The sequence below is a fragment of the Phoca vitulina genome, unplaced genomic scaffold (genome assembly GCF_004348235.1).
Source record: "Phoca vitulina isolate PV1807 unplaced genomic scaffold, GSC_HSeal_1.0 scaffold7, whole genome shotgun sequence".
Classification (NCBI taxonomy): Eukaryota; Metazoa; Chordata; class Mammalia; order Carnivora; family Phocidae; genus Phoca; species Phoca vitulina.
In genome coordinates, this window is record NW_022589710.1 from 10,447,153 (window position 1) to 10,519,241 (window position 72,089).

At 42.9% G+C, this 72,089-nt stretch overlaps 1 long non-coding RNA gene across 1 annotated transcript; it reads left to right on the plus strand.

Moving 5' to 3' along the window:
• Positions 1-25,680: 25,680 nt before the first annotated feature.
• Positions 25,681-42,414, plus strand: LOC116632891. Its single transcript, XR_004299525.1, has 3 exons — positions 25,681-25,804; positions 31,531-31,582; positions 42,328-42,414. It is a non-coding gene; the product is annotated as an uncharacterized LOC116632891 (long non-coding RNA).
• The last annotated feature ends 29,675 nt before the right edge of the window (positions 42,415-72,089 follow it).

Genomic DNA, 72,089 nt, shown 5'->3' on the forward strand with positions numbered 1-72,089 from the left:
ACCTGTCTTGTCTCCCTGGAGCACGGCAAACAGACCTTACTGTTGCTCGTGCTACTTCATCAGAACAGAGTCTCCTTCACCCCTTTCTCAATGATTAACAGTGAGTCTTGGATCAAGTGTGGCCTCCTCACCCAGAAAACTCGTTTCTTCTTCATTCCCAGGATACTTTTTTTAGAGCAGTTCACATTTCATATATATATCTTATGCCTTAGTCAGTCTATTCCCCTCACTGTATGTATGAGAGTACTGAGGCACAATATCTGCATCTATTTAGTTGCTCTGGAGATTGTTGTGAATTAAAACCAATTCCTAGAAAGAAAAGGCCAGTTCAACAAGTGAAAGCAAGATAAGATTAATTTGGGGGCAGCACTGAAGGGGGGAAATGTACTGAAAGAGAAATATATAAGAAGGGTGTTGGGGGTGAGGAAAGGCAAAAGGCAGACCACCCCCTTACTTCGGCAGTAAGGAAAAGGGAGGAGGTCCACCCCACCCCACAGCTCCAGTTCCCTCAGGGATCCACAGCCTTCACCTATGGAAAGAACCTGATTAAGCAATGTCCCAATGACTGTACTGTAACAGAGAACAAACTGAACACTGCCTTGGGGTTAAGAGTTAAGGAACCAACCTCCACAGTGAGCTCACTGGGCCAAGCACGCACCAGGGAGCCTTTTCCCAGAGATTTCCTTCAGTGTAGTAACTCGACACTAAATCTTCCCTTGGTGCTGATCACATATTTAAACTGCGGTTCTTCTACTTGAAATATTCTTAAAGAAAAAGCCTCAGGGGACTGTTGATGAGAGTAATTACACAGAAAGCAGACATCCCAAGCCAAAAGTTTCTTCGAAAACTTAGAAAACTATCAGCCCCGTTGAAGTGACTAGAAAAGCTGAAAAACTGAGGCAATGAATCGTTATTATTTAAATTCATTCATTCAAATCTTATTTGTTGAACACCTACCCTATTCACGGAAGCCACTGGATCTACCTGTCACACGTCACACCAGGTAGATGCAGTTATCTTGATTTTAGAAGCAAGAAAGCTGAGGTTCAGGAGCATGCGTGTGAGTTTACTTTGTCTCTTAACTAGCTTAAATCTTTTTGAGGAAACCCCACGTACAGCCAATCCTATTGTGTCTTCCTCAGTGTCAAAGAATAGTGTGTGTCCAATAAGTACTTGCTGAGCCTCAAAATCAAGATTTCCCCCCCTTTTGTGGAAGCCATACCTCCAGTCATCTCCCTCCCCCCTATCAACTAGATGTCATCCCCTCTCGCCTCTGAACTGCCACCTGGCCGCCAGGAGAACAAGCACCCCCCCCTCCCCCCCCCCTCGGGCTTGCCCCTCGGGGAGCAGGAGGCTACCTGAGCAGTGCCCCCAGTGGCCTCTGAACGCCCCGCCCCGCTGCAGGACCACGCCTCCCACGGCGCTCCCAGCCAATCAGGGAAGGGGGCGGGGTTTCGGAAGCGTGCTGTTCCTGCAAGAGCGGGCACTCCTCTGAGTTTCAACTTTGGCTGGACTGCAGGACCTCTCCCCAGGCTGCACCGGAATGTATATGATGGTGCTCCCCACCTTCCTCTCTTCCCTTCTTCACTCTAGGATCAGACTTGCATCACAGCCTGATGACCCTTCTGGCTTCCACCGCTTCCCCATTTTTTTTTTTCAAATGACTTCCCCCTAATAAAATCCTGGCACGTTTAATCCTGCATTGATGTCTGATTCTTGGGGGACTGGGGACTAACACATTCCAGTTTTTGCTGTAATCAATTGTTTATAATCTTTGTTCCCTTCGGAGTATTTAGTGAGCACCTATTGTGTGCTGGGAGTCTGATGGTTAACATCAAAAGCATTATTAAAGCCCTTAAGGAGCTGGTGAATAAATCAAATAATTACAAAAATTTAAAGCATAGGGAGCTACGATAAGATGTAACGGGGGATCCCGACGTAATCTATAGGATTGTGAGAAAATCCCCTAAAGCAGAGCTGTTTCAGATGAGACTTGAAGGATGAGGAGGAGTTAACGGGGCAAAGGTGTGGAGTAGTTCAGGCTGATGGAACAGAAGGTGCAAAGGCTCTGAGGTGGTAGGAAGCTCAACAAACAAAGGACACAAGGGCAGGGGATGCAAAGCAATGAGACTAAAGAGGAAGGTAGGGCCCATCACAGATGGCCTTGTGGGGCCATCTTGGAAATTTAAGAAGACTATTTATCTTTCTAGAGTGTGGTTCTTCGAAAGCAAATACCTGTGATAGCTCTCTTTGCTAGGTCTAGTATAATGCCTGGCACAAGGTAATGCTCACTAAATATTTGTTGAATCAAAGTAGTAGAAATCAATAAGGAAATAACTTAATTTTTTCATTATTGTCCCTAATATCAAAGATGTAGCAAATTAACTCAAAGTATCAACCACGTAGAGGCTTTTGTGCCCCACTGGCTGATAAAACTAATGATAACAATGAGGATGATCATTCTCAGGCATTGATTTAATCCTTGAAGATGTATAAGCAGAGAGACAACACAGTGGTGGGCACCATGGTGGGTAGGAACATGCCCTGGACCAGACTGCCTGGCTCAAATACTGGTGTTACCACCTCCTACCTGGGTGGCCTTGAGGAAGTTACCTAACATCACCGCAACTCAGGGTCCTCATGTGTAAGGCAGAGCTGATCACACTATCTCCATTGGAGTGCTGGCAGGAAGACTGTGGGAAATCACTATGTAAAGCACCCTGAGCACGCTGCCTGGGGCATAGCATGTGTTCAATAAATGGCACCAATCGTTAGGATTCAAACATGGTTCTCTCTGCCAAGGTAAGAGAACATTAGCAGGGAGATTTCCCAAACCAGGGTGAATTGTCATAAACCATATGTCATCGGAACTGCGTGGGATCACTCATAATGCAAGAGGCCAGCTTTGGGGACCAGCTGGGTGGGTTGCAAAGCCTGGGGCCTGGCCGAGAGACCATGCCCAGACATGCACTTTATACACTTGGATTCCGAAACCCCCACATGAGTACTTAAATAGAGACCTGCAGATCAGACCAGGCAGTGAACCACTCACATGTAGATACGTGCAGTACCCTCCCTGGGCAGGCAGCAGTGGGGGAAAGGACAAGCTGCTTCTAGGTTCTCTGTCCTGGAGGACAGAGACTGTGCCTTTTGGCTTCATTTCAGAACAGCAGAATGAAGCACCATGAGCAGACCCAGCTCAGTTCGGGCCTTTTGGATTTGTTTTTCCATGTTGGGCATTGCAGTTAGAGCCCAAGCTTAGAAGAAAATGCCTATGGAATCAGAAAGGATGAAAGGGGAAAAACACCTGGCTCCCTCCCCAGGCACTGTGTCCCAGCTGGCTCTGCTGCCTTGGAATGGGGCAGGGTGGCTGGGATGTAATCACCCAGGCAGAAATATGAGGTATGTGGGCCTACGTGCGCTGCTACACACACCACCCGATCGGGAGGGACTCTGCTTAGTGAGTGTCCATCTGATAACAGGCTGAACCCTTAAGATGCCAGCTGCCGGCCAAGTGGATACGTCTGTACGGTGGCATCCAGTGGTCCAGGAGACAGAACAAAGGAGCTGTTATTGAGTCAGTCCTGTGTTAGCATGTCATCCTCACCAAAACAAGTCTTGGGCCAGGCTGGCAGAGAGGCGGTATCCAGGAATTCCAGAATCTAGAACAGAGATCGTCAAATTCCAATGGGCTCTCTGATGGCAATTTCAATGTGAGTCATCGAGCCTGGGTCATCGCATTAGGATTTGGCGCTTGGGTTCCTATCTCCTATTCTTTTCTACACCTCCCATTGTCACCAGGCCCCGTGAGTGTTGGCTCTCTTGGTGCTCTCTTCTTTAGGGCAGAGCATCCCTCAAGGCCTGAACTGAAACTTTCCTTCTCCCCGTTTCACTGGGACATAATAATATTAATTACAGCCAACACATGTTTACTACTTACACTGACCGCTTACTGCTCCAAGTGCTTTACATAAATCTCAACTCCTTTCTTTATCGCGGCAACCCTAGGAGATGTGCACAGTTATTTTCCCACTTAACAGATGGGTAAACTGAGGCACCAAGAGGTTAAATCATTGACCCAAACTCATGTAGCTAGTCAAGTGGCAGAGCCAGGAAGCAAGTGCAGGTACTTTGGATCCAGAGTCTGGGCTCTTCTCCATCATGCTCTACTTCCTCTCTATCTATGACCAATTTCTTACTGATTAAAAAATTTTAAAGGCACTTTAAAGGCCTCTTTTTCCAGAATGACTGCACTCTAGTGCTGAGCTAGGATTTTAGAACCTCCTATTTCATGTATAGTAGAATGGGGAAATGTTTCTAAATTAGGAGAGGCTAGGAAGGAAGCTACTGCTCAAGAACTTGAATTATATGAATCACAGTATGAATATTGAGAACTCGGGTATTTTTAGCCAAGTGAGTACTTGGGCAAAGTACCTCTCTTGGTACAAGCTCCGTCTTGGAGTTCGTGGCTTAAGAGAGACATACTTAGCCCAGTGGGGGACCTGGGTGCATAGTGAGAAAAAGTTGCTACTGACTCCTGCTTTGTTTATAGCACTGCCCCCCCCCCCCCCCCCCCCCCGGCCAAGGAGCAATCACAACCTTGCAAATCTAAGCTCTGCCTCCAAATTGGTGAGCCATTCCCAGGAATTCACCCCAGAAGGAACTCCCTGCAGCCACGGAAATGAAGGAAGAGAGGGAGAATTACTAGGCACGGACTCAGCTAGGATTTAATGCTCACAGAAAGCGTAGGGTGTAGCTGCTCTCTTCCCCATCTCGTGGCCCAGAGAGCTTATATATCCATCCAACGTTAAGTCCAGAACTCAAACCCCATTCCAAAGGAAGGACTCAGTGCCAGTCCAAGCCTTGCTTTTCCAGGAGCCTTTCCTGAGTCCTCAGACCCACATCCATCCCTCTTCCTTGAAACCCCTGTGTTAGTTGTAATCTTTGCCATAGTCCAACGCTTACTAACACTGTTTCATACTGGACCAGTCTTGTTAGCCAAACAGATGCTAAATTTGGGGGGCCAGTGGTGTGGGTTGAATTTTATTTCAGGCTGTCCCTGGGTATTTCAGGGCAGGAAACTAGGAGAGGTAAAGACCTAGAGAACCACAGGGCGCCTGGGTGGCTCAGTTGTTAAGCGTCTGCCTTCAGCTCAGGTCATGATCCCAGGGTCCTGGGATCGAGCCCCGCATCGGGCTCCCTGCTCCGCGGGAAGCCTGCTTCTCCCTCTCCCACTCCCCCTGCCTGTGTTCCCTCTCTCGCTGTGTCTCTCTCTGTCAAATAAATAAATAAAATCTTAAAAAAAAAAAACAAAAAACACCTAGAACCACAGCCTGGTCTCCCTGATCAAGGGAGTCAGTCACTTCATCCCCAGATGGCACCAGCTTGGCTTTATAAGTTAACTATCACATTATCTGGTAGCAGCCTTCATGTTACTCCTGCCCTCCTTTGTCATTCCCTTTAAAACTCCTTGCAGATGGTTCCAGACAATGCAAAGCATCGCCCAAAGTAAGTAGCTAGGACTGCAGTGTCACTAACTTGGGTTTGGCATAAGAGGAAAGGTCGCCAAGTTCTCAACCCTGCTTCAGCTTCCTATTAGCCCACCATGTTGCAAGCGCCTCCTCCTGGTGTGGCGCCAACCAACATGAGACCCAAGGTCGACTCTCAGCTTTCCCTGCACCCCAACCCTTGGGACTAGAAAGAATGCATTGCCGCACAGAAGGCACACTCAGACATGCCTGCATCATCACCAAGTCAAAGCCAACATATATTCCAGGAGAATTTACAAGGCAGAAAGCACCCTCTAATTTAACAAAAAAGCAAGAGGGCTGGGTGTTTCCTTTCTTTTCCAAAACTAAGACACAAAAGCTTTTCTCATATTAAAGAGCCGGAACCCACCCAACCTGATTCTCTCCTCTCAGTCAAGGAGTGCATCATCGTCAGCAACCAGGGACGAGGGCAGACTGAGTCATGAAAGAGGCAACAAGAGGAAGCTGTCATCTCTGTCCCACCACCTCTCCAGGATATGGGAGTGTGAGGGGGTTGTCAGCTGACTGCTCAAGGACAGGCAGGGCAGTGCTCTGTCTCACGTCCCCTGGGAACCTGAATATCACCTCACACCATGATTTGCTACAGAAACAGAGCAGGGACCAGCAGAGACAGCCCTAAAATATGATGGTGAAGACTCCAAGTATAGGTCCTTCTTGATGCCTCTCAGCTGCTTGGATCTCCCCATTTTAAGATAGATAGTGAGGCCATTTTATACTCAGCCCTTTCCTGAGCCCACCTCTTTTCATTAAAACGTTTCTGTCCAATGTGCTGTTCCTTCCCTGTCTTCTACAGGGATGATTCCTCCCCTCAGTGACTCCAGAGAAAAAGCCGTATATTTGCATGAACTGCTGAGCAATCATTGCAAGCATCCTTCCTCCTCCTCCCAGGTTATATAAGCATCCTAAATGTAGGAAATTCTCTTCAGTCTGACTCCCAATTTCAGCTCATTGCAGACTAGTGAGGTGTGAGCTATGGTTCCCCTCAAATCCTTATTTCTCAGCTACTTCCTCCACCTGCCCCTAAGGTCCATTGTGAAGGACGTTGGCCTAAAGCAGGAGTTCCAGATGATAACCACAGTTTTTCCTGCCCCTCCTCTGATTGCAGTCCCCTTCAATTTTGTCTCAACTGTGGTCATCCTTGGTGCGCTGCTTCCCCAGGGATGCATGTACAGTCTGGTCAAGGAGAAGGTACTAGAGACAAAGGGTGACTCCTTGCCCTCCTCCTCCCTGGCACTGTCCACCTCATCTCTCCATAGCTCATCTCTCCATAGCTCATCTACCATGCCTTTGGAAGGAAGGCACCCAGAACTGCCCTTTAGAGGCCATGGAATTAGCTCAGTGCGTCTCAAAAGATCTGTAGTGAAGAGCCAGTTCATTTTTTTTTCCCAATCCATTATGAACTCCAACTTTTATAAAATAAAATTACTAAAAAAGAGTTTAAAGTAAAAGACATGCAAATGTAAGCCCAACTTCTTTTGTTCTTAGATCCAACAGTTATAAAATTATGCTAGCATGTTGCTATAAAAGTTTCTAAACACTGGCTCTCAACTTCTTACCTTAGTCCCAGACCAGCACAGGTATGAGTAGCCTTGCTCTAACGTGAGGCCTTTGCTACTTACTTAACCACCCAAATCCTTGAACCTCTGGTCTCTGCAAGATTGGAGAACAGGCAGCCGCTCAGCTGGTCGGTGATGCCCCCCATCTGTATATTCCAGGGACTCGTTGCCAATTCTTCCTTAGGTTCCAGAAATATCTCTAACATTAGAATAATGCTGACTTCCTCAGGAGGAGATCTGTCTGCACTTCTCACTACTAATCTGGAGCTACCAAACCCTAAAGCACCTTGGGGAGCAATGAGGAAACACTGTGAGAAGGAACAGGCAAACTGGCGGGTCACTGTCTTGGGCCATCCTGTGAAGAACCAATGGGAATTTTAAAAAGCATCCCCAGAACATGTGAAGGTCTGAGAATTATTATCATTCGAGCTGGTAAGTCATGGCCCACCCAGGCTTGCAGTCATGCAAGTACCAGCTACACAATCGGCTGCTGTTTATTCAAAAACCTGTCACTGGAGCCAGGCGGGGGGCAGTCCCTAAATGGCTACAGACAGAAGAGGGTAAGCTTCTCTATAGCATTCAGGAGGGCCTGGGAATTAAGTGGGAGGAAATGGTGACCCACTTTAAATACTTCCTTTACTTCCAGAAGAAGCAAAGAAATCTCAGTGTCTACCATAACGAAGGATTGATTGCACGTTAGGAACAAAATTGGGTGGGAACTAAAATCACCTTTTAGTAGGAGGAAGCTGGAAAGTGAGGTAGGAAATATAGGGTGGGGAATAGGACTCCATTTGCTTGCAATAATTTTAAAAACACTTTATTGGTGTGTAACTGACATCCAATATAATTTGCATATTTACAATGCATAACTCGACCAGCTTTGACATACATACACACTTGTGAAACCATTAACACAATCATAATAATAATGAGCATACCCATCACAACCCAAAGTTTTCTGGTGCCCTTTTATAACCCCTGTCTCCTACTTCTTCCCTTCCCACCTACGAGGCAACTATTTTCTGTCACAATAGACTAACTTGCATTTTCTAGAATTTTGTGTAAGTGGAATCACAGTATATACTGTTTGCTCAGATTTCTTTCACTCAGCAAAATTATTTTGAGATTCACTCAGGTTGTTGTATCTATCATGTTGTTCATTCTTTCTTACTGCTGAGTAGTCTTCCACTGAGAAGTAATTTTACATCACAAGCAAGGTTAGCCCATGACTAAGATTTTGAGGTGTTAAGGGAAATTTATGAAGATTTGGGCTTTCCCCTAGAGTGGAGTTTGCTGCTCCTATCTCGGGAAATAAACCTTTATTGCTTCAAAATTAAGGAGGATAACAAAGAAAAATCAGGCATTTACGATTCTTAAATGATAAAAAGGATTTTGTAATATCCAGGGTCTGTGGGCTGCGGGGAGTTAAGGAGAAAGAACCGGAGAAACCAGGAACCATCATTCCTACCCAAGATACTTCTCAGCCTTTCTGACTTTCAATCTCTGATTCAGTTTGTTTCTTCCCTCATGGTAGGAAATACTCTGGTGAGGATGTTCCCATCACAGCTGTGGTTTTGCTTTGGGAGTTACCAAAAAGGGAGACTATTCTGCAGTCACAATTAGAGTTATCCATTCATTCACTCACCGAACATTTCTTAGGTGTCTTCTGTGTGCTGGGCATCATACTGGGGATACAGAAACGTGCCAAAGACTTATAAGAAGACTTGGTTCCTGCTTTCACAGAGTTGTAGGGTGTGCAGGCCTCACAGCTGGTTATTTTTTAACAGATTCCTTCACAATAAACAAGAGATCAGAGATGGCAAGTAGGTCAACATGGTAGTTGGGGCTGAGCTGTTACCAGCAGGGAGACCAGAAGACATGATTAAATGTGGATATGGTGGCAAAGGAAGAGTTCTGGTTCACAGATGATCAGGAAGCACAGTGTCAGTGACAAGAATGCAACCCCAGCTGCCCCATATGGGGTAGTGAGGAAGATGGGAAGATTTAGGGGATATATAGAACATGTCTCCTGTCCCCCCCCAAATGTGTCTTGGACATGCACATTATTGTTTGTCCTACCAAAAAGTAGAGAACCTATTTTTCTAAATAGGTGACAGTGTTCTAACAGAAGGTTTCATAAAAAAACAGACCAGTATTTGCTCCCAATCTTCTGTCATAGAGTTATCCTAAAAGAACACAAATGGAAAATAGCAGGATACAAAGTTGAATGAGTAAGGTGATGATTAAATGATGCTGATAAAACAACCAACCAACCTATTTCTTGGAAGGGAGGGGTCTAGTGGGGAAATGTCCAAAGAAAACACAAAAAAAGTTAAAAAAACCACTTGTTTGTGTCTTCTTCAAAATTTCTTGAGTGTTTTGCTATTAAGTTTTTGAAGAACTACTTTGAAACACACTCTTCATGGAAAGTCATGGGTTCTCAGCCAAAAGAAACCAAAGTCAACAGTCTGGATTTGCCTGTATTCTGGAGAGAAGCCTGGCCACGGAAGGACGTCAGGGAAAGCAGTGGCAGTGGAGGGGTGAGACCTCGTGGAAGGGTTTTTGCCCACCTGAGGCTCCACCCTGAGGTGCAGAGAGCCAAGAAGAGGCGCAGCCGGAAGTGGGACCACAGCGCCACTGGAGAGCAGTGCAGAGGCGAGCATGAGCATGCAGACAGCCTCAGATGGGCTAGGACCCACGAGGCCAGGACCTGACTGGGAGACCATGAGAGAGTAACTTGATGGGCCTTCGTGATCCTTGCCTATAAAAAGAAAAAGCAAGACTGGATAACCTCTAAGTTCCTTTCTAACTCTAAACATGTGGAATCTGAGTTGTATGATTCACTTCAACATGTATCCATTGAAGACCTTGGCTGTACCTGAAGAAGCTCTGTGGGTCAACAACCACCTACGTCCTCTTTGATTCAGCGCACATCAATTAAAAACAATTGAACACCTGTTACTAAATGTATAGTGATATATATTTTCCAGAAAAGGAGTTCTGCAAAAGCTGTCCCTGATTAGAGCCAGGGCTAAGAGAGCAAATCCACCTCTTTGACAATGTGACAATCCGTGTGGTTAGGGACATAGGAAAAGGGATTTTCCGGGAGTCATGGAATGGAAATTGACCCATACCGCAATGGGGAGAGGCCAAGGCGTTGAGAACAAGCCTGCTGCCTCCATGGGCACTGTTGTTGGAAGAGGTGGTCCCAACTTATTCCCAGAACTATCTCCACTCACCCCTCTTGACTCAAGTTAGAGGTAAGTTGTTGTCTGTTGGTGAGGAATGTGAAAACTCACGCACAGATGGGTGGAGCAGGAAGCCAAGGGAAGGACAGAGAAAACAAAGGGGTTTCCTGTGATGAGTCACTGCCTTCTGGGAAACAATTTCAGAAGCTACTACATCCCCAGCACCTGTCCAAGGTTTGTATTTTGTGCTGAAAAAAAATGTGGCAAACGAAGCATCGAACCACATCTGAAAACCCACAGGCCACGTACGGGGCAGAAATCTGGGAGAGAGCCAGGCCAGGCCAGGCACATGTGACAATTTGCACATCGCCTGCCAAAGTCTCCAAGCGGGGAGACTGTGGGTGGGCTGAAGCTCACCCCCTTTTCTTTAAAGGGAGCAAACTTTATGCTGTTCTTTCCTTCGATAGTCACAGCTTGGATTTTCAGATAAAGGTTTTTCTTCTTTTTTTTCCTATTGCCTTCTTATTAAGGTCAACAAAACTCAAAGTTTTTAACTGTAACAAGCTTGCTGAATCTAGAAAGAAAACAAATTTGACTAATTCTGGAACAGGAATTGTTGGACTCCAGGTGGGATGAATTCCTTTTCTTGGTTTATGCTGAGCTGAAAACAAAAACCAACATTTATTTCCTCACCCATTAAAAGGGTGAGGTTTATGTAGCAGGGTAAAAAGCACATGGGCAGTCTCAGGCCACTCCTGGATAGCATCTATAATAAAACTAAAAGAGTAAACCAAGACATAAGAAGACATAGGAGCCAGAACTAGGGGATCCAACTCAGGAGAGAGGTGGAGGAAAGTTTCAGGGTGATGGTGAGGAAAACACGTAGCAGTCCTGGAGAGCCACCAGTCCTGATAGGGTATGGGAGAAGGAGCCTCTTAGGAGGACTCTCTTGAAAAAAAAAAAAATAATAATATTTGCACATAGATCAAGATGTGATTAACAGTTATGTGAAAGAGCTCAGTATAGAAAACCAAGCAACTAAGCAAATTAAAACAAAACTAAGTCAAGTATTAACTCCAGCGGGAAAGAGTTCGATAAAATAGAAAGCACACTCCTAGAACCCTATGTGGCTCAGCCTTAATGATATTTACATACTTGTAGAAATGTGATCACTGAATATTCATTTAACCCACATTACCAAACAGTGTTGTGACCATATTTGGAAAAAGGGAGGAAGGGAAGAGTGAGGGACATGGGTGACACAAATGTAAGAAACCAAACCATCATCTTACATAGAGGAAGTTGATACGTAATATCTAAACCTGAAAAACTAACAAAGAGCATTATAAGCTTGTTATTTAGAAAGTTTTAAGATTTAGAAGTAGTTGCTTCTGGGGTGGAATCAAATGTGGGGTAGGATGAACATGGCAAATATTTCTTGATGTAAGAGTTGTAGTACTATTTTGACTTTTTCAAGTATGTACATATATTACTTTGGTTAAAAAAACTTTTTTTAAAGATTTTATTTATTTATTTGACAGAGAGAAACACAGAGGGAGAGGGAATACAAGCAGGGGGAGGGGGAGAGGGAGAAGCAGGCATCCCGTGGAGCAGGGAGCCCGATGTGGGGCTCGATCTCAGGACCCTGGGATCATGACCTGAGCTGAAGACAGACGCTTAATGACGGAGCCACCCAGGCACTCCCAGAAAAACTTTTTTTTAAAGATTTTATTTTTTATTTAATAGAGAGTGCGTGAGTAGGGGGTAGGGGTAGAGGGAGAGGGAGAAGCAGACTCCCCACTGAGCACAGAACCCAATACCAGACTCCATGATCATGACCTGAGCCGAAGGCAGACACTTAACCAACTGAGGCACCCAGGTGCCCCCCACCAAAAAACTTTTAAGAGTTTAGTCTAGGGGTGCCTGGGTAGCTTAGTTGGTTAAGCATCCAAATCCTGATTTCAGCTCCGGTCATGATCTCAGGGTCCTGGGATCAAGCCCCAAGTCAGGCTCTGTGCTCAGTGCGGAGTCAGCTTGTCCCTCTCCCTCTCCTCCTCTATCTATCTCTAAAATGAATTTTTTAAAAAAGACTTTAGTCTAAAGGCTCTTTTCTTCCCCCTCTTTGGGTCAATGCAAAAAAAAAAGGGAACAAAAGAGAAAAAAGCATGTTATAGAAATTACGAGTAGTATGAGGCCATATTGATAATGATATCTATTGTATGCGTAGAAAAGAATGCAAAATGACAAACATCGAGGTGTTAACAGTGATCATCTCTAAGTGGTAGAATTATAATTTTTTCTTCTTTTCAAATTTTACCTATATTTTATTCTATCTTAATGTATTTAATAACATTTAACAAGGATCATATATTGCCTCCATAAGGAAGAAAAACTAATAAAACCTTTAAAATTAAAAAGAGAAGGAAAAGAGGAAGAATGGAAGAAGGGGGTTTGAGTTCAGAAATCAGGCCCTACCCCTTCCTAGGTTTGTCTTCTATTAGGCATGTTTTTATCCTTCTGGGGCTTTAGATTCCCCAGCCATAAAACAGAGATACTGCTCCCTACTCTCTCTCTCTCTCTCCCCCTGGAGAGGTTACTGCAAAAGGTGTGCGAACCTGCCCAGTCATAAAGCATGTTATTACACACGTAGACATGGTAAGGGCCGGGGAAGAACATGCAAAATGAGGGACTCTTTGGACTTCACACAGTCCTCGATGGCACCACTGCCCTTCCTCCCTAGAGATCTTCACTCACTCAGAGCTTCGTCAGCCCACCTCAGGGGCAAATCAGGTCCTCTATCCCCATCCTTTTCAGAAACCTTCCATTTTCCAGGATACACGGACTTACCCCTCATTCCCCACCAGGCCCACTCCCTCAACCACTCCCACTCCCACTCCCACCAGTACCTGGCCCAGCCGGATGCTGCCACATTGGCATTTTGCACAGGGCCTCAGAGAGGGCCTCAAAGGGATGCTCCTCCTAAGACGTCTACCAGGATAAGACATCCTAGTCCTGAGGACATTCCCCTCAGAACTGGGTTGCTTTGAAAGGTCCAGGATTCAGGCCCAGGATCCAGAAGAGACTTAAAAGTCTACAGGGAGGAGGTGAGTGTATTTAACAATTAATTTCTATCCAAAGCCTTAGAAGTCAGACAGCAGCCCTTCAGACAAATTGTAAAACCTCAACCACCAACCTGTGCTCTGACTCAGTGTTGACCATCAAAACTGCTTACCCTGCATTGATACCAAGAAATACTCTGAAAAGAATCCTAAATTAGGAGTTGTTAGAGGATCCATTCCCCAGTGTCATCTCTACCTCTGACTAGCCATGAGATCTTGGTGAGTCATAACCTCTCTGAGTCTCAGGTTCCTTATCTATAAAATGAGACAATGACCGCGCTGATTTCATGCTAAAGTCACAATCCTCTCCTGAGCGTGTGTTCACAGCTTCTACCATCTTTGGTTCCTTTATTGTTTCTAGAGTTGCCTCTTACTCTGTCATCTACTCTCGAAGTTTGCTTTCCCTGCTGTCTTTGTAGCTCTCAGCCCTTTTGCCCGGTCTCCAGGATGCAAGATCAACATGCCCCTGAGGAAAAAGGGAGTAGAGCTGCCTCTACCTCCTGGACTCCCAGACACCAAGGCTCTCCGCCTCCCCCACGGGGTCCTGCCTTAGCCAGCTGTCCTCCAACAGCAAGCTACCTGGAAGTAAGAGTCACTGAATGCATGGAAGGACTAGACACCCAGGAGCTGCCACAGGGCCCTTGATAGAATAATGAGATGTTTTAGGGTAATCTCAAGGACCCTCTCTTTACATAGAAAAGATTACAGAGAGCTACTTTGATTTTTAAAATTTAATCCTCAAACTGTTAAAGTTATAAACTTAAAAATCTAGGTCTTCCTTAAACTTTTAAGTTCAATTTAGAGATATTATTAATCTGTATAAATATAACAAGTGTTAATCACATTTAAGAGGTTTTTAATTAATGTTTGATTCCATTTACAAATTCAGTTTATGAAACTCACTCAAACATTTTATTTTTTTATTTATTTTTTTTTTTAAAGATTTTATTTATTTATTTGAGAGAGAGAGAGAATGAGAGAGAGCACATGAGAGGGGTTAGGGTCAGAGGGAGAAGCAGACTCCCTGCCGAGGAGGGAGCCCGATGCGGGACTCGATCCTGGGACTCCAGGACCATGACCTGAGCCGAAGGCAGTCGCTTAACCAACTGAGCCACCCAGGCGCCCTCACTCAAACATTTTAAACCATGTTTATATTTTGATCTTTAATATATAAATTATGTATATTTAGTATTTAAATTATATTATAAATAATTTGATATATTTATATATTATAAATATATTCAATATTAATATGTAACATGATATATTTAATCTTTTTTAAGTACATCTAATTGTCTAAAAATCTCGTATAGCTCTAATAAAATAAACTTCAAAGTATGACAGATCTTCCAGTCTCTCAAATATTCCAATATTGATAGTAATTTTAGAACGTCTTTCAATATAAAATCACAAAACTAAATCATTTCTTAATTGCATATTTAAAATGGTCAAAAAATGACCATTACTCTCATGGGCCATTTTCCCTTAAATATTGCAAATGCTTAAAATACCAAGTGTACACAAATTGACAAAACTATTATGAGTTTGATGGTTCTCTTAAACATTTCTACATTTACTTATAAATCTTTGCAAGATTAAAAATGCTAACCCAAGGTCCAGTATTACATTAGGGTTCACTCTCAGTGTTGTACGCCCTATGGGTTGGTACAAGTGTATAATGACACTGTTTAATGTAAACTATGGACTTGGAGGGAATATGATGTGTTGGTGCCAGTTCATCAATTATAACAAATGTACCACTCTGCTGGGGGATGTTGATAATGATGGAGGCTATTTATATGTGTGGACAGGGCATATGTGAGCAATCTCTGTACCGACCCCTCAATTTTCCTGCTCTAAAACCGAACATAAAACTGTTCTAACAAAGTAAGTCTTCACTTAAAAAAAGAAATTGCTCACCCTCTAAGAAACAATGTCAGCTTAAATAGCCTGGGCTCCCCTCCCAGGCAATTTGGGGGGTGCTGTCTCAGCTGGAATAGGTTTACTAACAACCAGAGGCCACTGGTGGTGACCCCACAGATCATGGCCTCGTGTTGAAGCCTGTTTCTGAGTTGCCTTGTCTTAGAACCTACCTCCCCAAAATTCAGGTAACGCCTTACCCGATTCTCTTCTCTCCTAGTTCGCCATGTGTTTAGTTTCAACCAGCCTATTTGCTGGTCCATTCTAGCCTGAACTTTTTTCTTATTCATTTTTTTAGCACCACGGCTCTTACAGATAGTTCAGTGCCCCTCCCCCCGCCCCACAGAATTCCTCACAGTTTTATCCAACTCTGTTTTCCCAGTTCCAAGTTCATGCCACTGACAGGTAGAAGAAGGTGGGGTAGGTAAAGCATATTTAAATTTCTGGATGGCTTTCACCTTCCTCTCTATAAGACAAGAAACAAGCAGAGAACGTATCGCTGTCCCTGCCCTCTCCTTCCATAGTGAGGCCATCTCTGTCACTTCTCATCCGCCTGACATCTGGCTTCTTCCAGTAGAGTCCTGCAGGCCCATCGGGTCCAGGCACCCCAGGGTCAGCTCACAAATGGGCTAATGAGGTTGGCAAGAGATTTTGCTTTTTTTCCTCTCTCTCTCTCTCTCTCACATGCACACGCATCCACACATGCATGGGAATAGGTGCGTGTGCACACACACGTCTATACAACTAACCCTCTGTGGCCCAGAGCACAGGCTCCTAATCATGCCCATTAACTCCCATGAGGCTGGGGAATTCCAAATTGAAATCCCTAAGCAGGCCACACTAATTCTATCATATCCTTCAGCTGTTGACAAGCTGCCTATCCTATTTCCTTTTCGGTCTTCTTTTGTCGTGGGTGCTCTTACTTAAATACCAAATAGGTTTTTGCACCAGGGCACACCAGTTGAATGACGAGTTTAGAACAGACCATTTTCAAGGTGAGGGGAATAACCCAATAAAATTGATGGGGCAAGTCTCCCTGTTCTGACCAAGAGGAGACCGTGGTGCAGAAGTGTGGTACAAGGAAAAGGTACTGGACATAAAGTCAGACAAGTTGCTCTCTAATCCAATTTCTGCTTCAAACTGTGCATCTTGGGCCCAACCTGTGTGAGCCCAGCTTCCTCCACCTGTGACATCACCTACAGGGCTACAGGGGCAACTGACAAGGATGTTTCCAAGATTACATTTTAAAACATGTAAAACACTTGAATCTCTCCTTTGGTTGGCTACCAGGATTCTGACATGCTCCTGGTTTTCCTCCTGCCTCATTGGCTGGTCCACCTCAGTCTTTGCTAGCTCCTCCTCATCTCCCCAATCTCTAAAGATTGGGTTCAAGCCTTGGACTTCTGCTTTCCATCTCTACTTACTCCTTCGGTGATCTTACCCAGTCGCATGGTTTTTAATATCATCTGTAGGCCAACGAGGTGCACATTCCTATCTCCATCCCAGAACTCTTCCCTGAACTCCAGACTCATATGTCCACCTGCCTACTTATCATCTCAGCTTGGGTGACAAATAGGCATCTCTAATTATACATTCCAACCCTACTCTCCTGCGGTCTTTCCTTATTCAATAAATGACAATTCCATCCTTCCAGTTGATTGGATCCAAAATCATGTAGTCATCCACGACTCATCTTTTTCACACCTCCTATCCATTCCATCATGCAAATCCTGAAATGGAGTTCTAACTTCAAAAGATATCCTGAAACACACTGTTTTTCACCACCTCAGCTGCTACCACCCTGACGCAAGCCAACAACATATCTTACCTGGATTCTTGCGATAGTTTCCTAAGTAGTTTCCTTGGTTCTGGCCTTGCCCCTTCCAGCCTCCTTAGTCTGTTTTCAACACAGCAGACAGAGTGACCCTGTTAAAACATAAATTAGATCATGTCATTCCTCTTCACAAAACTGTCCCAATTTCTACCCATCACTTTCAGAGAATCACACTTACTAAAACATGGGGATCAGGGCACCTGGGTGGCTCAGTCGGTTAAGCATCTGACTCTTGGTTTCAGCTCAGGTGGTAATCTCAGGGTCATGGGATGGAGCCCTGTAGAGGGCTCCATGCTCATCGGGGAGTCTGCTTGGGATTCTCTCTCCCTCACCTTCTCCCTCTGCTCCTTCCCACCCCCATCCACTTGCACACACACTCTCTCTCTCAAATAAATAAATCCTTAAACAAAATAAAATATATTTTTTATTTTCAAACCAGTGCCTGCTTCATAGAGTTGTTGTGAGGATTAGGAGCCACTCTATGGAAAGCCCTTAGAACTGATACTCACTGAGTGCTTACCGCATAGCAAGCACTACCCTACATACTTTAATATAAACTCATTATGTATCAGCTCATTAATTCTCATAAGAATTCTGAGGTATGTACTATTATTATACCCATTGTACAGCTGAGGAAAACACATTACAGAGAGGTTAAATACCTCTCCCAAGGCCACACAGCTAGTGAGTGGCAGAACTGGGCTTCCACTCCAGGCAGTGGGCCTCCAAAGCTGAGGCTTTCACTACCCTGCCTAGTCAGTAAGCCTTCTTCTGTGACATACTCTTTATGTTTTGTTTTTTTTTTAAGATTTTACTTTAAGTACTCTCTATACCCAGCGTGGGGCTTGAACTCACAATCCCAAGATCAAGAGTCACACGCTCCACCAACTGAGCCAGCGAGGTTCCCCGGTGACATACTCTCTAGATGCTGAATAGTATCCCATCATATGGAGGGACCATTCATTTACTTAACCAATTCCTCACCAAGTCCTCTGATCATTCCAGAGCTTCTCACTTAAGCTAGTAAATTCATGTAGTCGACAAATATTATTGAATGACAATATACTAGGCACTGGGGACACAGCAGTGAACAACCAAAAAATGGATGCAAAACTGTCATCACGCAGCTTACATTTTTTAGAAGTACTTTTTATAATGGAAGTGTCACCAGAGGCCTGATCTGCTTATGGACTAAGTGTTCTTCTCTGTTGAGGCAATCAGACTCCGTTTTATTCATTTGGTGCATCTCCTGGGCAAGGCACTCAGCTAATTTCTGTGGGAGGAACAAAAATGATTCGGACCTGGACCTTGCTCCATGGAGGTTGTATATTAACACGTGCCTGAGTATCTCTAGGAAGCAGTTCTTGTAGCACTTGTTTCTGGGTCTATCCTGTGACTTTTCATTTGCACACCTGTCATTAAACATCTAAGCTCCCCAAGGGGGAAGAACATTCATGTGGTTTCCTTTTTCTCTTCCCACAGAGCCTAGAAGAGTGCTTTGAAAACAATGGCTTCACAGATTTATGGAGTACCAAGTTCTAGAAAGATTCCTCAAAAAACTATTTGGCCACAAATTTGATTCCCCCATTGTTCTGCCCTTATTTAGGCCACAGGAATTTAGTCCATCAACAGACAGAAGAAGAAAAGAATTAAGACTATGAGCCACCTTTTATAATTATAAATATTTTAATTATTCTCTCCCTGACCACTTTTAACCATTTAACCATGGGGATGGAGGAACCCTGGCAATCAACTGGATGCTCACTTCAAAATACAAAAGATTAATCATCACATGCACACAATGCATGCACACGTGCACACACACGGCTGCTTAAAACCCTTCAATGATTTCCCATCATTCTTGAGGAAAAAATAGGCAAATCCTCAGCAAGGCCTCCAATGCACGAGGCCCCAGATGGCCTGGCTGTGCCTGCCCCTCCAGCCTGGCCTCACAGGGTACCATAAGTGCTCTTGCTTTCTGCACGCCAGCCGTAGGGCCTGACTGTGGTTCTCCAAACAAGCCTACGCCATTCTGCCCCAGAGCTTTTGCACACGCAGTGCCCTCTTCCTAAGAAAGCATTTTTTTCTCCAACCTTCAGAGTCAGCTCAATCATTACTTCCTTTGGCAAGCTTTCACTAGCTCAGGGCCCCAGACTCCACCTGGCATCATACCTTCTCAAAGATCCATACCTCTCCTCTAGGCTCCTATCCATCTGTTCACCAACCCCATTGTAATTTTACTTGTACATGTGAAAATATGTCATTAATGTCTCTCTCTCCTCCACTAAACTCTATGCTTCATGAGTGCAAGAACCACTTCTGGTTTTGCTCATCATTGTACATCCAGAGCTGAGCACGGTACTAGAAACCTTAAAAAGTGATCATTTATTCAACAAATATAAAATGAGCCTGTTCTGTGTGCCCAGTCTTGTTCTGTGTGCTGGGAATAGAACAGTGAACAAACGCAAATCCCTGTCTTTCTGGAACTTATATTCTGGTTTTGGAGAAGAGACAGTAAGCAAATAAACAAGTTGATTTCAAGGGCATAAGTGTTATCAGGATAAGGGGGTAAGATGTGACCACTGGGGATGGGGTAGGATACTATTTCAATGATCAGGGAAGGCCTCTATCAAAACATAGCATATGAGCAGAATCTTGAGCATTTTCAAGGGGGGCTGGATTTTCAGCGCAAAAATTGGAATAGTCCCAAGCAAACCAGAACAATCGACTGATCACCTTAGCACAGAATGCTGCTGAGAGCCTGGCTGCCTGCCTTCAGCCACTTACCTAAGAATATGTTTCTCTCACACCTTCTAAATGTCTTTTCCAGAAACATTCACTTTTTGAGAAACTATTAGAGCTTAGAACTTAATAAATACTTTGTAATGATGAGGAGGCTTCCCAGGAATCCACCCCCACTCAGCTTAGGAATGATCGTGGCTTTGAGATTCCCAGACACACGAGGCCCCCTCCTGCAGTCCTCCAGCTCTTGGAGGCCCATATTTGGACTTCCATTTGGGTCAAATCCACCCACCAGGAAAAGCTCATTTCCTCCCTCCCTCTGGCTCACACTCCCACCCTGGAACCTTCCCCTGCAATATCCCTTGGCAGACTCCTTCTTCACTCCTTCCTGGCTGGCTGTGCTTCCAGCGAGTTCCACCCAATAGTAAACTATCTGTCATAAACTACAGAGTGGCAGATCTGTGCCCAGTGGTGCTCCCACTCCTTGGGGCCCCAACAATTTGTGGCTGCCCCCTAGGCACAGGTGCTAATTTCTCCCCCATTCTCATTGCTCTAAACTACCTCTTTAATGGATTCCAAAAACAGTTCACTGGCTCACCTTATTTTTTGTTTCATGTCCAATCAAAGTCCTAAGCCACTGTTAAGAGCTTCTCTTTTTCTGTTACCCTCTTTCCCACCTTCCCTCTCCCTGGCCTTCTCCCCTTGCCTCCCCACTGCCTCCAACTGAGCTGAGTGTCCTAGTGCTCCGGAGCCAAACCTACAGGGTTCTGGTCCCAATTGTAGGGGCAACATTCTCACCTACCGCCTTGGGATGTTAGGAGGATAAAAGAGTTAATTTACATTAAGCACCTAGAACAGTGGTACACGGTAGGCCTTCACATGGAGGTATTGAACAAATGAGATGTTGGTTGTCCTGGAGATCTAAGGGCCCTTTGTGCCCTACTCAGAGAGTAAGTGGCTGCAGTCTATGGTTTTATTTGAAGAGACAAAATATCCTTCTACCCAAGCCTCCCTCCCAACTTTAGAATCCCTACAACTAACATCTGTATTTAACAAAACACATGGGCAGGAGGGGAAACATTATAACAATTATTCTATTCTTTTTCTAGAAGAGTTTATCAGATTAAATGGAAGAAGAAGAATAAGGACTATAGCTGGATGGGAAGGAGAGAGTATGCGGCTTGTGTGGAGAGAAAGTCCAGGGGGGCACTATAAGGAGGGGGCACCAAGAGGGCCCTGGGTCTTGAGAGAGTGAGAAAAGCTGAAGCAGAGGGCATGCAGAAATGCAAAGGGTGGAGAGAGGAGAGATACAAAGACAAAATTCATCTAGGTTAATGGAACCAAGTTCTTTTCTAAACCAACACACCTTCCCTCCCCAGCTCTGCCCCAGTCAAGACTGGGCTGCTTACTGTAGGCATCCTGGTCACGAGAAAAGAGCCTGCATTTCCAAGCCAGCCTAAGCTTGGAGAAAATGCCAATTCTACCATTTACGATTGACAAAGTTAACTGAACCTTTCTAAACCTTCTCTGTAAAAACAACATAAAACCCAAAAAACTCTTAAACAGTAAAGTTGTGAGGATTAAATAAGGGAAAGCCTGTGAGATGCCAGGTTCGTGCCAGCTCCTGGGAGGCACTCAAATCATTTAGCTTCCTCTAACTGTTACCCCAGTGTCAGCCCTAGCACCCTCAGTCAGCTTTCTCAGCACAAACTCAATCCATAACCTCTTGCACAGTTGCATGTCTGGTCTTTCCATGTGACTTATTATATTTAATTCAGTTCAACAAAAATTTTGTAGAATGCCAAGCGCTAAACTGAGTGCTAGGGATACAAAAGGATCAAGTCCCACTTGCTCCCTCCCCACCAAAACGTGTAGCCTATAGGGGAGACTGGTGAGGATGTAGTTCGCACAGTAATGAGCACACCAATAAGAGAAACACAAGGGCTGTCAGAACACATACAGCTCTCATATCATATAATAAATGCATACATAAAATCCATGTCATTTATGTTGTGTCAAGATTCCTCAATCACGGACATCTGCAATAGAGATCTGCATAGACATCCCAGTGGAGCTAACTTTTATGCTGGAAGTAGTTCCAAAGTTGGCACATAACTGAAAACTATGTAAGCAATCACCTTTAAAAAAAACAAAACCCATATTATTAATAAAATACAGTACACATGGTTTTTACATACAACCATGCAGTTACACATGTGTAAAAACTACAATAATAAAGATTATTTAATAAGAAATAAATATGTAAAATATAAGTTTATAAAATTTTATTACATAGAAGAAACCAAAAATATGAATTAGATTGCAAAATCAATGTTCTTCATGTAAAAACTTTTGGTAAAAATGTATGTTTTTTTTTTTTTAAGATTTTTATTTTGGGGGGGCACCTGGGTGGCTCAGTTGGTTAAGAGTCTGCCTTCGGCTCAGGTCATAATCCCAAGGTCCTGGGATGGAGCCCTGAGTCAGGCGCCCTGCTCAGTGTGGAGTCTGCTTCTCCCTCCCCCTGCTCTTGTGCTCTCTCTCTCTCTCTCTCCCTCCCTCTCAAATAAATAAATAAAGTCTTAAAAAAAAAAAAAGGTTTTTATTTTTAAGTAATCACTACACCCAGCCTGGGTCTGGAACTTACAACCCCACGGTCAAGAGTCACATGCTCCACCAACTGAGCCAGCTAAGTGCCCCAAAAATGCATGTTTATTTCTGATAAATAAAGTCCTAAAGGGCCAACACAAAGCACATTCACACTCTTCAACTGGGCTTTTCTGAAAAAATGTACATAAAGGCAATAGACTCAGGAAATCATCCTTTGATTCTTACAGGATCCGGTTGATTTTACAGAGTATTGGAAGAAAACTAGCCTCTAAAACTTATTAGCCTTATATCCTTGGACAAATGATAAGATCATAAAATCTCTAGGTTTTAAGAGAACTTAAAGATCACTAGTCCAACCTGTCATTTAGATGTTTCAGTTCCTCCCTAAGGGATCAAACAGCCTCTACTTAGATCATTCCAGTGGCTAGAAACCACCCATTCCACCTAAGAACACCTCCAGCAATAAGTAATTTAAACATGCAATTACTTCAAAAATTTAACACATCAAAATAATGTGTTGCATCAGGATCTTCCTGGCATTGCTTCACTTTAAAAATATTATGAAGAAATTACTCTGCAATATCCTTAGTATATAAAAGGGTCATACAAACAAATCACCAAGATCTCAGTAAATAAAAATATAAATAGAGAATCACAACACTTGTATTAAAAGATTCAGTCTAGGGGCGCCTGGGTGGCTCAGTCAGTTAAGCATCTGACTCTTGTTTTCGGCTCAGGTCATGATCTCAGGGTCCTGAAATCAAGCCCTATGCCGGGCTCCGGGCCCAGTGCGGAGTCTGCGGGAGACTTTCTCTCCCTCTCCCTCTGCCCTCCCTCCACCCCCCCCAACCTCTCTCCCTCACCCCCCACTCAAATAAATAAACCTTTTAAAAAAAATAAAAGGTTCACGGGGCGCCTGGGTGGCTCAGTTGGTTAGGCGACTGCCTTCGGCTCAGGTCATGATCCTGGAGTCCCTGGATCGAGTCCTGCATCGGGCTCCCTGCTGTGCAGGGAGTCTGCTTCTCCCTCTGACCCTCCCCCCTCTCATGTGCTCTCTCTCATTCTCTCTCTCTCAAATAAATAAATAAAATCTTTAAAAATAAATAAATAAAAGGTTCAGTCTAGCTCATTTAATAGGCAAAAAACATTTTCATATCTTAATCCACTAAATAGCAGAGGTTATGAAATTATAATATGTAATATTAGCAAAGGAACAATGAAACACACTTAGAAACTGGTAGAAAAATTGTAGATTGCTACAAATTTCATGTATTTCAATTGGACAATACTCATTTGTCAAAGAATAAAGACCAAGAGCACCTGAGGTATTTTTTTTTCCCTAAATCACACCAGAGTCTACTAATTTACCAGCCAAGGGAGACACACCACTGGAGACATTTGCAGAGCAAGACCCTAAAGAGGGAAAAGTTGGGGTTGTTTTGTTTTCTTTTGTTTTGTTTTAAGTGCTAGGAGGGAGGAGTGCCTGATGGTTATTCCAATCAAGCGCTGAAAACTAGCACTCTGGATAGGTAGTAGGTTTAAACAAATCCCATTACTCATTGGTCAGAAGAGTCTTCAGTCAGTTCCTGAAAAGGGGGGGGGGGGTGTTCCTTAAGGTTCAAGGTCCTTTATTAGCTTCACCTGGTTAGAACCAGTTGGGATGGAACATAATTTTTGGTTTTAATATTTCCCAGGCAAGTTTTGTTGTAAACGAAAATTTGTCCCTGTAGCCCTTCCTTCAACTGCACATTAACCAACTCCATGCTGGGCACTGGGAATATAGTAGTCAAGAAGGCAGAGCTAGTCCCCGCACGCATGGAAATTGCCAATTGGCAATATCTCATCATGAAAATGTTTATGTTATTTGACCTAAAAATTCCACTTCAGGAAACCCATGCTAAGGGGATAATAAATAAAATGGTCAAATATTTATACACAAAGATATTCATCGGAGTATTGCTTAGTCAAAAAATGGAAACAACCTAAACTTCCAACAATGTTGAAAAAATATAATATATTCTGAAGGTGACTATAACGGTTTAATGACATGGGAGAATGTGTATGATATAACATTAAGCAAGGTAAATAATATAAAATAACATAGATTGTGGTCTCGGTTATATTAAAAAGAATTTTTAAAGTACCTAGGAAGAAATATACCTGAAATGCTAACATTATTGGTATATATATGTTGGGTTATAAAGGGTTTTTTTTTCTTTATATTTTTGTTTGTTTTTACAAAATCATGTATTAATTTTAAAATCTGGAGTTTGGCAAACCCTCTGCCCCCTCTAAAAAAAATCAAAACAAAAACAAAGTAGGCAAACTGAAGACTGCTCTACAAGTGGCTTAGCTCTGTGTTTGCAGTCAAGATCCCATAACCTTGTGCCCTGTGTCTAAAGGCGGAATTTCCATGAGAATTAACTCATCTTTGTTCCTACTGACTCTATAGAAACTGTGTTCTCCGTGGTTTACCCAAGATGAGCAAACAAGAGTGACACGGATTTTTCTGAAGTGGACAACGTCTCCCACTTCCCACCACTGATATTGTAGGACCAAGGAAAAGAAACCCTGCCTCTCCTTTCTACGGGACACGGTAGTTAAGGAAACTCCAAATACATTCTCATCTTGAACCTCGTGGCAACCCAAAGTGAGAAGAAGCTGAGTGATGTCAGTCACACTGCTCAGAGTCACTGGTAATGACCGAAGGCTCAGGATTCGGACGCCGGCCTGGCGTTACAGGTGCGGCCCTGCCCCCGGCACCAGCAGGACCCTCAGCCATGGCAGGCATCCAAGGACACCCTTGCTGTATTTGCAGAGGACTGGCCAGTTATTCAGCGAACACTGGTCTTACTGTAAGCTCAGCTGTGTCCCTTTAAAGCCTCCCAAAAGGTAACAGCTGTGCAGACAGTGGGCCGATTTCACATATATTAATATAAACTCTCCCTCCCCCAGCTACCCCCCACCCCCACCCCCCGCGCGCACACACGCCCGGGACTCTTGTTCCTCTTTAACTTGTCTTCCCAGGGAACACAGGAGAATGGAAGATGTTGGTAAAACAGGCTATGCCGGCACTCAGATTTATTTATCCAAGAGCTCGGTACCTCTACATATAAGTTACAGCAAATTGTTTTGTTGCCAATAAAATACCTAAACACAAGCTTTGATTTCCTCAGCTGTCAAATGGATTGAACAGCGCCTGCCCTTCCTATCCTTTCCGTGTCACAGGGCTGTTGAGGGATCGACTGAAACAAGGAGGGTGCGAGCCTACAGATGACTCTTCACGTAGGTAAGATGCTGTGAGGTGCACCCCCCGAGGCCGGGCCTCGGGCCTCAGTGGACTCCCCCAGGAGCCGGGAGAGGCTAAGCCCGGCGCCCGCGCGGACCTGACGTGATTGTGGCCGCCCGTGCCTAGCAGAAATTCCCGGGTGCCGGCGCTGCGGATCCAAGATCACAGCCCCGCCGCAGCCATAAAAGCCGTAAAGGAGATCAGAATCGGCCCCAGCGGCCAGCCTGGGGGTGAAGTCCTCGGCGGGCGCGCGCAGCTGGGCGCGAACCACCCCACAAGCGCGCGCGGGCGGCGGCGGCGGCGGCGGCGCGGGCTTGGCCCCCACGCCCGGCCCGGCTCGGCTCGCCGCTCACGTAGCGAGAGCGTGAGTCAGCGCGCTCGGCCGCACCCCTGAGCCCAGGCAGGGCTCTCTGGAACCGCGCCGGCCGCCGGCACGTCCCGCCGCCCCGCTCTGCAGGCCGAGCGGCTGTCCGCGTGGGCGGCCGAGGCGGCGCGAGGGGCCTGGCGGTAGCAGTCGGGACAGCCACGCGGTTGTGGGGCTCGCCTTCCCTCCGCGGACCTTCCCCACTCCCCCCCGCCCCCACCCCCGGCGCTGGCCCGCCCGGAAGGAGGGGCGGCGGGGGGGGGGGCGGGGAAGGGAAGGACGGGCGGGGCCTGGGACGGTGGTCCTGCGCCAGCGGGAACTCGACCTTCGTGTCCCTGTGTGCTTTCCTTTGAGCCGCACACTCGCCTGCTCACGTTTGGCGCGACTGGGCAGTTCCCCCGCCGGGGCTGTGGGGCCCAGCTGCGGGGGGGTCGTGCCCCGGGCAGACTGGGGGTGGAGGGGGTGGAGGGGGTGGGGGTGACTAAATTAAGGGGGGAAGTCCCTTATCAACCTAATCTCACAGGCAGCGGGGACTTAGTGGAGGCGGCCTGCATTTCCTCAAATCTGCACCTGTTTAGTTACAACCACCAACTTTATAAGAGGAAATTGCCTACGTGCCTGACGGCTGAAGGACAGAATTAGAAGTACTCTTGACTAAACGTGTGAACACAGCAGTGCCTCCCGTTCAGCCCTAGACCTACAGGGTTGCAAGACTGGGCCTCCTGAGGGCAGAAAAAATTCAAGTCCTCCTTTGCCCTTTGGTAAAATATTCTTTCCCAAATTAGGGCGCGCTATAAAGCTTTCCTTTTTATGTTATCTGTGATGTGCCTTTGTCACTCTTTGAAAGCCCGAGCCAGGGGTAGCCATGTTATGGGGAGGGGGCCGAAGAAGAATGCTTATGAAGGGAAAGAGATAGATGGGGAAGAGGAAATGTGAATTAGGAAAGGAGCATTGAACAAAGAGTAAAGTGATTCACAGATTATTAGTGAGCCCCTAATGGAGGTGAGGCATGCCTGGGCACTGGAATGTAAAATCAGTGGCTCCCCAGGGTCCCTACTCCCAAGAGTTTACAGTTGAGAGGGGACATCAACCAAGTAAAGTGAAACACAAGGGAGAATTAGTGCAATGGTTCAAACACCCGGACTCAGGAGCCAGGCCGTCCAAGTTCCCCAGCCAGCTCTGCAGCTTCCTGAGCCAACGGATTGCCCTCAACCGCCTTCATTTTCCTTGTTTGAAAAATGAGAATGGAAAACAATATTTTTTAGGACTTTTCGAAGAACTAAATACATTAATACAAGCAAAGCACTTGGACAATGCCCTGCGGTCCCAAGGCACTCAATAAATACTGTTAAAAAAATGAATGAAGGAGACACAGGCAGGGCCCAGTACAGCAAGGCAGATTATTCACTGCTTAACTCCAGAAGGCACATACACATAGATGTGAATGCTGTACGATGTGGTAGTCCTGAGTATATCTATTTTAATATTGCTCATAATAGCAAAAAATGGAAATTGAAATGCATTTATTTATAAATAAAATGTACGTTCATACAATGGAGTGATATTAGCACCACTAAAAGGAATAACTTACATCTATGTGTATCAAAATGGATAAATCTCAAAAATACATTGACTGAAAAACAGTTAAGTTGCAAAATGATGCACACAGCATGATGCCATTTATATAAAGCATGCACACACAAAAATCCATGTATTTTATATTTATTATGTCTTTTTTTTTAATGCTGGAAGAATACACACCAAACTTAAAGGTCTCTCTGGATGGAGGAAGAGGAATTAGGATTTGCTATGCGGGTCATTAGGGATTTAGCTTATTCCATATTATACTAATTGTTTCAAAGAATGGTGTACATATATATCATGAAGTTTTGTGGGGTTTTTTTAAGGTAACGATATACCAAATAAAATCAGAAGCAAATATATCAACACTGGCTAATTCTGGGTTGCAAGAATATGAGTGATCATTCCTTTTTCACTTGTACTTTTCTGTATATTCAAATTAAAAATAAATACAACCTTGCAGTACAAGTGCTATCAGAGTTATGAAAGGGGTGGGCCTGGAGAGCCTGTCTTGGATGAAGCTAGCCTTGCATGCCCAGAACCTCTCTGGTCACAAAAGAGGAAAGATCTGGCTTTGCAAGACCCCTCTGTTCTGACTGTACCCTGGGGCGGGAATGGGTGCCTCTGGAATGCCAGGGCTGGCCCGTGGACTGGGCCGGGGCTTCCCTGAGCATGGTATTGCGGGTGCCTACCCTGTGTAGGTTCCTCCTTCAATCCTTAGGCTCCCTAAAATATGGCATTCTAGTGCCTGCAGGGGAGACAGCTGGCGCTGGCAGAACCCCTGAGAGAGGGCGCCGTGCTCCATGAATACGCCACCTACAATACTGAAAATGCAGTGAGCTCCTGAACATCACAGAGCAGGTGAACAGTAAATGTGGACATGGAAAGCATACCCAGCTCCCATCTGTGGCTGCCTGCTCTTCTTCTCAGCCCCTGCTGAGGACACTTTTATGGGTAGTGCCCTCTCTGGAAGCAGCTCAGTGTAATGGTCAAGATTCCAGGCTTTGCAGAACTCAAATCTAGACTATGATTTGGGGCAAGTTACTCAACTTCTCTGAGCCTGCTTTCTCTTTTGTGAAATGGGGATAATAACAACGGTGCTGGGGGTACGGACTGGGAATCCTCAGTCAGTTGTGACTAGGTGTGGCTCAGAAAGAGAAGTCTTTCGATAACAGAGACTGTTTTAAAGAGATTTTTCTTATTCTATGGCTGTCCTTTACCCTAGTAAAGGGTTAAATGACTGGAGAAAAAGGATGAAAGCCTTTTGCCTCAGTCACGTGGGACTGAACTTGATATTGACATTCTAAGAGAGTTTTAGGCCTAGGAACAGTTGTTTCAAGAAAGCCCATTACCCCCCCCCCCTTAAAGAACCCATTGTTTTCGTTTCTTAATAGCCAGCATTATCCACTCAAAGCCCCCATCTCCAAACAGGATGCTCTTACATTTAAAAAAATCACTTGGACACCAGTGCCTTCTGAAGGAAGCAGACGGAACTTGTGATTAAATGAAACACACGAAGAATTCCTTCTTTCTCCCTTGGTTGCTTTCTCTCCCTGGCACCCATAAACAAAAGCGTCTAAGGCATTTTTAATTCCCTCGTGCTGAAACTCCATGATTTAAACCTGATTCCCAGCTGCTCCTTTAGAACGGGTTGCACAAAATGTTGTTCAGTCCAACCAGCCCCCAGGGAGGGGTAAACACGTACCGCGGGATGGTGGGACGTGCAGAACGTCAGGGGAGCAGAACCAAGCAGAGTTAAGCATGTGCTGTGACTAATAAAGGAGACCTGGGGTGTGGCTGTCATCAGAGAAGTCACCTCCCCACAGGGCTCCAGTACCTAAGAAAGTTGGGGAAAACAACGAGTGATTCTCAGGCAGTATTTACCCAGCCAGGGTGAATGTGGCTTTAGTTATCACATTCATGCTTTTCCAAGCTGCCCTCCTGTGTTTGTGCAGGAACGGGGTGCTGCCGCAGGAAGTCTAAATGATCTCTCTGGGGTAAGCCCCATATCTAGGAAGCTAGCAGCCCAGCCCACAGCAAGGCAGAAAAGCCTCCGCCCTCGGCCCTGGCCTGAGCAGAGATGCCCAGGCATTTCCCCAGGCATCCCAGCCCCACACCCGTCCCTGTCTTGTTCCCAGGGTTGGGCTGGGTATGTAGGAAGCCTCTTGGCACAGAGCATCATCACTAGCATGAGTAACCCTTCCTCTACGTTTCGGGACAGCACTGGCCCCTTCACCAAATGCAGTTTGTATTATTTCTCAGAGTATTGGTGGTGGGGATAGCATTTTTAGTTTTTGTTTGTTTGCTTGTTTTGTTTTTTTGCTTTTTGGTGTGGTTGTGTTGTTGTTATGGGTTTTTTGTTGTTTTGTTTTGTGTTTTTTTTTTGCTGGTACAGAAGTAACGCACGTCGGTTGCACAAAGAAACCTAAAAGCAATAGAAATATATGAAGAAGGGAATATCAACCACCCCTGTACTGGGTGCAAGAGTGTTCCCCTGCTCAAATTCATGTCTCTCTAGAACCCGTGAAAGTGACCTGTGAATGGAAATAGGGTCATTGCAGATGTAATTAAGAAGAAGTCATACTAGGGGCGCCTGAGTGGCTCAGTTGGTTAAACATCAGACTCTTGGTTTCAGCTCAGGTCATGATGTCAGGATCATGGGATCAAGCCCTGCATCAGGCTCCATGCTCAGGGCAGAGTCTGTTTGGAATTCAGTCTCTCCCTCTCCCTCTGCCCATCCCCACCGCCCCGCCCCCAAAAATATAAATAAGTAAATCTTTTTTTTAAAAAAAGAAGATGTCATATTAAACATAATATGACTGGTGTTCTTGTAAGAATAAGGGATTTGGACACAACACACAGGGAGAAGGCCATGTGATGACAGATAGAGACTGAGGGGCCGCACGCAAACCAAGGAACAACAAGGATGGCTGGCCACCAGCAGAAGCTAAGAAGAGACAAGGAAAAATCAAGAGCCGTAAAAGAGAACACAGTTCTGCTGACCTTGATTTCAGACTTCTGGCCTCCAGAACTATGAGACAATAAATTTCTGTTGTTCTAAGCCACCCAGTTTGTGGTACTCTGTTACGGCAGCCCTTGGAAACTGACACAACCCCAAAACCCACCACCCGCAGAGATAAACAATATTAATATTTTAATGTATGTCCTTTGATTCTTTCTATAGTCAAATGCATCTTATGAAATAGATGGCCAGTCTTTCTCTGGGAAAATTTCAGCGATCCCTCTCCTCATTGACTTCGGGCATCCATTGCTTTTTCAAATAACTAAGCAGCTGAGAGAATACTGAGGAATATCCCCGGACTCCTCCCACTGTACCCCCAAACTCAGAGCCCAAGGCCCTAAAAAGTCCCTGACGTCACCTCCAAGTGACTCTACAAGTCATTCTGGGAAGGACTGTCCTAGCTGATCTGACCGGCAGACAGAGCCAGCGGGGCCTGTGCACCAATCACACTCTCTACCCCTGTGTTCCGGGGCAGTGACAGCCTCGGCCATGGAACCCTCTTTGCCCCAACCCTCCCCCAGCTCCCAAGGGAGAAAACTGACTACAGACTAAATCCTTTACATGGACAGATCGCCAGCACCTCTGCTAAATACACTAGCCATGAGCCCAGTCACCCGTATTAGAGAGGCACCCAAGGCAAAGGTTTTGGCTCCTCCTCTCCTTTTCCTTACTCTAACCATCCTCCCAAAATCTAAGTAAATGTCAAGTCCTGAAAACCTTGTCTGTGTAACATTTCATAAATCCATCCTCTTTCTACAGCTACCTGGAGGCTCCAGATCAAGGTCAACATCGACAGTGATAGATCATGTTGGTAAGTATGTACCCTTGATATGAGGTGATGAAAATGGCACAATTTACCTCTGTGATCTTCCTCCCCAAAACCAAACCCCATCTAAATGTTAGGAAAAACATCAGACATTCCCAAGTTGAGAGAGATTCTACAAAACACCCAAACAGTACTCCTCAAAACTGTCAAGGTCGGTGTGCCTGGGTGGCGCCATCAGTTAAGCATCTGACACTTGGTTTTGACTCAGGCTGTGATCTCAGGGTGGTGAGACAGAGCCCTGAGGCAGGCTCCGCACTCAGCACAGAGCCTGCTTAAGACTCTCTCTCTCTCTCCCTCTCCCTCTCCCTCTGCACCCCCTCCCCACACTCACTCTCTCTAAAATAAATAAATTTAAGAGAAAAAAAAAAACACCTGTCAAGGTCATCAAAAACAAGAAAAGCTTGAGAAACTGTAATAGCCAAAAGGAGTCTAAGTAGTCATGATGATTAAATATAATGGGGTATCCTGGATAGATCCTGGAACAGACAGAAAAGGACATTATATAGACACTAATGAAATCTGGATCAAATATGGTCTTTAGTTAGTAATACTGGATCAATATTGGCTTATTAATTATAATAAATGTGCCACACGAATGAATATAAGATGTTAATAATAGGGGAAACTAGGTGTGGCAGTATATGGGAATTCTCTGTACTATCTTTGTAATTTTTCTGTAAGTCTAAAACCATGCTAAAAAATTAAATTTATTTTAAAAAAAAGAACAAAGAAAAGGAAACTGTGTGCATAGGGCAAGGGGCTGGTTGTGGATGAGGGTGAGGGTCTGGATGAGGATGAGGGTCAGGATGACTAATCAGGAGTATTACATTCCCTCCTGGCCTGAAAAATCAAAACACCATTAACTCAACCCACTCCTTCCTCCCAAGTACCAACAAGGGTGTCTAGAATTCAAAGAATTCATGACTCTTCCAACAAAAGATATTTCAGAAAAGTAAAAACAAACAACACACAGGGTACATACTACATTAATATTCACAATAATAGGATCCTAAATTTTTCTTACCACTTTATTTACCATGACCTGTCCTGTATAAGTTCCATGTTTTAGTCAGACTGTTCTAGAACAGTAGTCCCCAAACTCAGCTGTGCATCAAAATCACCTGGCAGACTTTTATTAAACACAGATTTCTGAGTTCCATCCTAGAGTTTTTTATTCATTAGGTCTGAAGTGGGGCCTGAGAATTTTCATTTCTAACTAGTTTCTGGGTGATGTTGATGCTGCTGGTCTGGGGACTAATAGTTGGAGAATGAATGGTCTAGAATTATCTTCCTTATCTACAGACTTTTTTTCCTTCTTATCTCTGTGTCTTTGCACATTTAGAGTCCTATCTGGAAGGCAGTCAACATATTTAGTACCAGGCATGCCAATAGATTCATAGGCTACAACAGTGGTTCCTAGCCTCATGGAATTTACATTCTAAGAGTCAGACAGGCAAACGATCAATCAATCAATCAATAAGAGAATTATAGTCTATGGAAAGTGCTCTGAAGGAAATAAACAGGGTTATATGACAACTAATTAAGAGTAGGAAGTATATGAACATTTCTTGGGTACCTGATCACCATCCGTTCTCCCCATTTCCCATGCTTACACTATCATGAGTTTTTCAGCAATGTTGGGTGGGTGGCCTGGACCCCATCCATAGCTCCAAAAGTGAACCCTACCTGGCTTAAACCAATTAGCACGGCAATCTTCCTGGCCTCAGGGGTGTGATGGAGGCTATGGTGCCCCGTTCAGATGTTCTTTTCTGGGCAGTACACGCATCCCCCGGATACTGTGAGTATTGACTGCTAAGGCACACAGCTGTCCTCTTCTCCAGAGAATGGTCCTGGCTGATGGGAGCTGCCCAACCTGGGGGCAGCCCTCAGCCAATAACTGACCGATCTACAGGCACAAAAAGCTACACTGCGCCTGAGTTGTGGTTTATGCTCCCTCTGTGCATCAAGCCAAGGCTAGAATTAACCTGAGATTTCTTAATTCTTCAGTATGTTTGCCTTCCTTACCCTGTTCTACTCTCTCCCTCACAAATGTGTCTTCCTTCCTTCTCTCTTTTCTTTCCCTTTTTTCTTTCTTCCTTCTTTGCTTCCTTTCTTCTGTCCTTTCTTTCCCTTTATAGTCATCATACTGCACATTAGGTCTCCAGAACATGTTCACCTTACAACTGAAAGTTGGTATACTCTGACCAATGTCTCCCCATGTCTCCCACCCCTCAGCCCCAGGTAACTATTTGACTCCCTGTTTCTCTGAGTTTGACTTACTTAGATTCCACATGTAAGTATCCATCTGTCTTCCTGCAGCTGGTTTATTTCATTTAGTATAATGTCCTCCACAATCATCCATGTTGTCACAAATGGCAGAATGTCCTTTTTAAAAAAAATTTTAGGGACACCTGGGTGGCTCAGTTGGTTAAACGTCTGCCTTCGCCTCAGGTCATGATCCCAGGGTCCTGGGATTGAATCCCACATCGGGCTCCCTGCTCCACGGGGAGCCTGCTTCTCCCTCTGCCTGCCGCTCCCCCCTGCTTGTGCTCTGTCCCTCTCTCTCTAATAAATAAATCTTTAAAAAAATGTAATGTAATTTTTAAAGATTTTATTTAAGTAATCTCTACACTCAACGTGGAGCTCAAACCCAGCACCCTGAGATCAAGAGTTGCACGCTCCACCAACTGAGCCAGCCAGGTGATCCTGGGTGTCCTTTTTTTTTTTTAAGACTGAATACTCCACATCTTCCTTATCCATTCGTCCATTGACAGATATGTAGATTGTCTCCATATGCTGACTACTTGAATAATGCTGCAATGATCATGGGAGTGCAGATATCTTTTCAAGATAGTAATTTCTTTCCCTCTGGATATATACCCAGAAGTAAGATTGCTGGATTATATGGTAGTTCTATTTTTAATTTTTTGAGGAGCCTCCATACAGTTTTCCATAATGGCTGTATAAATTTCTTGCCAACAATGTATAAGTGTTCCTTTTTCTCCATGCTCACCAACACTTGTTATCTTTGGACTCTTTTATAGTAGGCATCCTAACAGGTGCAACATCTCTCATTGTGGTTTTGATTTGCATTTCAATGATTAGTGATGTTGAGGATCTTTTCATGAACCTATTGACCATTTGTATGTCTTTTGGAAAATGTTGATTCAGGTCCTTTGACCATTTTTTAAATCAGGTTATTTGGTTTTTTGCTGCTGAGTTGTTTGAATTCCTTACATATTTTGGATATTAACCCCTTATCAGATATATGATTTGCAAATATTTTCTCCCATTCTGTTAAGTTGCCTTTTCATTTTGTTAATTGTTTCCTTTGCTGTGCAGAAACTTTTTAGTTTGATGTGGTCCCACTTGTTTATTTTTGCTTTTGTTGCCTGTGCTTTTGGTGTCAAATCCAAAAAGAAAAAAGAAAAAATATCATTCGCAAGATCAATGCCAAGGGGTTTTCCCCCACGTTTTCCTCTAGGAGTTTTATACTTTCAGGTCTCACGTTAAAGTTTTTAATCCATTCTGAGTTCATTTTTCTGATGGTGGAGGGTCCAATTTCATTCTTTTGCAGGTATGTATTCAGTTTTCCCAACACAATTAATTGAAGAGACTATCCTTTCCCCATTGTATATTCTCGGCACCTTTGTTGAAGATTGGTTGACTGTATATGAGTGGGTTTATTTCTGGGGGCCTTGATTCTGTTCCATTAATCTATGTGTCTGTTTTTTGCCAGTACCACGCTGTTCTGATTAGTGTAACTTCTAATATAATTTGAAATCAAGAAGTATGATGTCTCCAGCTTTGTTTTTCCTGCCCAAGATTACTTTAGCTATTTGGATTTCTTTATGGTTTCATATAAATTTTGTGATTGTTTTTCCTATTTCTGTGAAAAAGGTCATTAGAATTTTGGTAGGAATTACACCGAATCTGTAGACTATTTTGGGTAGTATGGATATTTTAACAATATTGATACTTCCAACCCATGAAAATGGGACAAGTTCCCATTGCTTGTGTCTTTATTTCTTTCAACAATGTTTTATAGTTTTCAGTGTACAGATCATTCACTTTCTTGGTTAAACTTATTCCTAAGTATGTTATTCTTTTTGATGCTATTATAAACAGGATTATCTTCTTGTCTTTTTCAGATAGCTCATTGTTGCTATATAGAAATGCAACTGATTTTTGTATGTTTTTATATCCTGCAACTTTACTGAATTTGTTTACTAGGTTTAAGAGTTTTTGATGGACGCTTTAGGGTTTTCTATATACAAGATCATGTCATCTTCAGTGACAATTTTACTTCTCCCTTTCTGTTTGGATGCTTTTTATTTCCTTTTTTCTTTTCTTACCAGCTGTGAGTAGGACTTCCAGTACTATTTTAAATAGGAGTGGCAAGAGTGGGCATCCTTCTCTTGTTCCTGATTTTAGAGGAAAAGCTTCAGCTTTTGACTGTTGCATATGATGTTAGCTGTGGCTTGCCATATATGGCCTTTATTATGTTTAGGTACATTACCTTATACCTAATTTGTAAGAGTTTTTTTTTTTCATGAAAGGATGTTGAACTTTGTCAAATGCTTTTCCTCCATCTATTGAGATGATCATATGATTTTTATCCTTCTTTATGTTAATATCACATTTAATGATTTGCATTTGTTGAACCATCCTTGAATCCCAGAGATAAATCCTACTTTATCATGGTGTACGATCCTTTTAATGCACTGTTGATTTGGTTTGCTAGTATTCTGATGAGGATTTTTATATCTATCCTCATCAGGGATATTGGCCTGTAGTTTTCTTGTAGTGTCCTTGTTTATCTTTGGTATCAGAATAAGGCTGGCCTTGTGAAATGTTTGGAAATATTCCCTTCTCTCCAATTTTTTGGAAATATTTGAGAAAGACTGGTACTAATTTTTCTTTAAATGTTTGGTAGAATTCAACAGTAAAGCCATGTGGCCTTGAGTTTTTCTTTGTTGGGAGTTTTTTTTTTATTACTGATTCAATCTCCTTATTCATTATTGCTCTGTTCAGATTTTCTGTTTCTTCATGATTCAGTCTTGGTAAGTTGTATATTTCTAGGAATGTAGCCATTTCCTCTAGGTTATCTTCTGAGTTTGTTGGTGTATAATGCTTACAGTAATCTCTAGCAATCCTTTGGATTTCTGTGACAAAAGTTGTATTGTCTCCTCTTTCTTTTCTGATTTTATTTATTTGAGTCTTCGCTTTTCTTTTCTTGATTAGTCTAGCTAAAGATTTGTCAACTTTCTCTTTTCAAGAAAAACAACCCTTAGTTTTGTTCTTTTCTATTGATTTTCTTTTTATTGTTATAGTCTCTATTTCATTTTGTTTCTACTCTGATCTTTGTTATTTCTGTTGCTAACTTTAGGCTGTTTGTTCTTCTTTTTTTTCCTAGTTCCCTGAGGTTATTTAAGGTCTTTCTTTTCTTCTTAATTTGTTGTTTATCGCTATAAACTTACCTCTTAGAACTGCTTTTTCTGCATCCTTCAAGTTTCGGTATGTTGTGTTTTCATTTTCCTTTGTTTCAAGATATTTTTAGTTTCCCTTTTGATTGCTTCTTTGATTCATTGGTTGTTCAGGAGTATGCTCTTTAATTTCCACGTATTTGTGAATTTTCTGAGTTTTCTCTTGCTATTGCTTTCTAGTTTCTTATGTGGGGTCAGAAAAGATACTTGACACCTTTCAGGTATTTCTTGAAGAACAGTTACACATGCATCTGAATACCTACCTCAGACTCTGCTTTTGGAAAAATGGCCTAAGACAAATGAGCACAAGATCCATATCAGGACTATCAGAGCCAATGTATATTTATCTCAATACCCAGATGTTAGGTGAATTGTTGACAGCCATTGGAAAGAAGAGAAGAATCAAACCAACACTAAGGGAGTAGGGTGAAAAATAGAAGACAGATCTTGGTCATTTAGTTTAAACTATGGCTATGATGTATTCTTAGGTCAGATCTATGACTGGTTATTCAGTTATGTGAGACAATAAATTCCTTTGTATAATATAAGCCAATTAAGCTGGAATTTGTTACTTGCAAGAAAAATCATCCTGGCTGATATATTGGGGTCATCAAAGAAGGTGACTCAGAAACGACATCTAGACTGAGATTTAAAGCATGAGAAAGAGCCAACCATGCAAAGAGGCAGGAAAAGGAAAGGAGAAAATAACCAATGCAGAGGCCGTTCAGTGGGAATTTAGCAACTGGAGCAACATAGAGGTCAATGTGAGCAAGGTGGAAAGAAGTAGGACACAAGATTGGGAAGAAGAGCAGAGACCTCATAATTGTGGCTTATGCAAGAAAGGTGAGTAGAATTCTAGTCGGCAAACCCATACTCAAAGAAAAGACCGTGTCTTAGCATCAAAAGATTAATGAATAATTCTATGTTTAGAGAGTTTAAGTGAAAATTTTATGTTTAAAATACATATGTATCATTTTTTATGATTCCCCATTTTAAAATTTTTGAATTAAGCAACTACCCATTGCAGATCTCATCAGATCAGAGCGTTGTCACACTATCCTCTCGTATGGATGTACTATAATCTATTAGCCTTATCGACTGTTGCCAGTGTTTCACTTAATTAATAGTTCTGCAGTGAATGACCTTGTATATACACCTTTGCACAGTTATTGGAGTAAACCTGTAATTTTATAAACATAGAATTTCTCAGTCACAGGAAAGCCACATTCCCACTTTAAATTTCCCAATTTGAACTTAAATTGCCAAGTTGTACCTAAAAGTACCAATTTATACTCCATTTACAGCAAACCTTACTGGACATTTTATCAATTAAAAAATATATTTTCCGGGGCGCCTGGGTGGCTCAGTCAGTTAAGCATCTGCCTTTGGCTCAGGTCATGACCCCAGAGTCCAGGGATCCAGTGGCAACTCTGGGCTCCTTGCTCAATGGGGAGCCTGCTTCTCCCTCTCCCTCTGCCCTGCCTCTGCTCATACTCTCTCTCTCTAATAAATGGATAAAAGCTTAAAAATAAATAAATAAATAATACATTTTCTGATCAAATAGGCCAAAAAAATGCTTTCATTTACGTTTGTTTAATTATTGAAGTGTATTTTTATTTGTCTGCTGGCCATTTGTACTTCTTCTATTATAAATGCCCAATTCATGTCTCTTTAAACTTCTGTAGAGTTCTTTATCTTTCTATAGACTTGTAAAAGTTCTTTGGCTTTTATGAATATTGATCCTTTATTTGTCATGTGTGATTGAAATATTTTTCCCATTGTCATTGGCATTTGACTTTGCTTATGGTGTGTTTTAGATTTTTATGTACTGAAAATCACTCTTATAAAAATGCCGCTAGGTTATGTTTTCATGCTTGGAAAAGACTTTACGCAGGCACACCTCGGAGATAATGCAGGTTCAATTCCAGACCACTGTAATAAAGCAAATATCACAACAAAGCAAGTCAAATGAATGTTTTGGTTTTCCAGTAAACGTAAAAGTTATGTTTACACTATACTGTAGTCAATTAAGTGTGTACTAGCATTATGTATTAAAAAAACAACGTGCATACCTAATTTAAAACTAATTCCTTTAAAAAATAAATTAAAAAATACTTTCTTGCTAAAAAATGCTAACCGTCATCTGAGCTTTCAGTGAGTTGTAATCTTTTTGCTGGTGAAAGGTCTTGTCTCGATGTTGATGGTCGCTGACTGCTCAGGTAGTGGTTGCTGAAGGATGGGGTGGCTGTGGCAATTTCTTAAAATAATACAACAATGAAGCTTGACACATTGATTGACCCTTCCTTTCACCAATGATTTCTCTATAACATGCAATGCTGTTTGCTCACATTTTACTCAAGCAGAACTTCTTTCAAAATTAGAGTCCTCTCAAACCCTGCCACTGTTTTATCAACTAAATTTATGGAATATTCTAAATCCTTTGTTGTCATTTCAACAATCTTCACAGCATCTTCACCAAGAGTAGATTCTACCTCAAGAAACTACTTTCTTTGCTCATCCATAAGAAACAACTCCTCGTTTGTTAAAGTTGTACCACAAGATTACAGCAATTCATCACATCCTTAGGCTCCACTTCGAATTCTAGTCCTCTTGCTATTTCCACCACATCTGCAGTTACTTCCTCCACTGAAGTCTTGAGCCCTTCAGAGTTATCCCTGAGGGTTAGAATCAACTCTTCCAAATTCCTGTTAATGTTGCTATTTTAACCTTCCCATGAATCACAAATGGCATCTAGAATGGTAAATCGCTTCCAGAAGGTTTTCGACTTACTTTGCTCAGATCCTTCAGACGAATCACTACCTATGGTAGCTGTAGCCTAAAGAAATGTATTTCTTAAATAATAAGACTTGAAAATCAAAATGATTGCTTGATCCATAGGCTGCATAGTGGATGTTGTGTTAGCAGGCACAAAAACAACATTAATCTCATTGTACATTTCCATCAGAGCTCTTGGGTGACCAAGTGCCTTGTCAATGAGCAGTAACATTTGGAAAGGAATCTTTTTTTTCTAGCAGTAGGTCTCAACAGTAGGCTTAAAATGTTCAATAAACCATATTGTAAACAGATGTGCCATCAACCAAGCTTTGTTGTTATTTATAGAGCATGGGCAAAATAGATTTAACATAACTTTTAAGGGCCCTAGGCTTTTCAGAATGGTCAATGAGCACTGGCTTCAACTTAATGTCACCAACTGCATTAACCTCTACTAAGAGAGTCAGCCTGTCCTTTAAAGCTTTAAATCTAGGCATTGACTTCTCCTCTTTAGCTATGAAAGTTCTAGATGGCATCTTCTTCCAATAAAAACCTCTTTCATCTACACTGAAAATCTGTTGTTTAGGGTAGCCACCTTCATTAATTAGCTACATCTTCTGGATAACTTCCTGCTTTACCTTGAACTTTTATGTTATGGAGATGGCTTCTTTCCTTAAACCTCACAAACCAACCTCTGCTAGCTTCCAATTCTTCTTTTGCAGCGTATTCACCTCTCACAGCCTCCAAAGAGTTGAAGATTTGGCTGAAGGTAATGTGACTGGTTTAGTCTTCTATCCAGACCACTCAAACTTTCTCTACATCGGCAATAAGATGTTTCGTTTTCTTATCATTTGTGTGTTCCCTACCGAAGCATTTTTAATTTCCTTCAGGAGCATTTCCTTTGTATTCACAACTTGGCTAACTGGCACAAGAGGCCTGCCTTTCAGCCTGTGTTGGCTTTTGACATGCCTTCCTCACTAAGCTTAGTCATTTCTAGCTTTCGATTTAATGTGAGACACATTTGACTCTCTCTTTCACTTAAACACTTAGAGGCCATTGTAGGGTTATTAAGTGGACTAATTTCAGCATCATTGTGTCTCAGGGAATAGGGAGGCCTGAGGAGAGGGAGAGAGATGGGGGAATGGCTGGTCAGTGGAGCAGTCAGAACACACTCACATTTATCAATTAAGTTTGCCATCACACATGGCATGATCCATGGTACTCCAAAATAATTACAAAAGTAACATCAAAGATCACTGATCACAGATTACCATCACAAATATAATAATAATGAAAAAGTTGAAATATTATGAGAAAAACCAAAATGTGACACAGAGACACGAAGTGAGCAAATGCTGTTGGGAAAATGGTGCTGGTACAGTTGCTCAAAGCAGGGTTGCCACAAACCTTCAATTTTTAAAAAACCCAGTATTTACAAAACACAATACAGTGAAGTGCAATAAAACAAGGCTGCCTCTGTTTAAAATTAGAAAGCCTCTCACCTGTGTTTTCTCTAATATATTTAGGGTTTAAGTCTTTACATTTAAATCCTTTTGGAATTAATTTTGTGTGAGGAGTGAGGTAAGGATTCAGTTTAATTTATTTTCCTGAAGCCTTGCCAGTTGTCCCACTATAATTTATTGAGTAATCTGTATTTTCCCTACCAATCTGAAATGAGGTTATTATCAAATATTATTTTTATGTTTGGGTATATTTCTATGCTCACTATTCAATTTCATCAGTGTATCTATTCCTACATCAGTACTAACCTGTTTTCATTACTGCAACAAAAATGTTTGCCTTATACCTGCCTTTTCTTGGCTATTCTCATTGCCAAGTTTTAATAGTTATTTATTGGTTTTATCCCCCTAGTGAACTTAAGTTCCTTTAGAGCAGGAACTGTTGCTTAAGCATTTTTATAGCCTTGACAACTTGGCTGAGTATTTATTTTTCTTAGTAGCTTTCCATCTTGCTCCCCCAACCCCACAGTGCCTTGCACAAAGTAATCACTCAGCAAACATTTATTAAATTTTAAGTGTTAATGGGTGCCTGGGTGGCTCAGTCGGTTAAGCATCTGCCTTCAGCTCAGGTCATGATCTCAAGGTCCTGGGATCGAGCCCTACGTCGGGCTCCCTGCTCAGTGGAGAATCTGCTTCTCCCTCTCCCTCTGACCACCGCCCCCCCCACTCACGCTCACAGCATTTTTTCTCTCTCTCTCAAATAAATAAAATCTTTAAAAATAAAATAAATTTTAAGTGTTAAAGTAGGAAGAGCAAGATGTCCTAAGATAAGAGACGGAAATCAAAAGAGTGAATTTGTGAGAGCTGAAACAGATAGCCCCAGCGGTAGTGATGTAAGACAAATGGGATGATAAGCAGCCCCAGCCGGGGTGACAGTCTGCTCACAAAAGCACCAGTGTTGTTGGTGTCAGTGCACCAGCTCTGGTGCCTGATCAAGTGCTCTGGTCAACAGGTCTCGATGACTGAAGGAATGACTGCCTTTGTCATCCAATTCTGTAATGGATGAAGAACCGACTACCCATTGCCTCCTGCATTTCCTGAAGAATGGCTGTCACTGTAAAGGACTGTGACTTGGCATGCGTGTACCTCATCATCCAGAGGAGCTCTCTCCCTCTCAAAGTAGCCCCCTACGTGTTGATGAATTGCCTGTGCTAGGAAGCTGTATATTTCTTCCAATGATTCTGCCATAGACCACAAGGTTTTACTGGCATTGCCCTCAGAACCTAGGGATAATCCACATGTAAGGGGATTTGGGGTAAAGCTGCCAGCTGAGAGTTAAACTCCCAAAACTAACACAGAATCATCATTTTCCAGAATCTGCATCCTTCTTAAATTGTTAAAATTTCAGATTTCCGGTCACGTGAAGAGTCTGGTTCGGGAGGTCATGGTGGGCTTGAATATGTATGTCTAATAAGCGCCCTCGGTGATTATCAGTTTGGGAACCACTAACATAATGGATTAGATTAATCTAGATAGAAATGGGTTGTATAAGAGACTGAGGAAACACAGGAGTCCAATTAAGTTAATTAGGGTGTATCCCTAAAACAAGAATGTAACTAAAAAAAACCAACCTAATTATTTACACTGAGATCGATTTTAAAAAAACGAAACAAAAAACTTCTGCTGACAGAAGAGTATGTGTCAGACTCAAGCCTAAAATAGAAATCAGAATAATGTGTCAGTACTATTAAAATGAAAGAATGAATGAATACACAGACCAGCCAAAGCAAATTTTCAGCTCTCCTTCGATTAGAGACTCTGAAAAGTTCTGGCCATGGCAGTTGCTAGAATGAAGTATGCAACTAACCAGGATGACACCTTTAAAATATGAAAATCATCTGAATGGAGATGTTTCAACATGGATTACCTTCGAAGAGTCCTATTAGTTCGAAGTCACAGTATGTAGCGCTGATGATAGCTAAGTGTGTGACTTTGGGCAAGCTGCTTACCTCTGGGCCTGTTCCCTGCCTCTGAAATAGTGCTAGTTTGTTTCTGAGTCCCAGTGATCTGTAAGTTCTCCTACAGGCCTCGAATTCTTTGGTTCTATGACATAACCATCTCTTACCAGATGCACACACATGGATCCCGGCTGCTGACACGGGCCCGAAATCTTGCGACCTCACTTCTTTTAGTCCTTCCCTAAGACAAGGCCTGTGACAACCTGGAGATTCAGACACAGTGACAAACTGCTGCTGAACACTCAAGCTCCTCTACAGATCACTGTCTGATCTCTGAAGGGGTTTCCGGTCTGTGTTCCAGGAATATGCCTTGGTCTCACATCATTCCTTCCTTTCCAATAGGTATTGTCCCTTAACTGCTGGTTGAAGGTGAATGTGATTTTCTATCCTCTTCCCAGGGCCTCTGCTCATCGATAGTTATCTAAGCAAAGACATTTGTTTGTCATTAAGAGTCTCTAAAACAATGTTACTATACAAATATATCACAAAGGTATGAAAGAGAGAGAATTATGTCTTTTATTTTATTTTGTAAAGATTTTATGTTTAAGTAATCCCTATACCCAACGTGGCACTTGAACCTACAACCCCAAGATCAAGAGTCACCTGCTCTACCAACTGAGCCAGCCAGGTGCCCCAAGAATTATGTCCATTAAAAAAGTAGATAGAAATTGGGGCACCTGGGTGACTCAGTCGGTTAAGCGCCCAACTCTTGATCTCAGCTCAGGTCTTGATCTCAGGGTCATGAGTTCAAGTCCTACATTGGGCTGCATATTGGGCATGGAGCCTACTGAAGTAAATAAGTAAACAAACAAACAAACAAACAAATAGATAGAAATAAAGATAGAGATAGGAAGAGTGATAGAGATGGAGAGATCTTTCTACGTTAGGGATATCAACCTAATGCTCCCAATATCCAGAAAACTCTGAGAAACTGAAGAATAAATGACTAAAAATCACATAAAGATATCAACCATTTACCCAAAAGGACAAAAAACAAGCCATAAACATTTAGAAATTGTTCAACTTCAAAATAATAAGAGAAATACAAATTAAAACAATGCTGCAATAGCTTTTTGTTCTTACCAGGTTGTCAAAACTTAAAAGCCTTGATGAAACATTCTGCTGGCAAGACATTGGGGAAATTGTTGCTCTCATAGATTACTAGTGGAAATGCAAAATGGCACACACTTATAGAAGGGAATTTGGCAATACCTAACTAAACTACATGTATGTTTACCTTTTGACCCAGCAATCCCCCATTTATGATTTTACCCTGAAACTGTACCTCTACCATAATGAACAGATATAACAGCAAAAATAAGCAGTTGAATAAGGTGTGGCGCATCCATTCAATGGAGTCCTGTATAGCTATAAAAAGGAATAAGGAAGATCTCTATGAAATGATAGGAGTGATATACAGAATATAGATTTAGGTTTAAAAAAAGTGAGAAAGTGGGAAGTGTAAGAAAATAAAGGTGAAATAAGAATATGTATATACGGGCGCCTGGGTGGCTCAGTTCGTTAAGCGACTGCCTTCGGCTCAGGTCATGATCCTGGAGTCCCTGGATCGAGTCCCGCATCGGGCTCCCTGCTCGGCAGGGAGTCTGCTTCTCCCTCTGACCCTAACCCCTCTCATGTGCTCTCTCTCATTCTCTCTCTCTCTCAAATAAATAAATAATAAAATCTTTAAAAAAAAAAAAAAAAAAGAATATGTATATTCACTACATATTTTCACAAAAGAAACACAGAAAGAACAAATGAGAAATTAATGAGTTTGGTTATCCAGAGGGTAAAAACAGGGTATAAAGGGATAAAAGAGCACTACACATTCTTGGAATATCTTTTTCAGGTATCATTTTGGCTCTTGGAAGTATATTACTGTTTTATTTACTCAAAAACATAAAATTAAAGCAACAAGAATGGAGGTGGATGAAAAATCTAAAATGGGATACAAACAGAAACAAAAGAGTCTTACTATATTTTAAACAAATAACCTAAGCACACTGAAGAAAAATAAATTAAGCCAACTACCTTGAACACAATGCTTTGCTTATATAACCTTGATCTAAAGACTAAAACAGCTACCAAATCTGAACTCCACTTTAGTATACACATTTTTCTCCGTGGCATGGGTGCATAATTCTGAAATTATTTTCTGTATGTTGTAGGATGGAGTAAATGAATAAATATTTTGAGAATGTGGGGAACCAAGTTTCTTGCTTTCGGAGAAGACATACAAATATGGAGGAGGCAGGCTTTAAAGAATCCTGTGTTGTTGGATTGAAATTGGATACAGTATGAATTTATAGTTTTTAGTGCATATATAAATATAGAAATAAATATGCTTATTTAATATATGAATGGGTACAGTATGAATTTATAGTTTTTATATGTATATATATACACACACACATACACACATAGAACTAGATGTGTATGTCTGTTTCTTAGGTCTGTCTGCTGAAAGGGCCTAAAAGCTTTGACGCTGGTAGCATCCACATCTGGGTTTCTGGAAACCATTCCCCACTAAAAGGAACCAGGGCTCCCTGGAGAAACAAGTGATTCCAGGGCTCAGACAGAAGAAGTACAAGATGAGTCTCCACTATCTTGTGTCAGAAAGTAAATAAGTGCTCAAAAAATGATGAGACATGTCAAAGGAACACAAGAACCAGCTTAAAAGGTGCATCCACTAGGTACATCTGAGAGAGTTTGAGTATCAAAATTAATAATTATAGTAATGAACAATAACACACTGAACAAAAATAAGAACCCGTTAGTCCATACTTATAATTAATGACACCAGTAAGTGCTCCCTAACCACAACATGCCAGCTCATAAATGTAGAAAAAATGATGGAGTTAGAAAATCAGCGTTTTGCAGCTATATAGCATTAATTGATTCAGAGAAGATCATTAATGAATGATAAAGCTAGTAGATAAAAGTTTGATGAGAAATGGTTTATTTACAAAATCTCAAAACATCTCACTACAAATTATTAATTAAAAAGAGGAAAGTAGAAAATTTGCAGGAAAGAAATCTGGCAGACACCACCTTAACCAAGTGATCAAAATTAACATCATCAATAATGGGTCAAACTGACACAGAATGCCTCCTCATAGAATGCACTGCGAAGGACACAGTAGCACTTAGGTAGGATTCCTGCCAAAAAGGCATAACCTAAATCTAATCATGAGGGAACATTAGACAAATCCATATTGAGAACTATTCTGGAAAATATATGACCTGTACGCTTCAAAAAAAAAAAAAAAAAAATGTCAATGACATGAAAGGCAGAGAAAGCCCAGGAATCCAGACTATGCAAACTAAATTCCAGACTATGCAAACTAAAAAGCCAGATAAGTAAACGTAATACTTAATCCCATATTGGATTGTGGGCCAGAAAAGCAAAATTGTTAAAAGGGACACAATTGGTGAAATGGGAATAAGATCTGCAGATTAGACAACAGCATTATATCAATTGCAAAATTTCCTGATCTGATATTTCAACTGTGGTTGTGTAAACGAATATCCTTATTCTTAGGGAATATACACTTGAAGTGTTTAGGAGTAAAGAAGTATGATGTATGCAACACACTCTTAAATAGTTCAGAGAATGATAGAATATTAACAATTGGTGGATCTGGGTGAAGGGAATAACAAGGGTTTTTTTTAATCTATTCTTATAACTATTCTATAAGCTTGAAATTATTTCCAAATGGAAAGAAGGAAGGGAAGGGAATAGGTAGGGGCTGGGAGAGAAAAGAGGAGGGAAGGGAAGTGAGCGGAAGGGAAGAAAGCAAGCAAACAAGCAAGCAAGCAAGCTTCAACTGTACTTCAATTAAAAAAAGAAGAAGAATTCTAGTCTCCTATCTCAAAGCCCTCTGGCCTCTGCCTATGAGGTCACCAGTTGGCCCCCTAATGTGTGATCGCTCCCAGAAGGGAAGAGCGAGTGTCAAATGTTCAACTCACAGTCATGACCCCAAACTATTCATGACTGTTTTGTTACAAAAAAGATAGCAGGAAAAATAATTTTCAAGAAATACAACCCCAAGAACCTTCTGCATGTGTGGCCAGACTTGTTTTCTAGCTAGAAATCTCAGGAGGCTTACATGAAGTTCCCCACAGAGCACAGACTTCAGGTTATGGAATCAGAACTAGGCTCAGATGCCGGCTCTGTGACTTAATAGCTACTTAATTTTCTGAGCCTCAGTTTCCCTTCTATCAAATGGACATAACCGCGCCTGCCTATATCATACAACTGTGAAAAAGATTAAATAGAATAATAAATACAAATATAATGACCTGTGTATAGCACCTAAGTTTTACTAAATTATGTTCAATATATCTTTTTTTTCCCCTTTTCCTTTCCCATAAATGACAAGAGTGTACCTGATAGTATAAATATCTTTAGGATTATGACCAATATTCAAACATGAAAGGTAATTTTTTTTTAATTTTCAAGTTAATCAGTGGTAAATAGATTCATTAATATCTATCAACAGGTAAACTACCCAGAGCTGCAGGCTCAAATCAGAAGAAAGAATTGGATAATGATCTAATTGGAAACTGGAAGGTCAGCTATGAAAACAGCCCCGTGTGTAGGGCACAGACAAGGAGTCCCTTGTTATCACTGTGGCTCTTAACAAGGTGCTCAGCATCTCGTTTGGTGCCCAGACAGGCATTCAGACCTTATAACTGTATCCCAGCCAAAACTCTTGGCCAAAAGCAACACCAAGTTGCTTGAGATGGTAAAAGCTGTCTACTCTGGAAGTTTAGAATTAAATATAGAGATGATGAAATAAACCAAACCATGCTACTAATAGTTCGTTCATGCATTTAGGAATGATCTGTATACATTTTATATTTGAAGTATTTCAAGTGTTTAAGAGATTTTAGGGAAATTTGATAGATTTGGCCTTTGATTCTAGTTTGAAATGTATAACTCAGTAATTTATTTTAGACCTAGATTTTCAGTTGAAAGATAAAGAGAATTATGCAAAGTTTGTAAGCAAAACTGGAATTTATAGGATTAGCTTGAGATGGACCATGTTCATTAACTTAATTAGCTTTTTTAGAGCTGGGAAGCCTTTGGTGGGCAGGTTGGGCAGTAGAAGTGCTTTAAATAATCAGATACACTCAATTTATAAATGCAGTTTAAAATGTTCAAGGGAATTTTAAAAATTGAGATGTTAATAGCACAGACTGTTTTAAGGAATTTGGTCTGTTCAGCTACTCAAGCAAATTATAATCAAATACCTCCCTGGATTGATTACATTTATTTTTAAAATAAGAATTATAATTTGAACTTGAAGGCTTAAGGAAAACTAGTTTTATTTTTACTTTTTAACTTTTCTAAATTGAATATTAATTCTAGAATCTTGAGGTTTAAATTGCATTTTATATCCACAAAAACATATTGCGCAGAAACTAAGTAACTCAACTGGATGGTGCCAATTTTAGGATGATGACCACTTAGATCTCTACTATATTTTGTTTCCTAGGAGAGCTACATTCAGAAAATGGAATTTACTCAATTTTGAATTAAATATTTTTAAACTATTTTAACCCTCAGGAAATGGGAGAAAGGAAATAGGAGGGAAAAAGTCCATAACAGGATGATAATGCTAATAACTAAAACTTATTTTGTCCCTAATATATACCCCATACAGCTCTAAGCACTCCACATCTACTACTATTCACTTAACTTAAAACCCCATGAACTCTTAGAAGTAGAACAGCAGAGAAGAATAAAAGTACTGTGTTGGGCAGCCCAATTTGGAAAGAAAAAAAACAAATGAACAAAGAAACAAAGGAAGAAAGAAGGAAGGAAGGAAGGAAGAAAGAAAGAAAGAAAAAGGGGCGCCTGGGTGGCTCAGCCATTAAGCGTCTGCCTTCAGCTCAGGTCATGATCCCAGGGTCCTGGGATCGAGCCCCACATCGGGCTCCCTGTTCGGCAGGAGGCCTGCTTCTCCCTCTCCCACTCCCCCTGCTTCTGTTCCCTCTCTCGCTGCGTCTCTCTCTGTCAAATAAATAAATAAAATCTTTTAGGAAGGAAGAAGTAAAGAGGGAAAGAAGGGAAGGGAGGAAGAAAGGGAACTTCAACTAAAATTCAATTTAAAAAGAAAAAAACTTCCACTTCTAGTCTCCTATGTTGAAGCCCTTGAGCCTCTGTCTATGAGGTAACCAGCTGGCCCACTAATGCGTGATCCCTCCCAGAGGGGAAGATTGAGTGTCAAATGTTTAAAAATTCTACAAAGAGGGGTACCTGGGAGGCTTAGTCAGTTAATTGTCCCACTCTTGATTTCTGCTCAGGTCATGATCTCGAGGTTGTGGAATCCAGCCCCACGTCGGGCTCCATGCTGGGCATGGAGCCTGCTTAAGATTCTCTCTCTCCCTCTCCCTCAGCCCCTCCCCACCCCAACTCACACATACTCTAAAAATTTCTAGAAAAAAACTCTTATGTCAACATTCCAAAGTAGCTCAGTTACAATAGGCAGCACCCTGTGACACCATCTATTCACATAGTCACTCACTCTCGCAACTAACATTAAGCTCTGTGTGTCAGGCTAGAGAGTGGGGAATAGCTTGTAGGGAAACAGGCCTGGAGACCAGTTAGGAGGCTGAGGTGACAATCCAGGAGGAACTGATGGAGCTTGCCTAAGGGTGGTGGCAATGGAGATGTTGACGAAAGAATAGACTGAAGAGTTCTTTAGAAGTTGGAATCGATGTGACTTATTGGAAACAAGGACGTTGGGGAAAAGGTGGTATCTTTGCTTGGGTCCTCAAAAAGCAAGGCCTGACACTCTGGAAAACAGTATGGAGGTTCCTCAAAAAGTTGAAAATAGAGCTATCTTACGACCCAGCAATTGCCTACTGGGTATTTACCCCAAAGATATAAATGTAGTGATCTGAAGGGGTACGTGCACCCCAGTGTTTATTGCAGCAATGTCCACAATAGCCAAACTATGGAAAGAGCCAAGATGTCCATTGACAGATGAATGGATAAAGAAGATGTGGTATATATATACCATATATACAATGGAATATTATGCAGCCATCAAAAAAATCTTGCCATTTGCAACGACATGGATGGAACTAGAGGGTATTATGCTAAGGGAAATAACTCAATCAGAGGAAGACAAGTGTCATATGATCTCACTGATATGAGGAATTCTTAATCTCAGGAAACAAACTGAGGGTTGCTGGAGTGGTGGGGGGTGGGAGAGATGGGGTGGCTGGGTGATAGACATTGGGGAGGGTATGTGCTATGGTGAGCGCTGTGAATTGTGTAAGACTGATGAATCACAGACCTGTACCTCTGAAACAAATAATACATTATATGTTAAAAAAAAAAAAGAAGAAGAAGAAGAAGATAGTAGGAAGGGAAAAATGAAGGGGGGGATATCGGAGGGGGAGATGAACCATGAGAGACTATGGACTCTGAGAAACAAACTGAGGGTTCTAGAGGGGAGGGGGTGGGGGGATGAGTTAGCCTGGTGATGGGTATTAAAGAGGGCACCTATTGAATGGAGCACTGGGTGTTATATGTAAGCAATGAATCATGGAACACTACATCAAAAACTAATGATGTAATGAATAGTGACTAACATAACATAATAAAATTAAATTAAAAAATAAAAAAGCAAGTCCTGAGACCATAGTGATGGTCGTAACAATATATTTGGTAGATGCAAGCCCAAGAAAGTGAGAATGAAGACAAGTGGAGCGAGCAAGGACAGCCGTGCCAGAACTCAGTGAGCTGCGGTGCCGCCCGGGCTCCTGGTTGGTGACAGGATGCAAAAAGAGCGGCTTGCTTAGTGCGCATGTGTATTCAGCCCACAAGACTCCTCAGAAGGGCTGCAAAGAACAAACAGAGCCTGAAGTAATCCACAAAGGAGAGAAAGGATAACTCTCACAGGTTATCTTCTCTCTTCCATTTACCAAGACAAAGAACCCTAAGGAAGGAGTGAGTGGAGTGGTAGAAAGTGATGAGTTAAATTTGAATGTTTCATTGGCTTTTGGGAGATTTCCAGATGGAAATGTCTGACAGGCAGTTGAATGTAGATGGAGTCTGGAGCTCAAGAGAAAGCCAGGCTGGGTAAGCAGTGTGCACTAGGCTATGCCACCCAGAAACCCCCTCTAGGAATGAAGCACTCATTCCCCCAGCTGCCAGGACTGTTGCCTGCTGGTGGCCCATGGCCAGATTCTTCTCCAAGAATTACCCTTTATCAAAGGAAACTGCCTTGCCCGAGGGTGTACACCTGTTGTGTGCATCCAATGACACGTTGATGTGGGGTTAAAAAGGCCTGTCCCCTTTGTCTCAATTCAGGTCATCTCTGAAAGGCCATGCCAGCTCTCGAGTTCTCTAGAGTTGGATGGTGCCCCTGTTGTATCTACATTGCCAATCCCGCTTCCTTTATCCCACTCCCAAGGTGGTTTCTAGAGCACCCACCCCCATATACCACCTGCATGCAAATTTCTGGGTCGGAGTCTCCCAGACAACTTGACCCAAGATTAAGTGGAACCTGAGGAAGTGAGAGTTCTAGGTGGACAACTCTTTCAAGAAGCTTATCTGTGATGAGGAAGGAAGATTCCTGTCGAGAGGTACTCTCAAAGGAGGATGGTTTTGCTTTTTGTTTTTTGTTTTTTTTTAAATTGGGAAACACTAAGCATTTTTATCTGCTGACGGCAAAGAGCCAGTTGAGAGAGAAGAAGGGAAGATTCTGGATAGAAAAAGAACCCTGGGAAGAGATAGGGTCCAAATGACAGGTAGAAGGATTGCCTCCTAGAAGAGGGAAGACGTTCCCTATGAGGAGAATGAGGGAGAAGGAGAGGATGAGTGTGGATGTAGGTGAATTCATTTTCACTGTAGGGAAGGTTAGATCATCTGCTGAGAGGAAGACGAACTCAGGGAAAGTCAGAAGCTTGAAGACAGTAGAGGACATCAGAAATAGGCACTGAGGCAGCGGCAGGGAGAGTCGCCGGGCGGAAATGCCACATAATGACTGAGCAGTGATGAGGGCTGCCGGAGAGTGAGGCTACCAGGAATTTATAGTGGCAATCATCACAGCATTCAACTTGCTTTGTTATAATTATTCACAGGCCTCTCTCCACACATACACCTGACAGGCTGGAGCACCCACTAAATGTTGAAGCAATGAATGGACCCAGTTTAAATGAGCCCTCCAGTCAAAGGGCCTCATCTCTTCCACCAACACAGTTTCATCAACTAAAACCATATGACAGCTATCTTGGGTCTCTTGCTCCCTGATACTTTTAGTCTTAAGAAACGCTGAGGTGGAAAATACGCTTTTGTACAAGTTTATCATATGTTCTATATGTATCCTTGGTAATGCATGTATGCATTAAACAGTTTCCCAAAGATCACTGGGTAGGACAAGGCAGAGTTCAGGCTAACCCAGGTCACCTAACTTTCTTTTCCATATACTCTGCTATGAGATACGCAGTGTGAAACTGCCAATGAGTTCCAGATGATTCGGTAGGCCTTCAATATTTCCCTCCTTCCTTCTTCCCTCCCTCCCCCCCTTCTTTCCCTCCCTCCCCCACTCCTTCCCACTCCCCCTCCCTCCATCTTTCCTCCCTGAGCATGGTAGACCTCTTGGAATCTTTTCTGACCTCCCTACTAAGCTGTCCCCCCCCAGCTTCATTATGTTCAGCCCTCATTTGCACATGCTCTTGACACCTGGTGTTTGGTGGCAGAAATGGCTGATAAAATTCCACACTGATTAATTTCATGTTTAATCTAACTGATACTTCTGTAGCCTTTGCAAATAACCTTTTTGAACAAAAACTGCAACGGCTCATTCCAAACCCGATCAAAGAGGTATGCATGACTCACAGCCACTAAATAAACATTGATGCCTGATGGCAGTAATATGGCTATTTATATTCAGAGCCTGATTTAACCAGTGGCATTCCTGTAATAAGATAATAAGCATGAGCTGTTTACTAGAAAAAAAAGAGAGTCTGTGGTGCTGGTGTTCAATAAAATCTCTTAACAGGCAAATGAGTCTCTGAAATTGGTTGGCAAATACATCCAGAATGAGATGTGCTAATTAGTTGCTGTTACTGATTTTCTAAAATAAAGAGTTTAAACTTAAATTAGCCCTGAAATTTAGTACAATAAAAAATGCTGGATGTATGATATGTTGAAAATCTTATAGATTATGCCTAATTTATGTCCAGCGATACAATTAAGAAAAAAAGAACTCTGCACCTAAATCACTGGAATTTAAACAGAGACTAAGAAGAGGTTTTATATGTAGAGAATTATAAGCATAGATATTTGAATCTCAGGTTCGAGGGTTTTTTCCTATTCAGAGAGCATTTGCAGGTGATCCTCTGGGCTATACTGGCAGAGGTATCTACTACTATAAGCACTTTAATTTTTAAATAGAAAGAGCAAAGGAATGCAAGAATTATCTTAATAGCATTTGGATATCCTTTAAAAATAGATTAACCTATTCAGAACCAAGATCACAGAGATTCTAGGTAAGCACAGAGGAGACAATTGTCTGGATTCAGAAATAAACGATGAAAATTTCAAGCTTTGAAGTTTCCCCCAACACCTTCCAGCACTGTTTTTCCTCCACTGAAGGAAAAGCAGCAAGCACCTCGTGCGTGCTTCCTTTTTCTTCTTGCTCTCACTCCATGCGGCCCCTTCTACCTGCTAAGGATGCATCTTCAAACCTCCATTTGTATGGCTTCCTTCACCAAGTTGGAGGGGACCTGGTTCTCTGGACTCGCAACTTCAAATAGTGAGATGATCTCAAGAGGCAACCAAATATTTTTTTAAATCAAATATTGCATCTAAACAGATATGGCCAAGTAACAAGAGGATTTGGGTTGTGTCTCCACCTTTTTTTTTTTTCTTTTTCCAAAAACCAAATATGAATTCAAGAAACTGCTGTTTGCATTTAGCTGGTGGAGATAATGTTGGTTTTCCCAGAGCACATGGTCATTCTTTGAAAGCCAGCTAGATGAGCAGATGTGAGTGCTCTAGCCCAAAGTAGTAATGTTCCTAAAGTCAGCAATGAGTTAATTCATTCATTTGGGTCCTATTTATCTATAGTTAAGCAGACAAAAGTTGATCATTTATTTGCTCTAATTAAGATTTTTAGTCTTTATCAGAGTTACTTTAGTCACCAGGGGTAATTGATTATGTACATCTTTGTTTCCATTTTATAGTGGGGACCCCCAGCTCAGGTAGCAATGTTTCCAACTATTACTGAGACCTAGAATTATGGAGGACAGTGTCATATAGGCTAACTAATAACTGAAATTATAAATAGAATTCTGAGTCATGAACAGGTAGTCTTCCTTATATTTTTCAATGGTATTAAAGTTCTCTTGAAACCAACTCTGGCTAGCTTAAGACAAAAGGGAATTTGCTCAAAAGGATATTCATAACCTTACAAGATGTAAGATCAAACAACCACTCCTCAGAAGTCAAGAATCACACCAACTCCAGAGAAATGAAAACAAGAGTTTCTGGGCTCACCCACTTTTGGAACTCAGCAACTAACATCTCCTGGTTCCTTTGTTTCTTTTTTTAAGATTCCATATTCTTAGACAAGAAAATCTGGTTGGTCCAGCTTGACTCAAACAAATGACGTGAACAAATCAGTTATGACTAACAGAAGAGGGGGACAAGGTCACATGATACAGACACAGCTTCTGTGGAAGTCTCCAGAGATAGTAAGATGGTTGTCAGCTGGGCAGCAAACCCAACAGTCCTCTACCAGTGCTCCTCCAAGTACTGGTCCATAGCTTGATGCCAACCCAAGAAGGGATAAAGAGTATGCATCAGAATCTGAATCAACATACTGCTAACTTTCTCAGGAAAGTATTTCTATTAAAAAAAAAATGTCAGCTGAACTTAAAAAGTGTACTTAGAGATACAGTTTGTTTACATTCTGGTTCATTACTTCTTACCTCCCCTTGGACCAGTAGCAAAGAGTTTGCTGGTAGGCAACTGTCTGTGGACCACTCCTTGAGTAGAAATCTCTTCTCTTCAGTCCTTGTCTGACTTTATGGGATGGTACCAGAGTAATCAAGAACATAGGCTTTGAAGTTGCCTGGGTTTTAGTTCTTGCTATGCCTAATAGCTGAATGACCTGGGGTAAATAAATACTCCTAGCCTCTTTTTCTTAATCTACATGAGAGATAACAATACTTCCAGATTTGTCAGGACTCTTTCAATCGCAGGCAGCAGAAGTTCAAATCATTAGGTTAAACCAGAAAAAAATCTGGAAAAGAAAATGGCAGTTTATATGGTTCAAACCAATGGTTCAAGCAAAAAGAGATTTTATTGGTTTATGAAACTGGAAAGCATAATAGTGGTGTAGGCACCATATATATCTGAATCTAGGGCTCAAATGGATAAAGAGAAACTTTGTCTTTTCCAGCAACCAGAATCAGATAATATGGCATATAAAAACTCTAACTGTCCCTACTTGGGTCATTCTCCCAACCCTCAGCCCAATCACTATCAAAAAAGACACAAAGTTTCATGATGGGCCAAGCTTGGGTCGTATACTTGGGAGTAGTCAGAGCACTATGATTAACAGATTGGCAGGCCTGTCAGTTAAACCCTTTGTCTTATTTGGTCATAACCCTAATGTCTAGCACCTAATAGGTGCCCCCCAAATTAGGTAAATAAATGATTAGGAAAGGGGTAATGTGTAGCCCCTCTAGTCTAAAGAGGGGGCAGACTATAGCAATAAAATTCCATAATAAATGCCTACATCATATGGCTGTTGTAAAGATTAACTAAGAATGTGGCACACATGGGACAGGGCCTGACACATAATGGCACTTTCATCTACAGTATAGACCAGGTCAGGGTAGAAGCCCACATTTTCCATGTGTGACTTGCACGTAGGCGCCTAGGTTTCTCAGTCAACCAAATGAGCTAATAAGTGAACTCATGAATAGACAATGAGAAATCTGGATCCTATATCTTCCCCTGGAAAATGGTTTTCATCCTATTGCAATTTTTATTTTGTCTGAAGTTTTCCTCTGAATAACCAGACAAGAATCATACAAACAATAGGGCAAAAGCAAACAGGCTTTGAATTACAACTGGAGGCATTTTAGTTAGAAACCTACATTAAGAAAACCTCCTAGAGTCTGGAAAACAAATCTTCTTCAGTGAAACTTCAAGAAAACAGGCTGATTTTCATCACAATTCTTTCTGGTGGCAGAAAAGGGACAGGTGACTTTGAAGAGCCCTTGCCCAGCGACTGGCAGCATTTGTAGGTCACATTCCAATCCAACAGAGGGCAAGGGAAGGGGGACGGGAGCAGGAGATACAATCAGAATGTTTGACTTGGCAGGTGTCCACAGAGCTCATCTAGTCTAACCCCAGATTTTACTGAGGAGGGAACTGAGGCCTGGAGGAATGAAGGGGCTTGCCTGAGGGTCACCGTGAGGCCCCTGGGAAGGGGCAGAGCTGAGTCCAGATTCTTTTTAGTCCACGTCCAGTATTCGTCCTCCACACCACACCACAGGCAGTGGTGGCTCAGAGTGCACCAACAGTGCCCCGTCCCCCATGATTAGGTGGACAGGAAAGCAGGCAGGGAATGGTAATACTTCAGGGAGAAATCAGTGAAGACCTTCATGTGGTAAAGGGTCAAAGGATGGGGATTAGTGTACCCTGAAGAATAATCTGGCTCCCACTTTTGGTCACCAATCCCCCATGTATGACTAACCTATACCTTTCCACCTGCCACCTGAAGAGAATCCAAAACGTGAACAATATTTTTTTTTTAAATGACATGTGTCAAGCAATTTGAGCAAATAACAAATTCAGTTCTTTTATGAACAGTTCATTTTCTAAAATAAAATTCAGGACAAATGAATCAGACAAAGGATATTTGAGCCTTTTCTGAATAGAAAAAACATACATTTAGGTGCCAACATGCTGACTTTGTGGGTTTAGGAGAATAGGCAGGTTATTTGCAATTGGAACTAATCCAAAATCCAAGACACGTGCTCACTTAGAGGGTAAGGGTATCATATTTGTGGTGGACCATAAGTTACCCACCCAATAGTAATTCTCGCCTTCCTCGCTGTCAGAGCTCCCACATTGCTAGGACTGACAGAATGCCCAGCTTCAGTTTATGACTTACATGAGATGTAAGTAAAAGACATCGAGGCTTTCTAGAAAGCCCCCTTTAAAGGAAATGACTCAGATGGCAGGCCCCTTCTGTTCCTCTTTCTATATCTTTCAGATGCTGGGGTCAAGTGGCTGGAGCTCTAGAAATCATACTATAAGCACGGGATGAAGATTCACCCTAGGGATTGCAGAATGGCAAGCTGCCAAGACCTTGGATCCCCAAAAAGCTCATGGCACTGCCACATCAACCCTACACTGCCCACTTCTGGACACCTTATTAGAGGAAAGGAAAAGAAAGTTCTGTGTTGCTTAAATCAATTTTCAGATCAGCCAAGTACAGTTCCTGACTGATACAAACACACAGCGTGCCCTTGGCAAAGTAACTTCTTTAGCCCCTTCATGTCTCAGTTTCTTACTCTTTGAAGTTGAGTAAGAGTATAACCAGCTTTAAAGAACACATAATACAGTGATTTTAATATTCTGTTTACTAAAGCCCTAGAAAATTTTTGGAGGTAGTCCAAAGGAGGAAGGGGGTAAATACATGGGTATCTGAACGCCCAATATTCAATCAGAACAGTTCCTCTTCTATTTGATTTTTATATTGGGTTTCCAAGTAAGATTTCATTTGGAGGGGGTGAAAAAAGAATTTAAAGGCCAAAAGAATTTGAAAATCACTGGCAGGGAAAAATGTTTAGTCCTTTGTATGTGAGAAGGACACTTGGGGCGTACCACTAATCCTGAGATGATACTTTTCTAACATCACCAATGGATCTAATGATGCCAGTTCGATGCTTCTTGAGACCAATATCTCACACCTGTAGACCAGCCTAAGGGAGCAGTCTGGGGCCATGGAGCAGTGCAAAGTGCCCTGACCCATGCAGGAATAAAATCAGTCACCCCCGCTACCTCCAAGCTGCACTCTAACCCTCTGAAGGATAACAAGCCAGAGAGCCATGCACAGCTGCACTCTGAGGTGTTACACAGAGACTGGAGGAATCTAGGGAGCTGTGTCCAGAAGGAAGGCATTTTGTCCATCACTGGCTCTTGTTACCTCCCATAGCCCTGACCTCTCTAACCCATCAGACTTAGCGTACTTCTTTATTCAAGGGTTCAGTAGTCTTCCATATGGGAAAAAGTTCCCAACTGAGATTTTGGGAAGGCGAAAGGGAACAGGAATGGAAATAGGACCGGGACGGGACGGGACGGGACGGGACGGGAAGGGAAGGGAAGGGAAGGGAAGGGAAGGGAAGGGAAGGGAAGGAAGGGAAGGGAAGGGAAGGGAGGCAGTCCTGGGCCTTTCACACAACTTTGACTTCTAATCATGCTGTCTCTTAGCAGAACATCTCACCTGGGCCTTGGAGAAAGAGCTAAACTTACAAAGATCTTGGGATCTTGGAAATCAGCATCTGTCTGTCAAATCCCCAAAAGTGATACACACCAGGCTCATTGGTTATAGAAGTCTCCTCTGCACACTCTGCCACCTCAAATAATAAGCAGCAGCGGAGGGCTGAGGACTGGCACCTGCTCCACCAGAGTCCCTGAAGGAATCCCACCCCTGACTCCAAATTCTCCTTCCCAACTGCCTTGCTTTCAACTTTGACTTGCCAATCAAGCCACGGCTTGTCCTACTCAAGTCCTTGGCTCTGTTTCTCTGAACATGATCATTGCCCATCTGTTTCTCTTTGTTGGGGTCATGTCCCAATGCTGAGCCCCCAGCCTCATGAGCTCTGTCCTTAATTACCTCTTGCGAACTCTGCACACTATCTCCAGGCTACATATGTGCCCATTCAGAGCACTCCAAACTGCCAAAATCTAGACTCTTCTGTCTGCCTTTCTTTCTTTCTCATCTTCTCAAACATCTCTACACAAGCACACTTCATTCAAATAGGTCGTTCAAATAGCAGCTATCCTATTGCATTGCATCTTACCTCTTTCTTTTCCACCCCAACTCCACCTTTGCAAATACATCCTTCTGGGTAGGTTTTTGAATGATGATGAGAGAAATAAGAGGAAAGATGACATCAAAATTTAATAGAAAGAATTTGCAGGGTAATTAAGAAGAGTAGATGGAAGGTCTGCTTCCTATCAGATTCAGTGAGGCAGATGGGAGTGCTAACTTTTGTCTCTTTGCCCTCTACATGTATTTCTGCCTCTTTTCTATACTCCTCTCTGGATCACAGGGGTTGGAAGACTTAAAACCATATCTTCCTGACTCCTTTTCTGCTAGGATTTTAGATATGATTTACCTTCTGCCATTAAAATGTACTAACGTGCTATCTGGCGTACAGAAGAGAAGCGGAGATCATTCTTTCTGGGACAGCAGTGACTGATGAACATGCTCCCACAAACACAAGCTTTCACAGTAGCCAGACTCCATGTTACACTCTCCAATGACCAGCTCAAGGGTAATGGGCAGGTGTCCCTACCGGCAGCGATTTCCCGACCTCTGGGTAATAGTAGAGAGTAGATGGAAGAGAAAAAGTCGTCTTACTGGATTCAGTAAAGTGGATCAAGCCACATGCCTTTGGCTCCAGCTACTTAACCTCTCTTCTCCCCCCACCCCCATTATAGGGTCAAATAACTGAAACACTATTTCTTATAAATGAACTTTAAAATAAGTAGTATTGGAATAACTGCTAGTCACAGATACAAGTCTGGTTTAATGTTCAAAAATCAATCCATATAGTCACCCACATTAATAAAGAGAAAAAATCCCTTGGGACTGTATCAATTGAGGCAGAATGAACATTTGATAAAAATTCAACACCTATTCGTGATTTTTAAAACTCTCAGAAAACTAGGAATAGCAGGAAACTTACTCAATTTGATAAAGAACATCAATGAAAAATCCCATAGCTAATAAATTGTAAAAGACTGAATGTTTTTCCCCTAAGATCGTGCACAAGGTGGGGCGCCTGGGTGGCTTAGTCTGTTAAGCGTCTGCCTTCGGCTCAGGTCATGATCCCAGGGTCTTGGGATCAAGCCCAGCATGGAGCCTGCTTCTCTCTTTCCCTCTGCCATTCCCCCCTCTTGTGTTCTCTGGCTCGCTCTCTCTCTCTCTCTGTCGAATAAATAAATAAAATAAAATAAAACAAAAGATCAGGTACAAGGTAAAGAGGTCTGCAAAGCTGTCTGCTCTCATCACTGCTATTCCTGTGATCTAGCCAGCTCAATAAGGCAAGAAAAGAAAATAGAGGCATACAGATAAGAAAGTAAGAACTAAAAATGTCCCTATTTGCAGATGCCATCATGGTCTACATAGAAATCCCAAGGAATGTGAAAAAAACATTCCTCAAACTAGTAGTTTCAACTACATCACAGATACAAGATCAACATACAAAAATCAATTGTAACAATAGAAAAATGAATTGCATTTCTATATTCTTACAGTGACTTTGTGGACACAAATTAAAAATACAATACCATTTATAACCATTTATATACCATTTATCAAATAATACCATTTACCAAAAAAATATAGCAATGGAGTGACTGCTGTTCACAGGTCTCTTAGCTGCTAGAGAGCCCCATTCTGAGATAAGACACCTCTCCACCCTGACTCTAGTAAAGAGGTCAGGAAACCTTGAGTAAGAGTAGAGGTACTAATTTCGGGCAGTTAATTACATTTTTTCAGCATCCATCTCCCTGAAGTTTTCACTGGGCAAATCCTTCAGGAGGACATCCCCATTAGCTATTCATTTTTCTTTTGCACTGACTGGAGAATGAAGTGACTGTTGGCTGTGTCACACAACTCGTTGAAATTCACCCCTGGGTGAAGTGATCCTCAAATAATTACCAAATGTAGTTCAGGTAACTGAATTAGTGAATTACATTGGCTCCTTTGAGATGAAAGACTCTTTAGGAATGTGAAATACTTTGGTTCTTTGTTATTAATAACCTGAACAATGAAAGAACCCAAAGTAGTATTCAATATGCTCCAGGAATGGGATGACTAAAATTAAAGAATGCAATTGACTTTCATTTTCCATACTTTTCATTTCAATAGTCAGGACTGAATATGACAAGTCATCAAATCCCCTCTGATGTTAATAAGGCATCAACTACAGAACTCTGGGAAGAGAAAAGTTCAGCCAAAGTGTGGCAAGTAGGTGGGTCCCCTTTCTACGGTTTATTACCATTTCCTCTCACCCACCCTGTTACAGTTCTCTACGGGTGAAAACCTACCTTGACTTGCTTTCATTTTCTTCTGCCTTAGTCTAATTTTCCAAAATTAAGTGTCTCAACTACTCGCCCACCCTTCAGACAGACAATTGTACCCATCACTTGTACCCAGCAGAGGAAAGTAGGATGCTCTCAGCTTAGTGCTCTGCCCTGGGCATGACGAAGACAGAAGCATAGAGGTGAATCCCCAGCAGAGAGTTTGACCTTGGGGCAGGAGGAATGGGAAGCGGTAAGGGAGGGGGCTTAGGGCTGGCAAATCAAACCCCAGCCTACGTGAGGTTGGCAGAGAGCTGAAGAAGGTGGAGATGCTGGATACGGGTGTCCTGCATTTATTAAATCAGATTTACAGTTCCTCATTTTCAGTTTTCATTTTGAAAGCATTGAGGGTTTTTCTATTTCTCCTCTTTGCTTTTCAAATACCTTTTTAAGTGTAATTTATTTGTTTTGGAATTGGAATAGGAAATCCATTCATGTAGTTCATAAGTCAAAGGCATACAGTTTTACACAGTGAAGTCTCCCTCCCCGACACATGCTCCAGCCCTCCAGTTCCCCTCTAGAGGCATCAGGGTCACTGATTTCCTATGTTTCCTTGCAGAAATATACAAGTAAATTTGTGCAAGGCACCTCTCACCATCGTTTTTTTTTTTTTAAAGATAGAATTGATTGATCGATTTGGGGGGAAGGAGACGAGAGAGAGAGAGACTCTCAAGCAGACTCCGTGCTGAGCATGGAGCCCAACATCGGGCTCGATCCCATGACCCTGAGATCACAACCCCATGACCCCATCAGGACCCCAGTGGAAATCAAGACTCCCCCAACCGACTGCGCCACCCAGACACCCCACCTCTCACCATCTTTTATTTACACAAATGGCAATCCACTATTCTGTTACATTCCTTACTTTTTTTACTTAATATATACCAGAGGTCACTCCACACCAGTACACAAAGAGCTCCTCAATCTTTCTCCATGATGCGTAGTAATCCATTATGTTAACATAGTACCATTTGTCTAACCACTCTCCCATTAGTGATCATTTCCATTATTTCCTTTTTTTTGATACTACAAAAAATGCTGCAATGAATAACCTTGTTCAACAAGTGATTTCCACATCTAGGAGTATGTTGTAATTTAATAGAATTGCTAGTAATAGATTATAAATAATTCCTATAAGTAAAATCACTGAATCAAAGATTATATATATTTGTAATTTTGATAGAGACTGCCGAATTGCCAATCCAAGTCACCTCACCCAATATCCTTCACCCACTTTTGCATTGCGTTATTGGTCTTTTTCCTAAGGATTATGTAGCAATGAATTGCAAATATGTTTCCCAATTTGTCTAATGACTTTTGACTCCCCTTTTGGTTTTTGTTTTTTGCATGCACATTATTAAAAACATGGTTGAATGTTTCAATCTTTTATTTTATAACTGCTATAATTTGTGTCATATCTTAAAAGGTTTTCTTTGGTCATAAATTACAACAAAAAAAAAAGAGTCCATATGTCTTTTCGTATTTTTATGGTCTCACATTTTTATATTTAAAATCTTTGACCCATTTGGAATTTCTTTGGTAAAGTATGAGCTATGGCTCCAATTTTATTTATGTATTCATTGTGATAGCTGGCTACCATGTTGTCCAAACACCACTGATAAAACATCTAGTTTTCCCCACTGATTTGAAATGAGACCTTTATTATTTGCTAAATCCCTGTATGTTTTGGGGTCTCCTTCTTGACATTGATTTTGTTTCAATTTCTCTATTCATGAGCCAGTGGTACCCTATTTTAATGTTTTGGAACTTAACTAAAATTAATTGTACTACAGTTTTTAAAGCTTTACTTATCTATCTCCCCAAAGCAATGAGGTTGCTTCTCTGTGTCTTATAACTTTGTTTACTTTCCCTCAGATAGCTCATGACCAATTTTTTTCTTAATCTTCCAGAAAAAGAAATTTGGCTTCTACCAGCTGAGTGGCAGAGGCAAATAAATGGAATAACGTTGGGCCTATAAGGAGAAAATCACAGGAATATCATATTTTACTTTTCCAAATCCTAGTGCATGACAGAGTCTTGGGGAACATGCTCTTTTGTTTCTAAGGCCATCACTTTAAAATCGAGTTATATTTGATGAATATTTATTATATGGCAAGTTGTTTCAGTTAGGATGTTTTTGGCTTCAAGTCATAAAAACAGATTCAAGCATCTTTAAACAATAAGGAAATGCATTCATTGCAATAACTGTAATTCTTAAGGGACAGAGGGTTGGGTAGGCAGTTTCAGTGGCCCAGCCATGTGATTACAGATCCAGGGTCTTACCATCTTTCTGCTCTGCATCCTCGGGCATCTGCTCCATCTCAAGCTGATGGCAAGATGGCTTCATTAATGCCAGGTCTCCCCTCCAGACATGACAACACCCTGAGAAAGAAGAGACAACATCTCTTTTGTTCTCTTAGGAGCAAGAAAACATTTCTCAGAAGTCTCCCATGTCTCGTTGGCCAGAATTGGGTATAATGCCCATTCCTGAGTCAACCTCTGGCAACAGGAATGTGATTACCTGCAGTCCAAACAGACCCACCCAATGAGGCTGGGGAAGGGTGAGTTTCCTCTAAGGCACATGGCTGCTTGGAAGAACACACATACCTGCACAAAACCTGGATTCAAGTAGTAACAGAAGTGGATAATGGATGCTGTTAACTAGTGCCCCATTTCCCTCTCTTTCTCTCTCCTGGCTGGATTCCTTTGCCAGACATCCAACAGTGTCCTCCCCCACACATACTTACTGTTTGAATGGTAATGTATTAACTACAAACTCATTTATTCAATAAACATTTACTGAACTCATACTAAACACCCAATACTGTGTGAGGAGCTGAGGACTGGGAAAAGGAAAGACAGGGATCCTGATCCTGATCTCAATGATGTCATGGAAGAGCAGAAAATTGAGGAATTCCATAGTACCATGATAAATGCTATGTCCATAATTTAAGGGTGCTATGGGGGTTCTAAAGACTGAGCAACTTCGTGGGGGAAGGGTAGAACAAACAGGGACTATTCCAGCTGAGCTTGAAAAGATGAGCAGGTGATGGAAGAAGAAGAAGGGGAAACAACTGTACAAAGGACAGAGAGGACACTGGCGTGGCGCTGAGGTTCTGTCACGCTGTTGAATTCAGGGCTGCAGTGCTACTCTACCCAGGACACAAAGGCACCTGGGGGGGAGCTTTGGGCCTGGCTAGCAACTTCTGTTTGCACTGTTCAAGAGACGTCACCAGCGGATACCATCCCTAAGAAGTTCTGGAAGCAGTTCAAGCTAATTGTAGCAAGCACAAATAGAAGATTATTAATTAACCTTCTAAGGTCACAGACCACATCTCAGAGACCACTAAATCTTCTCCCTCACTTCACAGTCAAGCTCCTGGCAAAAAGATATCCATACTAACAGTCTCCTCACCTCCATTCAATCCTCAACTCCAACCCACTGATGGTAACAATATGGTGGTTGCTCCTGCTAAGGTCACTAGTGGCCTCAATAACTGCAAGACACCAAACTGAATAAAACCACCACCACCACCAACAACAACAACACTCTCACATTCTACCTTCTCAGCATACTGACCTATGTATAATTCACTAATTACCTTGATTAACATCTTTAGAGACCCCAGGCAGTGAAAGTATGATTTCTCTCTCCCATTTCAATATGAAATTAGAATTTAAAACAATCCTAAATCATATTTTTTCCACAAGGACTTCATTTTTTTTTTTTTTTTGAATATCAAATTCTTTCAAAAACAAAATCAATCTCTCTGGCTCTCAGTATCCCTGTTTGTTTAAGCACATGGGTGGTCCACCAGGGGAATAATCCAGCAATAAACACATTTGTATCTTGTTTGTACTGGGCTAAACAGTGTTCTCCCAAAAGATCTATCCATCCAGAACCTCAGAATGTAATCTTATTTGGCCTTTGCAGATGTAATTAAGGTAAAGGTCTTTAGATGAGATCATCCTGGATTAGGGTGAGCCCTAAATCCCATGACAAGTATTCTTATAAGACACAGAAACAGAACCGTAGAGACCAACGAATATGTGAAGACAAAGGCAGAGATTGAAGCAATGTATCTACAAGTAAAGGAATGCCAAGAATTATTGACAGCCACCGGAAGGTAGGAGAGAAGCATGGAACAGATTCTCCCCCAGAGCCTCCAGCAGAAACCACTGCTGCTGACACCTTAATTTCAGACTTCTGGCCTCCAGAACTGTGAGAGAATACACTTCTGTTCTCTCAAGCCACCCAGTTGCAGTAATTTGTTACATCAGGGCAAGGCATTATTGCAACAATTCTCATGCTTGCAAACACACACACACACACACACACACACTATATATATATATATACACACACATATATTGCCTGCACTTTTCCGGGGGGATCCATGGCCCAATTACCCAGCAGCCAGTGCCTAAGCCCATTTCCACACTAGCTGGGTTTCCAGAGAGCCAAAGCCCTGTTCAGTAATAGTAATATGCTGGCTTTCTCCAACATTTACATCCCCTGTTCACCAAGGAATGGCTAAAGGAGACTGGGGGTCCCCTAAGTGGGGACACAGGGTAACTGCCAGGGTCCCCACCGCTGCTCCATCACTGTAAATGAGTAGACCTTACGAAGGAATGGGTCCACTGGGTAGTTTAACTAGCATCGGAACAAAGTCAAACATTTTGTTCTGGAATCTTCGACGTCCACAGAAAAGGCCTGAGGTAGAGGCAAACCAGAACACAGGACCTCTCCTCCCTGGAAAGCTACCCTGCTGCCCTCCCCTGCCCCAACTCCCACCCCTTTCCCAATTCTCCCCTCACCCCGGTGAACGCTCCCAGCCAGCGCAGGCCTTGAACCACCCACGCCCGCTTACTCCGCATTCACTCGCTCGCTCGTTCAGCAAACGTCCACAGGCACCTACTGTGTGTCAGTCACCGTGCCAGGCCCTGGAGACGCAGGGCTGCCAGACCCAGGCTGCTTGCCAGGCCCCGCTGGGGAGAGCAGAGGAGCTGTCCCTCCGCTCCTCTCATCCCAGGCACGCTCCACACAAGGCCTTCTCTTCAGAGAACCATGGCTTCGCCATTCCTTTCAGAGGCCTCACCCTTGTGCAGGAGCAGGGGCTCAGAAAATCTGTCCTTTCACTTGCATTATAGGATTTTTTTAAAAGCCGCTGCAGCAGCAGGGACAGCCGCCTTACCTTCCAGAAGCCTGTGGCTTAGGCTAATATTTACATGCATTTGCATTTCCTTTGTACACGAGGATGGGGAGAAAGGGTGGGGAAGGAAGTTTTGCCAAGGAATGAAAATGTGCGCTGAGCCAATCCTCAAAGTGCGATGGCAGTTGCCAATTGAAAATCAAGAAGCAACTTGTTTAGCTACCATTCCGGTGATTTCTATCGCTCCCACCCTGGCTCTCCTTCGCAGGCAAACTCCGGTCTCCTTAGCTGCCCTGTGCATCTGGTCGCATCAGCTGGGGGCCAGCTATATTTTGTCTGGGTCTCACAGGCCCTGGAAATCGTCTTTCTCCCCTCGTTCTTCGGGTTTGGGTCATTTTCAGAGAGCTCTGTGGGCACCCTCTGGTGGCTGACTGGAAACTTTACCTGCAGAAACTGCAGTTGAACAGGATGGCTTTACGTTGCAGCCACACTCTTCTGGTGGGTGTCGGAAAGGGTCAGCGTATCTGCTGTACTTTGTACCACCTCTCCCCTCCCACGGTACGGGAGATGGAGACTGGGACGGTAGCTCTGTCCTCTCAGGAGGCAAGGTACTTTACGGAAAGGGCAGAGCCAAGAAACAAGGCATGATATGTGGGTTGCGGCTTTCCCAGCTCAGCCTGGGTGAGGAGGATGAGGGCAGCAGATCTTTGGGCTCTCAGAGGACTCACCTCACTGTAGCTCAGGGGCAGGCCAGGCTCCTGGAATGGCTCTCTTCCCAGAATTCCTGCCCCTCTGCCAGGCCAAGGGGCAACCATTCCCGAGAATCTTCCTCATCTTCTGAGAAGGACTGGGATGGGAGGGAGGGAGGAGTCACGGCGGGAAGAGCCTTCCACCTGAGGATGACCGCCCCACAGGCCTTAAAATCAGAGGATCTAATGAGCATTACTGTTCTGTCAACACCATAAATACCACCACCTGATATTCTTTAGCTCTTTCTCCAAGGATTTCATTAGCCTCAGGATACTTCCCAAAGTCATTTAATATTACCTTCATTTTGCAAAAAGAGGCCCCAAGAGGTTCACTACTAATGTGACTTCCCAGGGCCTGCCAGTATAGGCCGTGACTGAGTTTTCCCTCCTGCCTGGTGGCGCTCTGGAATATTTACCAGTAGCTGCTGTGGGGCTCAGCCACATCCCGCCCCTGTGTCCGTCTGTCAAAGCAAGCCACACGGGAACAGGTGAATTGTGAGGAGGCCTTTAAAAGGCAGGATCTTAAAGAAGGCTATCCTGGAGGCACAGGAGGGTGGCAATATCACAAGTGGGTTCCAGAAGCTGGAAACAGAACCAGCTTGCTCCAATTCCAGACGCCTTGGTCGGAGGCCGAAGCCATATCATTTACCTGGAAACAAAGAAGCATTGTCTACCAGGCGCAGTCTTCTTTATTGCGACCATTTTTCATTGGCTTTTTCTCCACAAGCAGGCCCCAGGGCAGAAGGGAAGCCCAGCTCCCCGTGAGCCATCAGTCACCCCACACTGGCCGTGGCAGCCCTGTTCCGCCCAGCCAGGTCTCACAATGCCGCTGGGGAAAGCCTAGAAGCTAAGACCGGAACAGAGCAAAGAGGCCAGTGTGAGCACAACCTGAGGAAACAGACAGCTCAACCACCCACGGGGCCACCCACCCATAGGCAGGGCCATAGGTCCTGATAAATCTGAACTGAGCTCTCGTGGGTTGCTCCCCCCAGCTTGTGCTCCCAGCCGGATGCGAATACTGATGTTGGGTTACTATTGCAGTTCCCAGATGTGCACTCGCGTGGGGACGGAGCAGCCAACATGGTCAGCACAGCTGAGGGACTGCTGGCTAGGTGCAGCTCAACTACCCCCTCCGAGCCCTTCACCCCGATTAACTCATTAGTCCTCGTGACAGCCGAATAAAGGAGGTGCCGTCATTACCCCCATAAAACAGGACACCACGACGGAGAAATTCAATAACTCGACCCACCTCACGCCTATTGTCAGTGGGGGAGTCAGGATTCACATCTGGCCACCTTGCTCCACAGCCTGTGCTCTTAAACCCCCCCATCCTACAGTTTCCCAGAGTGTGGGGCCCGAGCTCTTCTATCCCTCCCAGAAGCGGCTGCACAGCCTACGCGCTAGTGTCTCCATCTTACTGACGTGAACACTGAGTCATGGAGGAGTTACACAGGGTTCTACAGCGGGCAAGAGGCAGAGTCAGAATTTGAATCGAGGTAGCTAGACTCCTGAGCCCCAGCTCTAATCATCACATTCGACCACCTCCCTCTCAGCTAGAGCAATTCCCCAAAGCTTCCACTCACTTGGTTTTGCAAATTTCCTCCTAGACATTGGCCAGCGCCACGCTGGTTTGGGAGCTGGCCCCGAAGCCCAGGGAGTAGCCCTCCTCCCTCCTAAAAGGCATATCGGAGAAGGCTCCTCCCTCTCTGCACACTGCTCCGGGGATGGGTTCACGGCCACCTGCTTCTGACTAGCAAGGTCATACCAGTCTTGATTATGCCCAGGTCACCCCCACCTTTCTGGGGCTTCCAAGTCCAGGGAGGTAGCTCTCTCTTCCTTAGACAGATGATTCCAATTTCTCTGGAATTTTATGGGACACAAAGGCAAATCCAGTTCCTCCGCTGGCTCCCCAGGGCTCCCCTCAGGTGGCCATTCAGGAAATTAGGGAGTGAGTTGCTCAGCCACAGCCTTGATCCCGATGGGCCAACATTCATAGGGCGTTGCCACAATTTAGGGCCTAAAGTCTTAGGCAAATTTTTCTCCTTTCTGGCTTATTGATTATCTACCTGGCTACCTTCCAAAACTGACACTGGCCTTTGTCTTTCAAGGTTTGTGTCCTGCTGTGTTGGGCAATTGAGTTTTATCAAATGGGATCAACACCATGAGATCAACTTCAAATTGCCTGGTGCCAGTTTTCCATTTGTCCCTCCCCCCATTCACACTTCTCCCAGGGTACTGACCTAGAAGGACAATATCAATAGATTCCTTGTCCTCTGGCTTTCATTGGGTTCATCCAGTGGAGGTCACTGGCAGTAAATAAGTAGGCAGCAGGTGAGAGAGGCCAGAGTGGTTGTCCTGCCAGGTTCCCTTGAGTTATCTGAGTCTCTCTCCTGAGACCATAACATATATATTCCTGTATCCACTGGTAGGTAACAATCTACCTCAAACACTTAGTAACCAAAAACAATTAACAACCACTTATTTTAATGATGAACCTATAATTTGGACAGGGCTCAGAGAGGTGACTCAACTCTGTTCCGTGTGGCATAAGCTGGGGCAGCTTGACTGGGGCTAGAGAATCCACTTCCAAGATGGCTGACAAGTTGGTGCTGGTTATCATTTGGGTGAACCTAATCAGGGCTGCTAACAGAGACCTTCAGTTCTCCAGGTAGGCCTCTCCTTGGGGCTGTTAGACTTCCTCCCAGCGCAGTGAGTGGCCCGAGAGCACAGAAATGGAAGCTGCCAATCTGTTAAGGCCTGGGCCTAGAAACTGGCATGACATCACTTCTGCTATGTTCTTGGTCAAAGCAATCACAGAGGCCCCTCTGATTCAAGGGAGGAGAACACAGACCCCACTCCTGATGAAAGGAGTATCAAAGAATTTTAGACTTTAATTCCATTTAATCCACCACAGTTTATAAGCGGTCTCTCCTACAGCTACCTTTCCAGGGTCCAGTAAGTGATCTCTCCCCTTGTCCCATCAGCCCAGGGGTGGAGCCGTGGGCTCCCTATTAGTGCTTGTCCCAAGGTACTGTACTGTCCCTGGTTTGATTTACCTATACCCTGATCACGCATTTGTAATAGACTCTTTATTAAACTCCCCTTCAAAATATCCAGCTTGGGTGTATGCAGGTACTTGCCTGGACCCTGGCAATATTTCTCTGCCAAGTGCCTACTTCACCCCACGGGAATGTTCCATGAGACCACCCTCCTCAAAACCTCTCCTCCCAACTCCCACCAGCCTCAAAACTCCCCACAGTCCAATCTCCCTTCAGCTTTGCCTATCACTTTCCTTCTGGCCCTTGGAAGACCTCAGCTCAGTCAGGAAGAACTGGCTAACTTAGCAAAATAATTCATGCTTCCATGCTTCAAGGGTGCTCACGCTTCATGCCCACCTCACCCGGGAAAATGTTTATACTAATGTACTTCCTCAAGAGTCAGATCTTAACCCAAATTCTTAAATTCTATGCTCATAAACACAGATATGTGTGAATCTCCAATTAGGCTAATAAAAAGGGGTGTTCTGGTCAAGCTAGCCTTTCAGATCTCCTCAAACCACACAGACAACCTCCAAATCCTCCTACTTTCAACCTCCCAAAGTTTGCCTTGACCTTGAATCCCTATGCAAAGCCTGAAGATCTATTTTACTTCTTTTGATTTTCCCTGATAACTCTCCTGCCTCTAATGCGGGACCTGTAGCCGGTAAGTCCAGAGCCAGGGCAAAAGGGCAAATTGACTGCCCCCATGTCTCATTTCATTCAGACAAGCGTATCACCAACCAGTGAAGAGGAACAAAGGTTGTCTTCCTACAACACTGCAAAAAAATAGCATTTTCTGGATTCTTATCTGGAACTCCAATAATTATGGTATCTGTCATGTATTTAATCAGCAGAACCGAAAAAGGCAGTGCTAAACAATTTCTGAAGCACTTTCTTCCCATCTATACTTCTAAAACTTCTTTTCATTAATTCATTCACTGAAGAAATATTTACCTGAACACTTGCTGTACATGGCGGGCAATGTACTAAGCATTGGGAATTAATGATGAGCAAAAACAGATGGACCGGAGGATACATCACTCAAATAATCACACAAATATATGTGAAATAACAAATTGTGATACCATTTTCCTTGTATTATGAGTGTGTATAACGGGGGGGGGGGAACTGTCATCATCAAGGAGGTCAGGGATAAATATCCGTCACCCTTAAGTCCCACTGATGCTCCCACCCTCTACCAGGCTCATCCCTGCCCTGGGATGACCACAGAACAGCTAAAATGGAAGTGTTAGTCTGCGTTGCTTATAGCTCCCAGCTGCTAAGGGCTAGGGACTTCCTCTTACAACCCTGTCAGTTCCCCAGTCCAACCCTCCCACCCTGGGAGGTATCAGGAGCCGGAGGCCACCACTCGCATAAATGGGCGGGGAGGGGGGGGGTCTGGAGTGGGTCTTAGTAGGAGCCTTCTTCTAAAGCAGAGCGAACCTTGTTCCATGGTGG